The 72089-nt window shown below is 38.7% G+C and overlaps 3 protein-coding genes across 3 annotated transcripts; all 3 read left to right on the top strand.

Annotated features, from left to right (window-relative positions):
• The first annotated feature begins 19478 nt into the window (after positions 1-19478).
• On the top strand, positions 19479-20060 carry LOC149083616 (uncharacterized). Its single transcript, XM_089235211.1, has one exon. It carries the CDS (start codon positions 19479-19481, stop codon positions 20058-20060), a length of 582 nt encoding a protein of 193 aa, XP_089091337.1.
• A 23738-nt stretch (positions 20061-43798) lies between these two features.
• LOC149083615 (meiosis regulator and mRNA stability factor 1-like) lies at positions 43799-50399 on the top strand. Its single transcript, XM_089234108.1, has 4 exons — positions 43799-43844; positions 47077-47270; positions 50097-50180; positions 50299-50399. The coding sequence occupies exons 1-4, from the start codon at positions 43814-43816 to the stop codon at positions 50320-50322; spliced, it is 333 nt and encodes a 110-aa protein (XP_089090234.1). The 5' UTR covers positions 43799-43813; the 3' UTR covers positions 50323-50399.
• Positions 50372-71809, top strand: LOC149083614 (uncharacterized). The gene is made up of 8 exons (XM_089234107.1): positions 50372-50453; positions 55114-55165; positions 56664-56727; positions 56907-57068; positions 57494-57593; positions 58740-58860; positions 60855-60991; positions 62411-71809. The coding sequence occupies exons 2-8, from the start codon at positions 55153-55155 to the stop codon at positions 62456-62458; spliced, it is 645 nt and encodes a 214-aa protein (XP_089090233.1). The 5' UTR covers positions 50372-50453; positions 55114-55152; the 3' UTR covers positions 62459-71809.
• The last annotated feature ends 280 nt before the right edge of the window (positions 71810-72089 follow it).

Here is a 72089-nt window from a genome sequence, read left to right as displayed (position 1 = left end):
GGCGCAAATGCGAGCCGATCTCCCCGTTAAAAAGTCTCGCCACAGAGAGCAACAGTCCTACAACGGTAAATCATTCAACCATAACACTTCACTCATAGTTTGTAAAACTGGGGGCAGATGACAGCACTACACATAACAAGCATTACACAGAAACAAACTTTACGTCAGGTTGCACTACACGTACACGCACATTCCCGCATGTACCGATTCGTTGGGGGGTTCCGCGGGGGGGGGGGGTGCATGTGTGGGTAGCAGTAGTAGGTAGGGGCTCGGGGATCCATGATGTTCTTAACTCAGCCACCTCGTTGGGCGGTTTGCCTGTTGTGGCGTTGTATTTGTATTTGTATTTGTATTATTAAGTAATAGCTGTATTACAGTCTGTATTTTAAGCTTGACGTGATTCTTTTAAATTGTAATCAAATTATTTTTAAATTTTTATTCTGCCTTTAATGGCAAAACGTTTTAATGAATCTAATGAGTTGCCTCTGACTGGATTTCCTTCTCTTGTCCTATTTAGACATTTTAGAGTCCATGGGAAGTTGCTTAAATGTCCATATTTGAAAATATACACTGCTCAAAAGAATTAGGGGAGCAAGCAAAAAAGTGAAGATAACCGTGCGAGACAGCCACGTGTTGGCATACAATGGATAGAACACGCGTATCAATGCGCAATACAGAAAAAAGACGTAAAAAAATTTGGAATTAAGCTTTAATTCTTTGAAAATATGGAAAAAACATGAAAAGATGATTTACGGCAACAATTTGGTTACATGTAAAGATAAAAAAAAAGTACTGTTTAGACATGATGCATGAGTTTTAATAGGGCGTGTGGTCTCCTCGAACAGCTAAGACTGCTGCACACCTGTTTGCCATGGATGCGATGAGGTTATCGATCAGACTTTGGGGAATACTGTTCCACTCCTCAAGAAGTGCAATCTGCAATTCTCGGACAGTAACAGGCGGCCTTGGTCGCGCAGCAATGCGTCGTCCAAGATTCAGGTCAGGAGAGCACGCTGGCCATTCCATACGCTGTATTGTTTTAGCTTCAAGCATGTTCTCCACCAGACGAGCTCTATGCGGTCGGGCATTATCATCCTGGAAAACAAAGGAATCTCCAATGGCTCCAGCGTAAGGGATGACATGAGGTCGCAGTATCTCGTCTGCATACCTTCGGGCCGTCAAAGTGCCATTCCGAATGATATGCAGGTCCGTACGTCCGCCTATGCTGATTCCACCCCATACCATCCAACCAGCTCGTCTGTATTGTGACCTTTCACGAACGAATGCGGGGTTATTTCGAATGCCCCTGTCCCTCCATACCAGAACACGTCGGGTGTCACACTCCAGACTGAATCGGGACTCGTCTGTAAACAGCACTTGCTCCAATCATGTTGCTCCCAATCTCGATGTTCAGCAGCCCATCTTCTTCGGGCTGCACGGTGGCGTGGAGTCAACGGAATGCAGACCATTGGCCTACGTGCATAGAGCCCTCCCTCATGAAGCCGATTACGTACTGTTTGGCTGGACACCCTTCGTCCTGTTGCCAAGAGCAACCGTCTTTGCAGCTGCGTAGCATTCTCTGTTCTGTTTCGACGGGCTGTTAACCGTACATACCGGTCATCAGTTGCTGTAGTGGTGCGTGGCCGACCTTGCCCTGGTCGACGTCTAACATTTCCTGTTTCTTGGAATCGATTCCACAGCCTTGCAACAACACTTCTGGCGACTCCAACAGCGTCCGCGACACTACGTTGTGTTTGCCCGGATTCCAGTCTGCCTATAACACGCCATGCCATGGATTCCGGTAAATCACGTTGGTGAGACATCCTCAAGTCACCTTGTCTCACAAAAAAAATACTGGGCAATCGAATTTCACAGTTACGGCAGTAAAACAGACGTTTCTGCAACATCCCGATTTCTGCCCTTATCTCCTTTTTCTGGTTTTTGATGTCATGAACTTTGATTTGCATATGAAGTTTTCTTCTTCCGTTTCCTGCCAGGCTTTAAATTATGGATGATTCATTTTATGTTACTTATCGGTATACATCTTTGCGTAATTTTGTTAAAACCATGTGCTCCCCTAATTGTTTTGAGCAGTGTATATCGCATTTGATAACTAATACAGTAAAACCTGCTTTTAACGGAACCTATATTAAGCGGAAACCTGTCTTCAAAGGAAAAAAATCGTGGTCCCATGATTTCAATGTCAAAAAAACATTAAAAAACCTGGATTAAACGGAACCTGTCTAACGCGGAAACGGGAAAGAAAATTGTACCCTTTAACGGAAAATTTCACACAAACACTCTGCGTATGTTTGGCGACCAATGGACGAAACGATCATTTAAAATGTTAAAGTACTACCGAAATTTTTTTTACGCAATTCTTTGCTTGCAAATGTGAGTTCTACATCATCCACTCTTTTAGATTGGCAAAAAACCGTTTCTGTACTTGATACTGTAGTTTTGATAAGCCATTTGTCGTAAAGCAGTTGCTTTGTGCAATTGTAACAAAATTTTTCGGAAGTGCAGGATTTTCCACTTAAGAAATCAGTGTAAGGTTTGGATTTCCAAATAATATGGAAGACACAAAATTGTGTGCAAGCTGTGTGCATTCCGCGATAGCAAGACGGAGCCGGGCCTGAATTAATTAGGGAGGGCAACTGCCCTGGCGGAAAATTTTAGGTGAGAACACCCCATTATATAATCATCGAATTTTATAGTTGTAGGGGCGGCAAAATCATGTTGCTCTTTCTTTCCTCCCACAAAATTCCTAGTTACGGCCCCGATACTGAGGATTACGTAAACATAGACTATAATATACAAAATGAACCTGACACGAGACAGATATTGACACCCTAATTGAAAATTTTTGGTGAAGTTAAAAAGAACGTAAATGTCGTTATTTTAGAAGAACACCGCAGGTCTCGGAATTTTATACAGATGCTGTCAAAACCTAAGTACAGTATTTAGTAATTATTAGGGCTCGGATTTTTATGCTCTAAATCCTACAAATTCAGAACTAATGTGCTGCCATCTATAGGTGGAAATACCTAGCCAAGTACAGTATTTAGGAAAGCATCACACGAAATTGAAGTAAATAAATAATTCTCTTAAGCCGGGTTTTACTAGGAGTACCGTGTTTTACTGCTCACGGCGCAGAAACTCTATCCTAGGAAAAACCCGGCTTTATTTGATAAAAACTCTCGAAATTTCCCACAAACGCTAAAAAATTCTCCCATTTACCAATTTCAGCCAATTTTATACGAGTACCGACAACGATTCAGATGATTAATTTATTTACCGCCACACACCAGTGTCCTTGAAAGGCTAGTGTTTTTATGCTACAAAAAATTCAATGTCATTGGTGGTTGGTTGAAAAACCTGAATTTCAGGATTTTTTTTACCAATTGGCAACGACGTTACATTTTTAGTGCATAAAAGTCCTAGTTCCAGGAGCTCTCGTCACTGGGGTACATGAACGTGAGTCCTCTCGGACTCACGGCTCTATACACTGATGACAGTGCGGTCGCCCAGTGCCATCATAGCCCATCGCGAGCGTTAGAATACCTTCAGGAAAATGCAAGGGAGATCGAGAGATGGTGCACGAAAAGCAGGACTAGGCTAAACGCCAATAAGACAATCTTCCTATGGATAACGGGGGTGAGACCTGCAAACCTCCCTCCTCAAGCCTACCTAGAGGTAGGGGGAGCGAGAATCGAGCCAAAAGACAGAGCCAAATACCTCGGCGTTATCCTCGATAAGCGCCTCACGTTTACTGCTCACAGCAAAGAAGCAATGAGGAGAATGTGTATCGCAGCCAACAACATGAAAAAGTTATGTCAATATAGAACTTCTCTATCGGCTAAAAACAAGATAATTCTGTACAAGATGGTACTTAGACCAACATTAACATATGGAGCCGTCACCTGGTTCTATAGCAGAGATACAATAATTACCAAGCTCGAAAGAGAGCAGAATAAATACATTAGAAAAGCGCTCAGAGCACCGTGATTTATTCGGAACCGTGGCGGTTCTTAGGCAGGACACGAATACAGAGACACTATTCGATTTCGTACAAAAAATAGCTCGAAAATTCTATGAGAGACTAGAGGAATCAGAACACGAGCACCTCAGAACCATATCCAACTACGATAGCGACAATTTCATCTGTCTCAAATTTTTTGAAAGAACGTAGAATAATTATAAAACATCGCATATGATATCAGTATTATCAAAAATACTGACGGCCCTTAGACGACTCCGTTTTTAAATGACCTACTCAACTTCACGCCCTGGGCTCTTTCCCCCCCCCCTCACTCCTACATAGCAGCGGCCCCCCGGGCATCAGATAAGAAAAGAAAAGAAAAAGAGTTCAGACCCAAAGATTCTTCGGGCAGTAGGCTGTCATCACTAGCTAGACATTAAGAAAAAGAGAGAACGAAGCGGAAAGAGTGAGACGGCAGTTCAATTTCATCTAACCATTCAAGTATTAAAAACCCACATTGGGTGCTAGCTCTTACAAGAAGAGTAAAACAATTTGAAAAATCTGCACATACGCTATGGCTTCACGCACACACGCTAAGCAGGTGGCGAGGAGAGATGAAGGGGGTATGGGCCGCTATCACAGTGGCGATTGGGACCCCGGCTCACCAAATATGGTCATGTTCATGGTCGTCACTGGCGGGAACCGCGAAAACCAGCCTGAATCGGAATAGCGAGAAAAAAATTGATTTTCTATCGAAACATGAAATATGCAAAATACGAATTAAAATTGTGGAAAAAATGCTAAATATATATAACGGGGTGGTAACTATCGACCGCCCAATAATTACTCACGTGATTCCTTGTGAAAAACTAATATAGAAACGGGTTTTCCGTTTTTGGATCGCACATATATTAAGTGAGTTATAAGCTTTTAAAATTTTGTGACGTGTCATTTTTCTAACTGTCAGTTATATGCCAAACACCGAACCGAATTTCATGTCTCCTCCAGCAGCGGGTTGTCACTTCTTAAAATGAACTGAAATATTCAAGCCCATTAGAAAGAAAGTTCGGCCGCCTTCTTTCACGATTGGCGATTTTACTCTCAATGCAGTGTGATAGTATAACCTTGTTGTTACGTGTAATTACGTATTAGTTTCATCCACTATATTGGCAAATTTATCACCAGATTTTTAAAGTGTTAGCCAAATGAGATCTACTTGAAATTTTTTTTAACCAAATCAATACTTTTTGCCAAAATGTGGTAATTTGTTATTGTTCACTATCAAGTCAAGATTTTTTGGGAAAGGTGCATACAGTGCGTTCTGTTTACTACGCGATCATTTTTATACGCTGTCGTTTTAATCATATTACATATTGATCAATGAAACAGTGCAATATATTTTTTGAGTTATTTTAAAATCTCATCGAAACACACACAGTCACGTGTAATAAACTTCAAAGAAGATTGCAAAAAATGGTAGCTTGACGAAGGTGACTTGTGAAAACACTAAAATAATAACGTTTCGATCAGAAACTTTCAATCAAACTAGTCATTTTATGAATTGGCATATTCAAAATAATTAGTGGTTTCTCTCGGATATTTTTTATTCATCGAGTCACATTTTCATACCGATTTCTGCATGTTGCAATGACGATTTTTCATTTTCCTTTGACTGCAATTGATTTTTATCGCGATGATATTATTAATAAACAATTTTTAGTTTATTTTTTCACAAGAAAGATTTGGACTACTTTGAAATTTTTATTCCAGCCTACATTTTTCGCGCAGAACTTGGTCATTTTTTTTAAAATGAAGGTTTATTCAGGGGCGTGAATTTATTCGATGGGACTTTGATTTTTGTAGCGCGAGAACCAATTAGGTCAAACTGCTCCAAAACAAATGACCAATTGAAAATAATTGTGCCTGTAATTTCAGGAAAGGAGGCAATTGCATCTCATAAATGAGATTACGTAAAAATTTTAAACTGTAATCGTGACAATTTGTAACTGTGATCGATTTCATTAATTACTAGCTGATACCTGGCGACGTTGCCCGCCCCGTAAAAAATGTATATATGTATAGCTTATTAATTATTTCTTAATCAAAAAAAATTCTGCATCAAGTAAAAAAAAATTACTTTTATTTTTAAATATTTTAATTAAAAACTTCAGGCAATCGCTTGTGGATAATACACGATATGTTTTGCTTTTCCCTCTGGTGTGTAGATGTACAAATTTTTGGGATTACCAACACGCGAACAGGCGACGAAAAGCTGTCCGTGGGAAAAACAGGGCTCATGTAGGTTGATACCTGCCACTGCTAACGACTGGCCTTGCGTTTTGTTGATTGTCATGGCAAAAGCTAAACGAATCGGGAACTGTAATCGCTTGAAAGTGAATGGCATTTCTTCAGTGATAATTGGGGTACGTGGAATGAAGACGTCTTCTCTCTTTTGGCACATCCAGTTAGAATCGTTGCTTCAATGATGTAGTTGTGCAATTTCTTCACGCAGAGTCTGCTGCCATTGCAGAGTCTCGGTGTCTCCAAATTTCTTAAAAGCATTATAGGTGCTCCGACTTTGAGGGTCAACTTGTGTGGTGACACACCCGGAATATCCAAAGAGTTCAGAAATTCTGCAGGATACAGAACTGTCTGCGCTGTGTCTGTGACAGTATCAACAGATTTGTAAGATGTGGAGTCTTCCGGAATAATTTTTAGGATTTTTTAGGTTCACGCTGTCATTTTTCGGTGCCAGAATCGCTCTCTCACAAAGCCAATCATGGTTTCGGTGATTTTGTTGAATGTTTGGGAAGACTTTGTCTGAAAGTTCTTGAACTGAATTCAACAACTGGCAAAATCCATTTGGGAACGTAATCAGTCCAGTGCTTGGGTCTACGGGAATTCTTCCATTCGTACCAGAGTGCTAACTTTGTGACAGAGTTTTTTAAATTAAAACTATACCTATACGATGGGCGGTTGATAAGATAAAGGCCGCATTATCACTTACAGGCCACCCTGTATATAGGCTAGCTGAAATACCCGGCGCTTTCCGGGTTTTCTTCAGTTACTGGGAGGATTGGAAAAGTGACAAACCGTTATAAAGGAATAAACTGTTATAATAACAGAATTAAAGGTGTGACAAACCATTGTAAAGGCATATATACACGTCTGAAACGCATCGTTGGAAACCACGGTAACCGAAATAAACGTTCCGAAAGTGATTGTAGAGACCCCAAAACCATTGTTGCCCGACAGTTTTTCGCCCATTTCGGGCATTTGCCCATCTCTGAAGAACTTTTAAAGTAGCCTACGGCTCATTCCCGGTCCTGTTTGGTATATATGCAAAATCTGGCGACGATTGGCCTAAAACTGTAGATTTGTATAAAGAACATACATACTTTCACATTTATATATAAGATGTTTGTTGCGTTACTCAGTTAATTGTGTTGCAGAATTTCAATCAAAAGCTGTGATGCAACATGTAAATGTTCCAGAACTGAATTGGTACTGGAAAAAAAAATGTAATCTTAAAATTGTTGGAGATGATTTTAATGGGTGTCATGACCCCTGAAGTTGAATTTTTTTTCAAACATGACTTTAGAAATTATTTCATTCAATCGTGAAAATCAGATGCAAAAATTTTTTGTCAATCGGGTTAATTTTGAGATTTGAAAGAAACCTCTATTTATATATATATATATATATATAGAGGGTGTGTGTATATATATATATATATATATATATATATATATATATATACACTACACCAAAAATTATGAAATTTTGCAGAAATATTTACATGGCATTTTATAGTGAGATGAATCCCGAACTTCAATGTTTGATCATCCGTTAGAATTTTACGAATTTCAAATTTTGAAATGTATAAATTTTCAAAAATATGAGAAAATATTCAATATTTGTTTCAAAAAATACTAGGGTTAACTTCGAAATCCGAGGTTCATTTTACTAAACATGGCGAGTAACACGTTTCAGCGAAATTTCAGAATTTTCGGGGTGGCAGTAGCTTTTTTTAATCTCATGGATGAACTCACAAACATCTGTAACCTTATAACATCGTAATAATTAACACCCACTTAAAAATTTGAAAAGTGTGCACACAACAACAACAAAAGATGGAAAAGAAACTGGTTTACTTTCTCGATTGCATAGGGTTATATCATTTTGCAGTTTTAAAAAAACGCCAAGTTATACGTTTGGTGAATTTGGCCGGATTTTCAAGTGACATCAATTTTTAAAGGGTTATAACTCATTAATTATGGGTCAGATCAAAAAACGGAAAACACTTTTTCCATATTAGTTTTTCACAAGGAATCACGTGTGTAATTATTGGGCGGTCGACAGTTACCACCCTGTATATGCAAAATTCACTTATTAATTATTTTCACTTTATTTCAAGCGCACACAAGACAGTTATACATAATTTCACACATTATGTGAATTGAACCTTTATTTAAGCTGAAACCTGTGTTCAACAGAAAAGAAAATCTCGGTCTTTCGCGATTCCGTTGAAAACAGGTTTTTACTGTATAAGTATATTTAGGATATATCATTTGATGTATTCGTGTAATTTGATCTTACATTACTTGAAAAATTAAGGAATTCGCGGATGTCATTGCTGATCTGGGCTGAAACTATTGCGTTTGGGGAGAAGACTGACAAACTTGATTTTATCGCCCCATCTATGGACTTCCATAGGGGATTTGTAACATTTTTTTTAATGTTAATATAGTCTTTTTTTTTTAACCGGGGAATTTCCTGGCCAGGCAGTTGCCACTTTCGCACCTCTAGTTCCCACCCTGCTGTTGATGATCTGAGCTTTAGGCGTCCATTTCACAAGTCATTGCTTTTCATTCACATTTTCATTCGCCCCATATGAGTGATAAATGAGATAAGTTTATGGTGTAAGGCAAGAACACTACATGCATGAAACAAATTTCCAATCAAAAGAATGAATCTACTTCATTCTTTGTGAGATGACGTGATAATATTCTCGGCCTGTAATACATACATTGGGACTAGTGCAGAGATTTTTTCAGTTATGGGAAGGCTGCAAATGTTTTAATATTAATTTACGATGAAAACAAAGTTCTGTCTCTAGTTTTATAGACAGAGCACTTGCTCGGTATGCAAGGGAACCTGGATTCAATTCCTGGAGAACTTTTTTCCCCTCGAGTTTCGCATCAGCATAACAATCAGGAAAATCTCTTTCCTGAATATACGGGGTGATTGTAAAAAAACTATCCCGACATATGGGCCCCTAACTATCATACCATTCACAGAAACTGAATGAAATTTTGGCATAAGGTATTTTGATGTATGCGCTCAAGAATGATATGGAAAACAACAGTGTCACTCTAACAGTTACGGTTACAGTGAGAAAATATCAAATGGCAACACCAAGTTTTTTGTGTTGGAATGCGATCTCCATACTGAAAAACACTAAATAGCGTTGGAATGGCACCTGTAGCATGAAAATGCCCGGAGCTAGGCAAGGAAAAAGGACTGTTCGTTTCATTCTTCGGCTGAGATCCCAGCCTGATTAGTCCTCCACAAGGTCATGTGGAAAACACAATAAAATGCTTTATTTTATGCTGCTTCTCTGTCCTTATTGGTTGTCCTCACTTTTAGCCTATCTACCGCCGCTGATTTTCATGCTACAGTTGCCGTTCGAACGCTATTTAGGGGTTTTCACAATGGAGATCACATTCCAATACAAAAAACTTGGTGTTGCCATTTGATATTTTCGAAATTTTCTCACTGTAACCGTAACTGTTAGAGGGACACTGTTGTTTTCCATATCATTCTTGAGCGCATAGATCAAAATACCTTATGCCAAAATTTCATTCAGTTTCTGTGAATGGTATGATAGTTAGGAGCCCATATGTTGGGATAGTTTTTTTTATAATCACCCTGTATATGTTACTGCCAAAGCTCGAAGTGCGGCCGACTCGCGAAGGCCACTTTGCGACTTCAAGAGTTTTGGCCAATGTCCTAATTACAAAAATGATTCTGACTTTGGCCTGCCATTCCGCGAAGTGGAAGGGGATCCCTGGCAAAAGATCGATGTACTGACGGAAGACGGCCCGATAGGAGCCAAATCCATTTTTTTAAACACCAACGTATGAGATTTGTCTATATATAGCAGCTGAATTAGATTAGCTCCATGCTAATAACGAGAGTTAAAAAAGTGAAATTCGAAAGGAAAAACTATAAAAATAAGTATATAAGCACATATAGTTTTTTCGCCAAATTTTAGGGGAAAAAGTAATTACAGCATCGTTACTGCAGTTTGATTGACAAAATTATCACGAAAAAAATACGGCAACTCGACGACGATTATCGGATTTTGGCCAGAATCAGTGACCACTTCGCTAACTGGCTGGGTAAATATAAAACGAAATCGACAGCAACATATACAGTATACATATATATAAATTTGGCGTTTATTTGTTCATTCATTGCTTGAGAACTAATAATTATGTTTCGAATAGGTGACTTATGGCTCAAAAGAAGTTGACTATGGGACAAGAATCCCCGTGTTGCAAGAAGAATTTTCGCCGACGGTGTCATTCGCTGAGGCGAAAGAATCCGTCAACTATACCTTTATCATGATTGGTAGGCAATCGAATATATATTTCTTTAATCTTGTCAAATAAATTTCTGTCAAATTATTATTATTTTTTGTTATGACATACGATTGTTTGCTTAGGACCAGACGGGTTGACTGTAAATCTGAATAACAGTCAGTTCCTGAATTGGCTCGTCGTCAACATCCCCGGCAATAGAATCAATGACGGTTACACTGTGGTATCTTACGTAGCGCCACGACTATCAAACATAATGTGTGAGTATAGACATAAAATAACATTGGAATGTGTTGCTGCACTGAATATAAGTTGGTTATGAACAAAATAGTATTGTTCTCTGGATAATTTGGTCATAATAATTGATATATTTTCATAACTTTATTTTTTAGATGGCCCCCTTCTTTGTGTTGAGTTATATTTTCTCTTGCGTCTCACTGTACTCACTGAGCAGGGTCCCTGAAATCCTACAGTGAATTATTTTCTTATGGACAAACAGATTCTTAAGTAAATTCGTGGTGTCCAGTATGTTAAATGTAGCCGCTGTGCGGTCGTGGGGGCATCGTGCTGAACTCTCATCAGCATGATCCAGACCCCGTTGGCGGTACAATAATGATTAGATCAAGTTGGTTTTCTACGGTATTCCAACTTCAAGGCGTGAATGCTTGCCGATCTCTAAAAAAGTCCGCAGAGAGCAGGCAGACATGCAACACATACACTCAACATCATTCCAACATATACCAATTCGTTAACAGATCCGCAGATTAATATGGACGTGACCGTGACCGTGGATCGTTTGTTTAGAGGTCCGGGCTATTCTAACCCTCTTCTCTATGTCCTTGCTGTGCAATAAACACTGTATTATCAGCATTGGCACCACAGTACTCTTGAGAGTACTGCATATGGACGATGTGCATGTGTTTCAGTAGTAGACCTAAAACACGATACTTACATAGCATGAAAATTCAAAAATTTGCCATATTTACTTTGAAGCATGGTGGATAGATGGCAGCACCAGCAACAACGCGAAACAAACCCATTTCTCGCAACATAAAAAAACAGACATCCGGTATGTACCGATCCATTAGAGATTCCGCAAAGGAATTTGCATGAAGTGCATGTGCGGTTAAGTAGTAGTAGTAGTGTCTGAAATGCCTGATTGGTCATTAACTTCATTCTATTTTGGGGCCCACGGCTGGATTACTAAACACATGACGGATGTTTAGCTCCGAAAGTCATTCACGATCACACATAAACTCTGAGGAACTTACAAGAAATGCTCCGAAGGGTCGAGATCTGGCGTCAGCTACATGTATTACAAATTTATATGGTTTGCAAGAAGGCAACTCCCTCCGAACACCACTATCACAGTGCGTCAGACCATATTACAACCAAAGTCTCAGACAAAATATCTTGGTGTTATTTTGGATAAAAAGCTCAGTTTCAAAGCTCACGTTCATGAGGCGAAAGTTCGAGCCGCTAAAGCTGCAGGACTTCTAAACAGAGTCTGTTACACACGCTCTGCACTTAGCTTCAAAAACAAAACCATTATGTACAAGTCAGTCATTAGACCAATTATGTGCTACGCAGCACCATGCTTTTCCACAGCGAAACCCTCTGTCATCGAACAATTACAAGTGCAGCTAAATAAAATACTTCAGCTATATACCGGGGCACAATGGTATATCAGAAATCTTGACATAATGAAGAATTTGAACATTGAAACCATACTTAGTCAAACTATGTAGTGGATAGTATAGTATAGTATAGAACCGAGCACGCCCAGGCTCTGTCGCTTTTGCGATATAAGCTCATCGATCGTGAGATCGTGGGCGTGCCGGAGAAAAGTCAAGCCGGCCGGGACCAACATCCACACCCCCACACCCAAACCCCCAATCCCAGGGCACATCACCGCTCGACAATCCAGGACAGCACCGCGGGCGCAATCCCCCCCTCAGCCCCACCGACGCGGCCCACAACGCCCCAACACGCCCCGCGAAGGGAGACTCCCGACCATCCTGACGAACCTCCACCGCGGACACGAGAGAGAACCCTCCACAGGACGGGGACACCACCCCCACCAAGAAAAACACGGACGCCTCGCAACAAGGGCCCCAACCGACGCGCCACTCCCGACCACGCACGTAGCCACCCGACCGCCGACACCCATTCCCGCCCTCCCTGCAACCCCCCCCCCCCCGAGGAGCCACATGCAGGTGCGACAGTCAAAGCCGCAGTTTGCCGAAAGACATGTGCCACATCATTAAAAAAAAAAATACTACAGATATATTGAATTGGTCCTCTGCAGCCATTGCCGAGAGAGGTATTCCGTGAAGTGCTGTGAACTTTGACTCTTACGGGTTCTCCGCCTCATCATCATCTTCGTCGGCGAGATCTTGTTCTGCATAATCGACTCGTCTGTTGACCAATCTGGCAGATCGCCTTATTGGCCCCTGTTTGCTGATGTTGTCTCCTCGGTTGTTATCTTCATCCAGTTTGGCTTTTTCTGGGTGATTTTTCATTAATCTGACCATTTCCACCAGCTTCCTTGTAGATTCAGGTCTGTCAAGGATTGCTTTGATCCAGGCGGTCTCGTATTGTTCATCTGGAGCCTGGAGGTGAAAAATCCTTGTGTGTTCACAGGTTGTGGCGTAATGCCATTTAGAGCCCGTCGACCCACAACTGCACTTGTCATTCGGGATCAGTTTGAACCTCCTCAAATATGCCGAAAATGGCCCGTGCCCTGTGATAAACATTGTCACTTCCCTTTTCCAATTGCTACTTTTCAGACCCACAGTTTTTAGCGCCTCGTGGGTGGAGCGACCGTTGGCCTCCGGGTATGTAGAGGATATTTCGATAGGGCTGAAACATCGGAATATCAGCACATAAGAGACAACTCGCCTTATCCTGCGGGAGAGGTGTTGAAATGATCTCAATTAATTTGACATATACTGACTCTCTGAGTACAGCATAGGCTGTAAATTTTATTATCTTTCATTTGACACGCCTCTTATACACGTACACTCACACGCTCAACTATCACATACAAACAGTTTCTTAACTTCTTCATCCAGCTCGTACGGAGCAGCATCAAACAGGGAAGCTTATGGGAGTCTTATTTAAAGACTCGGTACGCCTTGAGAAAAAATGTATCTACCTCAGCCAGTCAGATCACACATTCAATATTTAAATACGTTTGCTAGTTTTGGGAAAAATATATTTATGTCTATAAGAAGTACATCCGAGATCTATAATCACGATGAGAAAGTGTTGTGTGTTTATTTAGTAATGTATAGCTAATATGTATGTACGTATGTTGAAACAAACATTTCCATACTCGTTGCAGTGAATCGCATGAGCGTCCTCCTTTACTACGAACAAACCAGCGTCTTGGAAATCGATGCGATCAACAAATTCATCAGTAACGTTAGATTCGGATTCAATATCAGGAAATTCGTGAAACAGTTCAATCTCGTGGAACCACCCGTCGCCGGTAATTTCTTGCTGTCGGTGCTCAACGCCAGATGAATGACGAACACGTATGAGAATGTATAATTAAGTGAATAAATACAATAGATATATTACATACAAATGCCAAGATTCCAATTTCTTATTGTTATACTCTCATTCCTGGGATCTCTCTTTCAAAACGTACTGCCTGTGTTATATAAATGAGGGTCCTCCTAGTGTATATAGTGTCTCCCAGGAGCGTCCGCGAAACACGATGTCATAGCTATCTGACAATATTGATTCTTGCCTACTCCGAATGAAACAGAGTTTGCAAAACTGAAGAGTTGTAAGTCGAAATGTGTTCCAAGTGCCATTTTTCCTTCTCGAATTAGCGGGTTCAATACAATCTACAAGCCAGTACCAGTAACGATCGAAAAAGCGTCCGAGTGGTGCAGTGTGAAGATGCTGATCTTCCACCCTGAAGGCTACCGTAAAGCTCCACGGGTTCAATCTGGGGTAACAACATCGAAAACAAGTTCTTTACCTCCAAACCAGATCATGGCCCAACGCTCTGTCTTAATGAAGAGATCTTTGATGTTGGGCGAAGGAGACCTGTGTGTGTGTGGGCCATGCATCTTGTTGATATTTTTTTTTTCCAGCATCCAATTGTTTTATTAGTTGCAATATGTATACAACAAAATTTGTCAAATTGGATCGTGAACCTCAATTTCTGCAGAGGATGGTATCGTCGAATATTCCCGGTAAAGCCTGGACAGCGCACGTTAGGTTCACAACATATACATGATTAACTTCCAGCAGGCCATTTTATAAGAAATTTAAACTGGTGGGGCACTAGAAAAAAAGGGTATTCGAGGCCGAGTAAGCTCCAGTGTGTTCCGTACAAATGACATAGCAGGCGAAAATTTCAAATTTCAATAAAAATATTAAGTAATAAAAGTATTAACTAATGAAATTATTAAACTCATTAACTAATTACAACTCTCTCTCTCTCTCTCTCTGTGTTAATGCATAACACATGCAAGACAAGGAGGGCGGCGATGTGCAAACATGAAAAAAGCAAGAAATCTATCAGAAGTTTACAGAACGAGCTGCAATTAAAAATTATGCACAATGTGCGATAATGACACATTGTATTGGCATTGATTCAAAACAATATAAAAAACATATGCGAGGTAGGAAATTATTGCATGTGCAAAAGGATTGCAAGGTCAAATTGTATAGCACATGCAGAACAGGAGTATATAACATTTGCAAAAATAGGTACATGAAGCTACGCGAAAAATGCACTGAATAGGCAAAAGCAAGGGTGTGTGGGCATGGTGCTGGCACTGATTAAAAACAATATTAACTAAACTGAATGGCAAGGTCAGTTCGTTTTTCGGAGCATAAGGAAACGTCCAAAACAAAGAACCTAGAATAAAGCAGACGACAGCAGATATTTTCATTCAGTTCGGTTCCCTATGAGCACAGAAACTGAACTGAATAGCAAGTTCAGTTATATTTTCAGGCCACCAGGAGACGCCCAAAACAAAGAACCTATCGTCATTTTGATATTTAGAAATACGTCTGCAAGTTCAAGAATTCATCGCTAGATGGCTGCTCATACACCAATAGGTCTCATTAGGGCCGTAGCGTACCTTCTAGTGCCTCGGGCAGACATTTCCTTGTGGGCCCATTAAAATAGAAAAAAATTACGCAGAATAAGTGTACATTTTTTATCTGGCCCCCATTCGACTCCGTGTCCGGAAAATTCACGGACAAAAATTCACCGCTGTGCAATTCCATGCTAGGAAAATTCATCGACCTACTTCGTTCGACACGAAGCTACCGAGTCCGTGAGCAGGTGAGCGAGCGAGCGAAATAGTGAGGAAGTGAGTAAGCGAGATACTAAGTGAGTCTCGAGGCCAATAATTATTTCTCAAAAAACAATGAAATGGAGCGAGTGAGTGAGTGGGTGAGTGAGTGAGCGGGTGACCTCAGTGAGTGAGTGAAGTAAATGGGTGAGTGGGTGAGTGAGGGAGCGAGTGAGTAGGTGGGTGAGCGAGCTACTGAGTCCGTGAGAGAGTGAATGAGCGAGTGAATAAGTGAGTGGGTGAGTGCGGGATTGACCCTGTGAGCTACTGAGTCCGTGAGCGAGTGAGTGAGTGAGCAGGCGAGTGATCGAGTGAGTGGGTGAGCAGGTGAGTGATCAAGTGAGTGGGTGAGCAGGAGAGTGATCGAGTGAGTGGGCGAGCGAGCTACTGAGTCCGTGAGCGGATGGGTGAGCGACTGGATGAGCGAGTGTGTGGGCGAGTGAGGGAATGACCGAGCGAGCTACCGAGTCCGTGTGCGAGTGAGTGAGCGACTGGGTGAGTGAGGGAATGACCGAGCGAGCTACCGAGTCCGTGAGCGAGTGAGTGATGGAGCGAGTGAGTTGGCGAGTGGATGGGTGAGTGAGCTACTGAGTGAAGAAGCGAGTGAATGGGCGGGTGATCGAGCGAGCTACTGAGTCCGTGAGAGAGTGAACGAGCGAGTGAATAGGTTAGTGTGTGAATGCGGGATTGATCGAGTGAGCTACTGAGTCCATGAGCGAGTGAGTGAGTGGGCGAGCGACTGGATGAGTGAGTGAGGGAATGACCGAGCGAACTACCGAGTTCGTGAGCGAGTGAGTGGGGGATCGAGCGAGCTACTGAGTCCGTGAGAGAATGAATGAGCGAGTGAATAGGTGAGTGTGTGAGTGCAGGATTGATCGAGTGAGCTACTGAGTCCGTGAGCGAGTGAGTGGGTGAGCAGGTGAGTGATCGAGTGAGTGGGTGAGCAGGTGAGTGATCGAGTGAGTGGGTGAGTAGGTGAGTGATCGAGTGAGTGGGTGAGCAGGTGAGTGATCGAGTGAGTGGGCGAGCGAGCTACTGAGTACGTGAGCGGGTAAGTGAGTGTGCGAGCGACTGGATGAGCGCGCGAGTGGGGGAGTGAGGGAATGACCGAGCGAGCTACCGAGTCCGTGAGCAAGTGAGTGAGTGGGCGAGAGAGTGAACGGGTGAGTGTGTGGGCGAATGTGAGTGAGCTACCGAGTCCTTGAGCGAGCGAGAAACGCTTTAATTGTAAGTATGTGGAAACGCCTAATTTTTTATCTTTTGCCCCAACACAAGATGGAGTTGATGTCAACTTTCGCTTTTCTTTTCTTATTATTATTATGTCTCTCTCCCTCTCTCTGGGGAGAAACGTGTGAGAGTGTATTATGTAATTGGTTGTCTTATGTAATTCCCCTGCGTTTCATTGACGCATTATTGAATCATCTAAATTATCCCTTCTTCAAGAATTAAATGTTGTCGAGTTTAAAACACAGGCGTGTGTTTGAGTTGATGGTATTGACCATGGGTTGTGGTCCGTGGTGACCACCAGTGAACCTATAGATTGATAGATGATTAGTGAATTAGCTCAACTTTGGATATTCAACTTTTCTACAAGACATTACACGAAACTGTAAGTAGAATTTCACCGATTTCATATTTCGATTCGCACGATGGTAAATTTAACTGTGTTGAGTCGACGCATGGGCAACGTCAAGGACCAAAGCTCTGTGAAATTTAAGAAAAATTAGAGGACACTGAAATCCATTTGAGTTTGTTGAGTTTCGTTCCAAGTAAAATCGAAACTAATTCCTCTAAGCAAAACGTAAAACTGCCAGAAATTCCCCTGCCACAATTTAGTGGTAAATATGAAGAGTGGAACTTGTTCAAAAATCAATTTAATTCTCTGATCACCGAAAATAATAACCTTTCCGATGTACAAAAACTGTATTATTTACAAGCCGCCTTAAAAGGTGAAGCTAGACAAGTTTAAAGCATTGAAGACACCTTCGATTCCTTATTCTCTGCACTAGAGAAACGGTTCGAAAACAAACGTTTAATTATTAATACGCATATCAATGCTTTAATTTCAATCCCTAAAATCACCCAAGAGCCGGCTAAAGATTTGAGAGCCTTGCTAGACAACGTTCTAAAGCACCTGAGAACATTAAACATTGCAAATCTTAAAACAGATGCTCTGAGTGAAGTAATATTACCCAATTTAATTCTCAGAAAATTGGACAGAGAAACGGGAAAACAATTCGAAATGACCCTAGAATCTACAGAAATTCCTAGTTGGGACAGTTTGATTTCATTTTTGGAAAGTAGATGTCAATTTTTAGAAGATGAATTCACCTATAAATAAATCGAGGACATTTGCTGTAAAGTCCTCTAACTTCGGGAAATCATGTCCTGTATGCAAAATAGAACACTCCATCTATAATTGTTCTGAGTTTCATAGGCTAAGCATTAATGAGAGGCAAAATATAGCGAAAAAGAAACACTTTTGTTTCAATTGCCTCAACAACTCCCATACAGTAATTGAATGCATGTCCAAGGGCTGCAATATATGTGGTTACAAACATCACACCCTCCTTCACACAGTTAAAAGAAATGACTCGTTAGAAGACAAAACAAAAAAAGAAGGAAAGTCGCCTCCGCAAGGCGTACTCCCGCTTGCTGATATACAATCCGATGAGATGGAGGAAGTCAGTCACACACATCGACCCTCATAAACAGCACTCCTCGACAAGTGACAAAGAACTACGTTCTTCTGGCTACTGCAGTGGTATACGTGAGGGATTCACGAGGTTGTTTACAACCATGTAGAGCGCTGTGCATCGCAGTCAAGCTTTGTCACTACTGAATACGCAAAGAGACTTGGGCTGAAAAGAAATAGAACTTTCGTCGCTGTGTCTGGGTTGAGCGGCTTACCAGTAAACATAAACCAAAAATTGCTTGTGGTAATTTCATCTTCAGAAGACAAGTTTAGGCGCTCATTGGAGTTGCTAATAGTTCCGAAAGTAATGGGTTTCAGTCCTTCCAGATACATCAACAAATCTGAAGTTCCCCTCCAGAGAATATACGGCTAGCAGATCCCGACTGTAATTTTCCGAATAGAATCGACATTTTATTGGGTGCCGAAATATTTTTTGAGATTTTACGCGAACATCGGATTACCACATCTAAAATATCGTTGCTAGAAACTGTTTTTGGTTGGATAGTTTGCGGTGCGGTGCAAAACCAAACCGAAAGTAATGTGCGATATTGTCACTTATCGAATGAATTAGAACGTTTAGATAACACCTTGAGAAGATTCTGGGACTTGGAATCTGTAAACGAAAACATGCTTATTGAAGGTACTGAGGCATTTCTTTGTGAAAAACATTTTTGTGAGATTCATTCCAGAAATGAGGCAGGTAGATATGTAGTGCAACTACCTCTTAAATCAGATCAAACACAATTGGGAGATTCTTTGGCCATGGCTAGTGATGAACACAGCGAGCTAATGATGAACCATGTAGAAGATTGAACACAGCGTGCAAACGACTAGATGAGGATGGAAATATGAAAACGCTTTACGTGTCCTTTATGAAGGAGTATGAGGATTTGGGACACATGGAAGAACTCACCTCTGTTGCAGTTGATCACAACACCTACTATATGCCACATCATGGCGCTCACCGACCTTATAGTGCGAGTACAAAACTTCGCGGCGTTGCCTTTGATGCATCCGCCGTCTCTTCTTCGGGAGTGTCTCTTAACCATTTGCTCATGAATGGTGGAACTATTCAACAGGATTTATTCTCAATTATGATGGGATTTCGTCAACATAGATATGCTTTGACCGCCGACATTGTAAAAATGTATCGGCAAATTCTGGTTGAATCCAGCCGTTGTGAGTTGCAGAGAATCGTGTGGAAAGAAAATCTAAACGATCCTGTTAAGGTGTTTAGATTACTGGCTGTCACCTATGGTACAGCTTGTGCTCCGTATTTAGCTACACGTGTGCTGAAACAGCTTGCGCTAGACGAACAATCTCGGTTTCCTTATGCGTCCAAGATTGCACTCTCGGATTTTTATGTGGATGACATCTTATCTGGTGCACATGAGCTACATGACGCTCTAGAGCTTCAGCGTCAATTGATAAGATGCTCCAAACTTGTGGAATGACACTTCACAAGTGGTGTTCCAATTCGACACTGCTGAACGCAGTCAACCATGGCGAGATTTCATACAGTTTTGATGACAAGGACAATGTCACTGTGAAAACGTTGGGCTTGGCTTGGGATCCCGAAAAGGACTATTTCACGTTAAGCTCAAACCTATCTTCCGATTACACCAAACGCACCGTTCTCTGGATATAGCGAGACTGTTTGACCCTTTGGGTTTTCTAGGGCCTATCACAGTTAAGGTAAAAATATTCATGCAGCGTTTGTGGCTGTTGAAATTGGACTGGGATAATACGCTTCCAAAAAAAGGAAGCAACCGAATGGTGCAAGTTTATTACTGCCCTGCATGTTGTTAATGATGTATGCATTGATCGTTATTGCTTATCTGGTGAAAGTAGATCAATTGAAATACATGGATTCGCCGATGCTTCTTCTGAGGATTATGGCGCAGCAGTTTACGTGCGGTGTCTTCCTGAAAATGTGTACAGCGTTAAGCTTTTGTGTAGTAAGTCAAGAGTGGCTCCACTCAAGGTGACTACTATACCTCGTTTAGAATTGTGTGCAGCAGTGTTGCTGTCCGAGTTGATCAGTAAAGTCGTAGAAAATTATTTTGTGGTCAGATTCAAAAATTGTTCTGGCATGGATCAACACCTCACCTCTGAAAACTTTTGTAGCCAATAGAATGGTAGTTATTCAGGAAATAACTAGTGGGTATAAGTGGTGCCACGTTAAATCCGAAGACAATCCAGCAGATCTGGTGTCACGTGGCTTGTCTCCTGAAAAATTAATTCACAACGAATTGTGGTGGAGCATTTTTTTCGCGTACCTTCATGTACCTATTTTTGCTAATGTTATATACTCCTGTTCTGCATGTGCTATACAATTTCACCTTGCATCCTATTATACATGCAATAATTTCCTACCTCGCATATGTTTTTTATATTGTTTTGAATCAATGTCAACACAATGTGTCATTATCCCCACTGTGCATAATTTTTAAACAGAAATCTTACAGTTTTCCAAGAGATTGGGAAGAAGACATTTTCGTTGGCCAAAATGTGGATGCAGCAGGAGCTCAGTGCTACGCTTCGCTGGCGGGTTTTCGGGTGCAGCCGGCCCCAAAATATTTCTTCGGGAGCGCCACAAAAATAACTTTGAAAAACAAATCTTGCGTAATTCAATAATATTAGGTGCAATTGTTTGGTATGCTTAGGCTTACCATATTTTCTCGTGAAAAATACGGGAAATTGGGCTCGGCAATATGGGAAAATATGGGCCATTGTCGATTATTGCAAAAAATGATGCTGATAGCAAGCAAAGTCGCCAACTCATAATCGCAGAAATGCCTTCAAACGCGGAAAATAATAAAGCCGGAAAATAACACGAAAAAAAAAAACAAGAAAAAAAACGAAACCTGACAAATAATGTAAAATGAGTCTTCTCATTTGTAGTCGTAATTATCCTAATGTAATATCTGAGTTGGAAAGGTAATTTCAATCGTTTATTTGAAGAATAAAAAGTCAAGTTGGCTCCGTTGGAAATACGTGGAAAACTGGAACATTTTTGCAAAAAAAGTCAGGACCCCAAAGAAAGCAGAAAAGGCCGATTCTGTTCTAGGAAATACGGGACGTATGGTCACTTCAAGCATTGATGAAAGGTCGATGATTGTTTAGTTATGTTTGTGACTGACAACAAAATGACATCTAGTGAGTCTTTCATCATAACCTGAAAGAAGGGTATTAGACTTTTATTACTTAAGTGAGGTGACAGTTCCGGTTTCTTCTGTTTTTCTCGCTGTCCCGACTTTTTCTGCAAAAATGTCCCGGTTTTTCACGTAATTTCAACGAAGCCAACTTGACTTTTATTCAACGATTTAAGTCAACGATTAAAATTGTCTTCCCAACTCAGAAATTACATTGCGATAATTACAACCACGAATAAGAATATTTATTTCACCTGACAGCTTCGGCCCCATTCACACGGAGCGGATGCGGGTCTGCATACCCTTTCACACGAGCACCAAAGATGTTCATCCGCATCTTTCGTTTGAAATTCGTGCATAAAAACTATTTTTCGCAATTTTTGTATTTATTTTTCTCCTTCATCCCTAATTCAGTGCCCATAGGCAGCCTAGAGCCATTCTTTGGTGGTTTAATCTAGAGCCCTATAGAATATGGGTATAAAGATGCCTTCATTCCGATCCTCACAAGTAGTCGATGGGGGAAAATGTCTTAAAATATTTTCAAAAGATTTTGAAAAAATATCTGTCTTTTCGGAAAAATATGAAAGAAAAATTCCAAAAACATCCAATGATTCAGGAAATATCAAAGACTTTGCAAGTGGAATAAAAGGGGACGGGTGGAGACTTTCAAAACGTCTGTGCTTAGATATATTCATATCACAATTCTGTCTTAGGCCGGAATTACACTATAAAAACTTTATAATTCTTTTACAAATGCAACCAATACGCTGATCGGTTGCATTCTAGCAAATGCAACCGATCAGCGTATTGGTTGCATTTGTAAAATTAGTCACTTCTGAAATATAAAATTTCATTTTTTCCAGTTTATAGGCTGAATATCGAGTAAAATAAACTTGTAGGTATCGGGGAACCACCAAAAATATTCAAGTGCAAGGGTCTTCAAACGTCTTAATCCGGTCCTGAGTGAACACCGTACGTGGATAACGTTGTTTAATAAAAGTATTTTTTTAAGTTTAAAAAAATTAAACGCTTTAAAATTTAAAAAAAAATAAATACTTAAAATAATATTTCAAATATTTATATTTTTAAAATAATTCCAAATATGTAAAAAGAAAAAAATTAAAATTTTTAAATTAAATTTAAAAGTTATTAAAGTATGTAGTCAATTAAATATTCGTAATGAACAGAACGGCTTATCATTTTGGTCCCGTCAGTGGCCGTTGTTGGCAGGTTTTATTGTATAAAATTGTGAAATATGGACAAAAGGCAGTTAAAGTTGCTATATCTCAATCTCAGAAGGGAACGAAGGGATAGACGTATGTGGGTACATCGTATTTGATGAACAGGGACCCTCATATGGTGTTTTTAAGGGTATTTATGGCAAATAATTAAAAAAATTCCGTGCAAAATCATCTGTAGCCAAAGATGCGGACGAATTCGCTCCGCATCGCGTGAATAGCTCCGAATAAACCTATTGTCACAACTTGTATGTGCGGATGTGGAGCCCGCACTTAGGTTTTGACGCATGCGGACGACGTCCGGACCCGCATGAACACTTCGAAGATGCGGGCGAATTTCGGTTCGTCTGAAAGGCTCATTATATTCCAATTGTTAAAACTTCTTCCGGACCCGCATCCGCTCCGTGTGAAACAGGCATTCAGCGTCCAAACCCCTCTCTCAAACTCCTCCAATAGACCTAATTACTCATCACATCTTCTTTAATTATCAAGCAAATTATTCCTCAAGCACTTCGAATGCCTGCAAAATAGTCATTCAACTGCCAGTTTCCAACTCTGATTTTGGTAAGTAATGCACTGTCATCATAAATATAACGAAATAATAGATCCACCCCAATACATACGTTGTACCCAAAGATAGGCGATACACAATAAGTAATGCACCACTATATGCAGTGCATCACAAAAATTAATACACCACTATATGCGGTGAATTTCAACAGCAAAGCACCATCATCGGCAATAAAGCACAATACTACCACTATATGCAATGCACCACAATAAGAAATACAATACAAAATACAATACACCACCATCGGCAATACAGCAAAGTAAGTAGTGCACCATGATAAGGAATGCACCACAATACACAATACAGCTCAATACGCGATGCATCGCAATAGGCAAAGTACCACAATATGTAATGCACCAGAATACATAATAATAACCACTGCATTACGATAAGCAATACAGCACAATATGTAATGCACCACAGTACGCAACATATCGCATTAAGCAAAGCACAATAATACGCAATCCACCACAATGCGAACTTTGTTGCAATAAGAAATTACAGCTTGCGATGCACTGCAATATGTAATGCGCCACTACTTGCAATAAGCAATACACCCCCTCCCCTATAAGCACTCATTAAAATAATCAATACAACATGTGATGCCCTACAATACGCAATGCATTATAATCAGTAATGTACGACTATTTGCAGTGCACCACAATGAGCAATACAACATATTATGCAATCCACCACAATACCCGATGTCACACATTAAACAAAGCACAATAATACGCAATGCACATAAGCACTGCATTACAATAAGCAATACAGCACGTATGCACTACAATACGTAATGCATAACAGTACGCAACCAGCACAATCAGCAATCCACTGTAATCGGCGAAGCATCACAATAAGCAATTCACCACAATACGCAATACAGCAAACTACGCATTGCAGTGCTCCACAATAAGTGATACAGCGTAATAAGCTAAAGGCACGATTTTTAAAAAAGCAATACGGCACACAACGCACGAAATACGTAATGGATAACAATACGCAATGCACCACAATACACAATACAGTACAAAACTCAATACACCGCAATACACAATACAGCACAAAACGCAATACACCACAATACGCGATACGCCACAATACGCTATACACCACAATACGCAATACGTACTGCATTATAATAAACAATAAAGCACGCGATACACTACAACACAGCAATACGCAACACACATCACAATAAGCAGTACAGCTCAATACGCAATACATCACTATACATCTCATTAAGCACCAAAATATACCATAACCACTGAAATACGATAAAAAAGCGATGCACTATAATCAGCAATGCACTATAATCAGCAATGCACAATTATTTGCAGTGCACCACAATAAGCTATACAGCCAAATACGCAATAAGCACTGCATTGCAATGAGAAATACAGCACGCGATTCAGTATAATGTATAACAATACGCAACGCACCACAATCAGCAATGTACCACAGTGAGCGGTACAGCACGATACGCTATACGCACTGCATTATAATAAGCAATACAGCACGCGATGCATCACACATTATAAGCAATACAGCACGCGATGCATCACACATTATAAGCAATACGCGATGCATCACACATTATAAGCAATACGCGATGCATCACACATTATAAGCAATACGCGATGCATCACACATTATAAGCAATACGCGATGCATCACACATTATAAGCAATACGCGATGCATCACACATTATAAGCAATACGCGATGCATCACACATTATAAGCAATACGCGATGCATCACACATTATAAGCAATGCGCCATAACAAGCAATACAGCACGTGATGCACTATAATACCTAATGCACTATATAATACGCAATGCACTATATGATACGCAATGCACTATATGATACGCAATGCACCAAAAATAGCAATGCGCCACTATTTACAATGCAACGCAATACAGCATAAAACGTAATGCACCGCAGCACGCTATGTATCGCAATAAGCGAAGCAAGCCCCATAATATACGCAAAAAAACAAAAGCACTGCATTACTATATGCAATATGGCACGTGATGCATTGAAATACGTAATTCATAAAAATGAGCGATTGACTAATATTTACAATGCACCAAAATATTCATTCAATTGCCAGTTTCCCACTCTGATTTCGATAAGTAATGCACTGCCATCATGAATACAGCATAATAATCGATGCACAGCAATACATACGTTATACGCAACGATAGGCGATACACAATAAGCAATGCACAAATATATGCGGCGAATTTCAACACGCAAAGCACACATCATAAAGCACAATACTACCACTATATGCAGTGCACCACAATGAGAAATACAACACAAAACGCAATATAACACCATCGGCAACGCAGCAAAATAAGTAGTGCACCGTGATAAGGAATGCACCACAGTACGCAATACAGTACAATACGCAATGCATCGCAATACGCAAAGCACCATAATACGCATTGCACTACAATACACAATAATTTGCACTACATTACGCTAAGCAAAAGCACTAATACACTACACACACTTATCACACAATAATCAATGCAGCACCGAAATACAGTACAATACGCGATGCATCACCATAAGCAAAGCATCATAATACGCAATTAATGACATGCTTATACTAATAAGCATGAGCACTGCATCACAATAATGCAGTGATCATGCTCGTAATGTTAGTAAAAGGTCAGATCTGTTTAGTTATATTTGTTACAGACAATCAACTGTTTGCAGAGACATCTAACGAGTCTCTAAATGCTAAGGAATTATCATAAGGAGGATAATTATATAATTATCATAGTAAAAGGCTTTTACTATGTTTTAGTAGGCTGACCATATTTCTTCGAGAGAAATACGGGACATCGGGATTCCAAATACGGGAAAATACGGGACATCTCCAATTATCGCCAAAAACGATGCCAAAACCAAACAAAGTTGCCAAATATTGTTGAAATTACGGAAAAGTCACAATGGCGGGAAATGATGAATTACTGCAAATTGCAGTGGATTAAAATGTATTCCATGAAAAAAAAACGTTTACCAAGGCAAATGTGGGAGATTAATATCCCATATATAGTTGTAACTATCATAAAATAATTTATGAGTTGAAGAATAATTTCAATCTTCGACTTCAATAAAGAATAAAAATTCAAGTAGGCGTTGTGTGAAATACGGGAAAAACCGGGACACTTTTGCCAAAAAGTCGGGACGGCCAAAAAAAGAGAAAATACCGGGACTGTCCCGGGAAATACGGGACGTATGGTCACCCTATGTTTTAGGCTGTGGTCGAAGGTCGGTTTGTTTACTTATATTTGTTACAGATAACAAACTGTACGCAGTGACATCTAGTGAGTCTTTATAGTCTAAGAAATTTCCATAAACTGAGAGAAGTGTATTGGGATTTTACTATGTTTTAGGCTATGGTCATAGGTCGATTTGTTTACTTATATTTGTTACAGACAACAAACTGTTCGCAGTGACATCTAGTGAGTCTTTACATGCTGAGGTGTCATCATTAGTAAACTGACTGATGAATGTAATTCAGTGGGGGCCCTGGAATTTATTCGTTGGTAAATTGAATACAAGTTAAAATTTTCGTGGCCCTCACAGAGGAGATGTCCGACAAGCTACCAGGTCAGGGGGCCCCATGTGGTAGTTGACAGGTGTCATTTTGGGGGCCTTGGATGAATCGCATTGTTTTTTTGTTGTTTTACACTGTAAAATTTGCAACAGTGGAAAGCCGGGATAAATCCAGTCTGGGCTTCGCTAAAATTTTCGAATCGGGTCCCGGGTCCTGGATTGGGAACCCTGGAATTTGTATGATGGTGAAATTAATACAATTGAAACTTTTTCTTGATCCAACAGGGCTCCAGTCTGGGGAACCCTCATGGAGAAATTTTCTGGGGGTACTTGATGTGAATCACATTTGATTTTTTCCCGTTTATTATTTTAAAGTAAGAGAAAATAACATAAAATAGGGGTGTGGGGGTGGCCGCCACAGGTGGAAGAGCCCCTGAGTAATTAAATAAAATCAAAATGTCGCTGCTGCTGCTATCTGTTGACGAAAATTAAAACCCGGGTTCAATGACCGTGAAGAAGTTTGATTTAATATCAGACATTTATGAGACCCGGGGCCGTAACTAGTTCGGGTCAACCGGAGCACTGCCCCGAGTCGAATGGTTTACGAAAAATTCACCAACAACAATTCACTGACAACAGTTCGTCACGAAGCTATCGAGTCCGTGAGGGAGTGAGCGAGCGAAATATTGAGTGACGGAACGGTGAGCGAGCTACTGAGTTCATGAGTAAGTGGGCGAACGAGTGAGCGAATTAGACTTAGTGAGTGAGTTGGCAAGTGACTTTTAGTGAGTGAGTGGGGGAGCGATTGAATGAGTGACGAGTGAACGGAATTTGTGGGAGAATGAGTGGGAGAGAGAACTACTGAGTGCGAGTGGGCGAGCGAGGGTGCTGGTGAGTGGGTGTGTGGGTAAAGTGGGTAAATGAGCGAGGGAGTAGTGGGCGAGTGAGTGGGTGAGCGATCTACTGAGTCCATGTCCGGTAAGTGAGTGGGCAAGTGGAAGAGTGAGCGAACGGAGTGTGTGGGCGAATGAGTGGGAGAGCAAACTACTGAGGCCGTGAGTGGGCGAGTGAATGGGCAAACGAGAGAGTGAGTGGACGAGTGAATGGGCAAACGAGCGAATGAGTGGACGAGTGAATGGGCGAGCGATTTGCTGAGTACGTGAGTAGGTGAGTGAGTGAGAGAGTAGAAGAGTGAGCGAACGGAGTTTGTGGGCGAATTCGTGGGAGAGCGAGCTACTGAGTCCATGAGTGGGCGAGTGAATGGGCCAGTGGGTAAATAAGCGAGTGAGTGAGTTAACGGGTGAATGGGTGGGCGAATGAGTAGGTGAACGATCTACTGAGTCCGTGAGCAGATGACTGAGTGGGCGAGTGGAAGAGTGAGCGAACGAGTGAGCGAGTGAGGAAGTGACCGGGCGAGCTAGGAGTCCGTGAGTGAGTAAAATATGAGTGAGGGAGCCAGTAAGTGGGTGAGCGAGCTACTGAGTCCGTGAGAGGGTGGGTGAGGGATTGATTGAGCGTGTTACTGTATTCGTGAGCGAGTGAAATAGTGAGTGAGTATGAGAGTAAGCGAGCGAGCGAGTGGGCAATTAAGCGTGTGAACGGGTAAGTGGGCGACTGGGTGTGCTAATGAGTGGGCGAGTTAGCTATCGATTTCCTGAGCGGGTCAGTGAAGGAACGAGTGAGTAGGCGAATGGTTAGGCGAAGGAGTGAGCGAGTGAGTTGGTGAGCTTATGAGCGAGCGGGCGAGTGCACGGATGAGTGGGCGATTTCGTAAGCGAACGAGCTACTAAGCTACTGAATCTGTGCGCGGGTGAATAAGGGAGCGAATGAGTGGGTGAGTGGGAGAACGAAGGAGTGTTCGAGAGTGCTATCAAGTCCATGAGCGAGTGGGCGAGCGAGTGAAATAGTGAGTGTTGGGAGCGAATGAGTGAGTGAGCTAGCCACTGAGTGGGGAGTGGGTAAGTGAGTGAGCAAGTGGGTGAGCGAGAGAAATAGGGAGTGAAAGCGAGCGACTGGGCGAGTGGGTGGGCGAGTGAACTACTACCTTGTGTGGGTGAGTGAGGGAGTGATCGAGCGAGCTACTGAGTCGATGAGTGAGTGAGGGACTAATCGAGTGAGCTACTGAGTCTGTGAGCGGTGTGAGTGGGTGAGTGGGTGAGGGAGCGAAATAGTAAGGAAATGAGTGAGTGAGAAACGCTTCAATTATAAATATGTAAGGAATGAAAATTATTAATTAAATACAGTATGTTTTGAATGGAAATTACTAATTAAATACAGTATGTTTTGAATGGAAATTACTAATTAAATACAGTATGTTTTGAATGGAAATTACTAATTGTAATTACAAATTAATTTTAAATTACTAATTGTAATTACTAATTAATTTTAAATTACTAATTGCAATTACTAATTAATTTTAAATTACTAATTGTAATTTTCATTCAAAACATACTGTAATTACTGCGGGGTATATATTGTATACTGTATATACTGTGCTTATCAGACCCATGTCCTACTACTAATGCTGGAATGTTTTTTCCAGCATCAGTAGTAGGACATGTGGGTCTGGGTCGTGGGTCGACAGGTCAAAATCCCAACAGGGTTAAAATCCCGAAAGGGTCGAATTGAAAATTATAGTTTCAACGTATACGCCGCACTTCGTAATTTTGAGTTTGGCGAGATTTGCATTTCTCGCGGCGAGGGGCATTGTGGGGCTTCGATCAAGTAAATTTTGAAATTTTAGTTTTCACCGTATAAGCAGCACTTTCCGTCGGGATTTGCATTTCTCGCAGCATAATATTTTGTATGTCTGGGGGGGGGGGAGAGAAGTCATTAACAAAAAGTCTCAGTTATTCGACACATTCATACGATGTTTTGACTTGGCCTCTTGAACGTAGTATAAACGAGATTCCCCTGTATTATGCAGTGTACTGGGTGAGAGAGCAACTGTACATGTTACGTCATCCCTGAAAGAATTTATGCAGATATTGGCATAATCAGACTCTGGGCTATAATTTGGCCAATACTATGGTATATAATTTGCTGCTTGGAACGCTATGCCCTCGGTGGGGGGGGGGGGGGCTTGCCTCCAAGGGGCAACAAATTGCTCAGAAAGATTCCTCAAGTTTGATGAGTGTGTTGTCACCGTGTCCGCGGGGGATTTTGGACAAAAACGAATTAAATATCGAGCTAGCGTCATGTTAATATCCTTTCGTACATAAGGCGAGTTTATTTTAACGAACTCGGCTACCTCACTCTAAATAAATCACCCAATGTGACATTAAGAGGGGGGATATAATATGCTTCCAAGATTAGCAAATCAAAAAAACTATTCTCAGCGTACGTTTTAGGTGTACTATGTCATGGTGCAATAGCGGGCCAAATCCTGCCCGCTTACATGTTCTATCCGGTCCGCCGCAGATTTCAAAGATAATTTCTATGTAACAAAATAAATTATAAAACTTGAATTTTTAAAACTAAAATTTTTGAGTCCTTATTGAACTTTATAATAAATCATATTGTGTGTGGGCCGAAGTTTTTTCTTTTGTTCTTTTGCATCCGTGAATGGCACATAGTCACAACTTTGGCGTAAAGCTACCTCAAGAAACTGAATAAGGTGAAAATTATAATAAGTTATAAAGTAAAAACTATAAATGTAATGATAATAATTAATAGTTATCATGTAGGTCATTTCAGTTCTAATTAAAGATAATAAAAAACAATGTTTTTGGAGCAATTAGTTAGTTTGAAATATTTACATTGTGTAGCCTGGTACTTTAGGAGTTCTGTCAGGATTTTATAAAGGATGAAGCTGAGTTCGCATGTGCAATATTGCTGTAGCACTGGAATTTCAGAGGAACACGCCTGACCTCATTTTTCCGTCGTAGGGAAAGAGGGGTAAAGAAAGAAATGAAAGAAAGAAAGAGGAGTAAAAAAAAGAAAGAAGTGTTGTAGAGCCGCACAAAAACCTACTACTAAGAAAAATTTACACCCTCTTTAGGCTGCCGGCACACTGCGGTTCGGCTGGTGCGGTTGATCTTATCAGCAACCGTGGAATTTCGCGTGAAACACACACTGCTGTTAGCAACCGGGGTTTTTTATTTTTTAATGTCACGTGACATCTCGGAATTGGCTAAATTATTTTCGCCAAGCTGAAGTTGGCTACGATTATCATGCAAATTCGTGCTCATAAGTTGCATTGCAGTAAAACCCCTCTTAACGGACACTCCTCAGATGCGGTCACCCCCCTCTTTTACGGCCAAATAATAATTTACAGTTGTATAATATATAAAAGTATGTATTTCAAACCCCTGATTAACGATCACCCCTCTTTCACGGACAAATTTTTTAGTCCTGTCAGTGTCAGCAAACGAGGGGTTTTACTGTATATTATACTAATAAAAATTTTCAGGTAATTAAATTATATTTAATTTTCCGTAACAATATTTGCCGTTTGAAACTAATTCGGAGTTTAAGAAAGACAACCTAAAAGTTGTCCATTTTTGACCACTCTTACAATTCGAGACCAAATCGCACAATTTTTTTTTTGTATATGATGACTGGCTATTCAAATAACATATTTTTGAAGTTTCAAAAAATTAGACATAAATTTAGCACGTTTTTCCTTGTAATTAAAGTAAATTTCCAATTAACTAAGTTTCCAATTTATGGAAATTAATCATAATTATAATATCGGGGAAACCCCCCCCCACAAAAATTAAGGAAAAAATTATTTCTGTTGATGGTTAGGAAAAAAATTTTGCCGCCCCTCCCAACTTGCTATCTCGGCCCGCTTAACACCATGTACATACGGCACCAGGGCCGCAACTAGGGAGAAGCGGGCGGGCGGGACTGATGCCAGGGCCGTCTTAAGAGTATCATCGGCCCCCGGGGCCAGTGGTTTTTCGGAGTCCCAACCTGGTAAATCCCAGAAAATTTCAACCGGATCTCATTTTTGTGAGACCTCACTTCTCTTGAGGCCCCCGGGCCGTGTCCGGGTGGGTCCATGCGTTAAGACGACACTGACTGATGCCCCGAACTCCGAGTCAGAGGGGTGAGCAAATGTTATTCTTTCATCTCTCCAAAGGGGGCGCCAAAATGCGTGCTTGCCCCGGCTGACCACGCATGTCGTTGTGGCCCTGTACATCAATATGTATGTTGCAAGATTTAAGATACATACGGGGCCGCAGCTGGATGCTTTTTTAACTGGAGCTAGCAAGCTTTTGGCGTCCCCGCGTAAGGAAAGGTTAGAAGGAGTGGTTAAAGGGGTAATTCGGCGCCCCTCTAGTTCAGCACCCTGTACAATGGACCCGCTCTCCCTAGTTGCGGCTTTGTGGGTGTATGTAAATCAAAAACTGCTTGAAAAGAATGGTAGGTGTGAAAATTGTCTTAGTGCAACTCTTCGATATTACCCGCTTGCAACGTTTTGTCTATATGTTTTTTTCATTGCAAAAACAACAGATAGACAGCCACATTCATATACGATACAAAAATAAATAACAAAAAGACAGAATAATGAAAGTAAAACACACACACAATGCAGCTCTTAGGGACATATTTCATCCCCGGCTCATACTTAGGCTTTTAATAAATGTTTCAAAAGTTTGATATGGAGAATTTGCAAATATAAAAATATATTCCTTCAGATGTCTGATTATTTTTACTTCTAGTTTTTTATGAATTTATTATAAATGGTTGGGCCCCGTGGTAATTTGTCCTCTTTTGGATGAGGTAACTAATTGGTTTTTTGCTAACACGTTATAATCGGGATCCAATGCATTTCATTCAAGTGTTCTAAAATATACATCTCGGTTTTAGCGTAATCACGTTAGTTTATGAATGTCATTATAACCGAGTTTTAATGTGTGCTCATGTAGAGCAAAAAAATTTCACTAGTTAGAAAATTTTTTTTTCTTCATTGGTTTTTTTTATTGTTATCAGTGCAAAAGCGCCAAACAAAGAATTAGCTTCTGTCGAATAGAACTTCACCATACAGTTCTTCGAATTTGTCTTTTCCCCTCATTTTTATGGCAACCTGAGGAGAGCAATTCCTTTGTCCAGTGCATCCGAAATCCCATCACCCTCCTTGTCAAACCACTTAATAGACAATGGAAGACAGCAACCGCAGGTCCAGCCGAACCGTCATCAGGGTGTTCAAACCTTTCCAATACATGATGGCAGCTTTCCGGTTACCCCAACCGTCCAAAAAAATGTGGATTTTCTCGGTTGAAAAAACCGCGCTCAGCGGTTGCAGTAGTCAGGTCCCGGCCTTATTCTGTCGGTTTGTTTTATCTATACACGTGTCCAGTAGTTAATTGCATGGTCAAGCACCTACGAAGAGTATTTTCGTAGAGAAAGAAAGAGCGCACATCCTTTTTTTTCGAGATTGTGTCTCAGCAGGTGTCCCTCCTTTGGCTCAGGGGTAAGGCCGGGACCTGACTACGGCGCGGTTGCAGGCGGTTGAGGTTGGGGGGGGGGGGAAGGCATCATCTATAGTTTTATTCTGTCAACGCACAGATACAACTGCAACCGCTGAGCGCGGTTTTTCAACCGAGAAAATCCACATTTTTTTGGACGGTTGGGGTAACCGGAAAGCTGTCATCATGTATTGGAAAGGTTTGAACACCCTGATGACGGTTCGGCTGGACCTGCGATTGCTCTCTTCCATTGTCTATTAAGTGGTTTGACAAGGAGGGTGATGGGATTTCGGATGCACTGGACAAAGGAATTGCTCTCCTTCTCAGATTGCCATAAAAATGAGGGGAAAAGACTAATTCGAAGAACTGTGTGGTGAAGTTCTATTCGACAGAAGCTAATTTTTTGTTTGGCGCTTTTGCACTGATAGCAATAAAAAAACCAATGAAGAAAAAATTAAATTTTTCTAACAAGTGAAATTTTTTTGCTTTCCTACATGAGCATACGTTGAAACTCGGTTATAATGACATTCATAAACTAACGTGATTACGCTAAAACCGAGATGTATATTTTAGAGCACTTGAATGAAATGCATTGGATCCCGGTTATAACGTGTTAGCAATAAACCAATTAGTTACCTCATCCAAAAGAGTACAAATTACCACGGAGCCCAACCATTTATAATAAATTCATAAAAAATTATGAGTCAAAATAATCAGACATCTCAATGAATATATTTTTATATTTGCAAATTCTTCATATCAAACTTTTGAAACGTTTATTAAAAACCTAAGTATGAGCCGGGGATGAAATATGTCCCTAAGAGCTGCATTGTGTGTGTGTTTTACTTTCATTATTGTCTTTTTGTTATTTATTTTTGTATCGTATATGAATGTGGCTGTCTATCTGTTGTTTTTGCAATGAAAAAAAAACCATCTAGGCCAGCGGTTCTCAATCGGTGCTCCGTGTGAACTCCCAAGGGCTCCGCGGCCCTCGAGGAAAATAAAAAAAGAACCAGTAAATTGGAAAAAAATAATTATTAATATTTTTGAATAAAAATAAATCAGTAACCTTGATGAATAAATAAAAAATAGGCCTACGGGGCTCCGCCATAGAAATTATATACTGGAAAGGGCTCCGTGGGTCAAAAAGATTGAGAACCGCTGATCTAGGCAAAACGTTGTATGCGGGTAATATAGAAGAGTGCACTAAGGCCGAACAAATACTGGGGAGTTAACAAAGAGAGCGATTTCAAAAGAGAAAATACATCGAGATCAGCATCGATGTCCCGTAACATACTGAGGAGGCAGAGGAGAGCGAAAATGACCGCAGGCGTTCTGAAGGGTAAAGAAGAAAAGCCTTTGAGCGGGAAACCGTGACATCTCGCCAACTAGTAACCCTACCAGCCTGTTCATGCCAAATCAATCAGTTTGGCAATATTGGAGGATTCCGATAAACCAGCGGTTCTCAACCAGCGCCCCGCAGATCCCTTAGGGCTCCGTGCAAACTCCCAGGGGTTCCGTGGCCACTCGAGGAAAATAAATAAAAAAAACCAGTAAATTTGAAAAAAATAATTAATATTTTTGAATAATAAAAATAAGTCAGAAACTTTGATGAATAAATAAAAAAAATAGGCGTCTGGGGCTCCGCCATAGAAATTACATACCGGAAAAGGGCTCCGTGGGTCAAAAAAGGTTGAGAAGCGCTGCAATAAACGCGTTAATCCTCAAAAGACTACAAGTCCTGTTTATATATGTTTTTAATGACTTCTTGTATCAAACCGTTGTTTCGAATATTATTGCACGATATGTATAAAGATTGAAATAATTATACTTCAATCAAGATAGAGAGACAATACAATTAGTTAGACACTGAATAAAAATACATGCCTACAATCCGCAGAAGCTAATTTCGATACTTTCTAAACAAAATATCACCGTTAATGAGATGAAGTGAGAAGTTATCCATACACCCCTCGATGATGAAACCGTAATTTTTTTATGGCCAGCGTATCATTATGAAAATGATTGTTATTAGCGATAAATGTATACGTGGTGGTTAAGCACAAATTATCAGTGTGGATCCATTATTTATGAAATCTCAGAATTACAGATTCCTCCTATATGCAGGGCCGTCTTAAGAGCATCATGGGCCCAAGGGCCAAATGATTTTTCTGAGGCCCTACCAGGCACATTCCCGAAAATCTCAACCACATCTCACTTTTGTGAAGCCTTTTTTATCTTGAGGTCCCACGGTCTTGGCCTGGTGGGCCCATGTCTTACGACGGCACTGCTTATAACCGGCATGTTCTGTGCATAACCAATTTCAATGAACGCACGGATGCTGCAATCAACTGGTTTCGATTTTTTAAGAAATACAGAAATATGTATTGTATGTGAGATGTTCATTATTTGCATCAGAAAAAAATCTTGTGCCTCTTTCATAACACACGACATTCCAATTCAAATCCACGGAAATAATAGATATTCAGTACAATAAAATAAAAGAGAAAAAACAGAAACCATGTTTCGACAATGCGATGAGCAATCATCACGGTGTTTATTCGTTTTCCTAAAAAACGGGATCTCAAACATTTTCCACCCGCGCCAACCATTTCCCTTATGGCGCCAACCATTTCCCTTATGAATAGGGTGACCATACGTCCCGTATTTCCCGGGACAGTCCCGGTATTTTCTGTTTTTTTGGCCGTCCCGACTTTTTGGCAAAAGTGTCCCGGTTTTCCCCGTATTTTACACGAAGCCTACTTGAATTTTTATTCTTTATTGAAGTCAAAGATTGACATTATTTTTCAACTCATAAATCTCCCACATTTGTCTTGAACGTTTGTTTTTCGTGGAATACATTTTAATCCACTGCAATTTGCAGCGATGCATCATTTCCCGCCATTGTCATTTTTACCGTAATTTCAACAATATTTGGCAACTTTGTTTGGTTTTGGCGTTGTTTTTGGCGATAATTAGCGATGTCCCGTATTTGGAATCCCAATGTCCCGTATTTCTCTCGAGAAAATATGGTCAGAATATATATATATATAATAAATGTGAAAATTTTTTATTATTGTTTCAGTTTTGCAAATGGCAGACGTAGGTTGTCGAGAATCGTATGTCGTCCAGTAAGGAGAAGTAGCGCAATCTACGATTTCTCCTGCGTGTAATATGATTCCCGCCGAACAACAGCAAGCAAAAGTAATTGGCTGGTGCCCGAATGAAGAAAAATGTCACTTCGTAAGAATAAAATAGCGGTTTTTTTTTTAAATTAATATATGATTGATGTGAATGTGTGCGTATTTTTCCCGCCATTACTTTGTTAATAACTTGTTTATTTATTTTTAATAATATAGGCCTATTGCCTTTCTTGAGAGGGCCGCGGGCTCTATCAGGGCAGCATTTAAGATTTTTGTGCGTGGGGAGGGGGGAGGAATAAAAGATTTTGTGTTACTGTATTCTTACCTAAAATTTTCACCCCACCTGAATTTCGCTGACCCGGAGCAGTTGATCCCTCCCGTATTTTTGGCCCTGGGTCATATTTTCTTTATGTATTTTTTGCAATTTCGATGAACGTAGTGGAACCACTCGTTTGCGGACACCTGCGGGACAAAAAAGTTCGACGGTAGAAGGGTGACCGCGAAAAAAAAGAAAGGGGGTGGGGGAAGTTTCGAGTATAAGCTTTAAAAAGAAAAATATGACCGTAAAAGACCGCTTCTGATGGGTGACCGTAAAGTTTGGTTTCACTGCGTATCTAATGCGTATTAGGTTTAGTTTCATCCAATACTGTTATAAGTTATACGATCACTGTTGTAATACTGTTCCAAGAGACTTTGGATTCCAAGATGGAGCCCCTAGATTCTTAGGGTTTCCCCTAAGGGGGTTCTTAAATTTTTCCAGTCGCGAGCAAAAACCAACTACAGGAACAGCTTCGTGACCCAAGGCCACTGTTCTTCGAAATTAGCGAAACCAAATGACCTAACGAGCATTTATAACAGGCCGACGACGATTCTTACGATTCATCTAGGAATACCGCGTGAATCAAATCCGGGTAGTGACCCATAGGTTGTTCACCTGGTCCCAGGTCAGGTCATTAAGATCCCCCGGCTGTACGTTGATTTGTGCGACCCATTTCGCAACCCCTGTGAGTAAAGTTTTAGTCGTGACCCACAGCTCAAAGAACCTTCCCTAATCATAGGCGCGAGTGCGAGCTGATGTACCCCCATTAGAAATACTAGTCACAGAGAGCAACAGGCCTACAACGGTACAAATACTCAATCATTACACTTTATTCATTCTATTTCTTAAGTATAGGTGGCAGCACTGAAGAATCAGACAACAACATTATACACGCACTCAGACTGTCAGATACACTTAACACTTCCGGTACAACTCAGTAGTAAATTTCCCGTGGCGATAGATCGGAGTTGTGCTGGTTGCAAGCTTCAGAAACCCTTGGCTGTGAGTAGATTCGTACGACCCTGCGAATAATTTTGCAGCGCCGGAAGAGAGAGGGGCAGTGATTTTTATCACCAAGATATCATACGCATGGAACTAAAGCTCCATTGCTTTTATTCCAACTAGGGCCCACTGAGTTGGGTCCTCTGTGACGTAACCAAAGAACTTTTGGTCGGTGCCTATCCAGCGCTGTCAGACGGCTGACAACTACAAAAAGGCAACAAGGCCTCAACCGAGCAATATGGGCTCAATCCAAAGACCACTGGCAGGCTGGCAACTACGGGAAGGCAGCTAGGGCAGTGCCGTCTTAACGCATGGGCCCACCCGGGCACGGCCCGAAACCCAACAGAAGAGGGGCCTCACAAAAATGAGATCCAGTTGAAGTTTTCTAGGATTTAAGAGGTAGGGCCTCCGAAATACCACTTGGCCCGGGGGCCCATGATACTCATAAGACGGTCCTGAGCAAGGACTCAACCGAGCACTGGGGTTCACTTTAGAGATCACCACCCAAAGATCCAGTGGGTACACTTTAAAAATCTTACTCGTAGGACAGGGCCGTCTTAAGAGCATCATGGGCCCCCGGGCCAAATGATTTTTCTGAGGCTCTACCAGGCCAGTTCTCGAAAATTTCAGTTATATCTGAGTTTTGTGAGGCCCCCGAGCCGTGCCCGGGTGGGCCCATGCCTTAAGACGGCACTGGCGTATAGTTGAAGCAACAGTAGTTTTGATCAGCAATGCCGTGCTTACGCACAGGCGACACAACTACCTGCTCCAGTGATGGTAACTCGTGGGAAAAACTGGCCAAAATTTGCCCAAGTGGGAAATTCCTTAGCATTTGTGGGAAATTTTGACAGTTCATTAACCAAAAGAATTTTTTGAAAAAATAAAGAGATTAATGCAGTGCAATATTTCTATTGTAAAATACTCGATTACGTATTTCCCTTGCTAGATGGCAGCACATTTTCGGAATGAGTGGGAAAAATTTACTCAAAAAGGAAATTTTTGAGGGAAATTTTGCTGGAAGAGGTTACCCCATCCAGTGATGGTAACTCGTGGGAAAAATTGGCCAAAATTGCTACATATGGGAAATTTCTAGGCGTTTGTGGGAAATTTTGAGAGTTCATCAAACAAAAGAATTTTGTTTGAAAAAATATATAAAAGCAAAACAATGCTTTTCTAGTGTAAAATACTTATATTTCCACCGATAGATGGCAGCATAATTTTCGGAATGTGTTGGAAAAATTTAGTCAAAAGGGAAATTTTGCTTGACGAGGTAACCATCACTGACCTGCTCCTATTTTCCAGGGGCTCCACGGCGGCTCGAGGAAAAAGAACAGTAAAACACTGAGCTATTATTGTATGTCTTCACTCGAGTTTACTGCTTGGCCAAAATGTCACGGTGGGAAAAGTAGGACACTTTCCCCCCCCCCCCTTTGACAAAGAAGCCTGACATATTTTCAACCTAGAATAGTCATGTCAAATAAGTGAAATTTGCTAAATGTAGATTTAATTGTGTTTGTCGTGTAAATAATTATTGAGCTTCTGTCTTCATTTTAATGTGGAAGGCTGAGCTGAATCTTGTGGTTGTCTAGTTCCTTCCCTCTTGTGTTATCATTCCGTCTGATATTTATAAAATGCCCAAGATCTGAGCCACCGATCGTTTGTGTAGAGTGAACACACACTCTTTATGCATCACACTGTATGTGTTTGTCGGGAAATCCAAGTTATTGAATGCTTTGCTTTGACATCTCAATGTTTTGAACTCAATACCAAATTCCTTGAATTTTTCTGATTCTTCCTTTAAAATTTTGGGAAATTCCGAGTTAAATTGAACGAGAAAATGTGTGTTCTTTTGAATAATATATTCTTTCTTTTGTGAGAGAGACCGTGACCTTCGAAAGTAACACTCACGTAGGTCACGGAGAGACACACCTATAGTTTGTTTCAGGTTAACTTTGCTGTGAAGAGAAAGGTAGAGAGTGTATTCCTTCGCCGCAAAATATAGTTCCCATACATCGGAGGTTTCTGTTGATCATTTATATAGAATATTTCAAATTTTTTTATGATTTCAAAAAGGATACTGAAAAAATACCGTTTTGAACCAATGTATATTCGTTTAAAATTTTTAAATTAGAAAAAATATTGGTTACCATTATTAAAAATCCATGGCGAGCTCAAGAACATTTTGGCGCGATTTCCAAGAAATTTTCCCCGCCAATATCACTGTCGCGCTTTTTTTTTTTGGTTGCAAAATTATATATATATTATATCGTCATTTTGTTGAACTTTCCATTCAGTTTTGAATGTAGTTATAGGCCTACGACGAATATTCAATCAGTTTTTTTTTTTCTCCCGAAAATAGCCTCCAACGAATTCAGATATTCACTCATAGATTACAGGAAGTGTCCCTCTTTCACGACAGCGCCGATACCGTTGTGAGAGGCTCTCTTTATGGGTGTAGGTTACGGTTCCACTCTTTATTACGGCGCCCCCGCTTTTTTTTTTAATTATCTATTTCTTGCCGTGTTCGTAGGATAGGGGTGGTTTCTGAATTCCAATAGCCGATAGCGGAGGGTGTTGACATAAGTAATGTCTCTTTTGCGTCCACACCAACTTCTCCCCCACAGCACACACAGAGGCTGTCTCTCCAGATAAATATAAATAAGCAAGAGCGAGAGAGACCCACAATGGTTTAGGCTTGCAATGTATTTTTTCCTTCTGTGACAGTTGTATCTTTTCACCAGAGATAGACACGCTAAAACGTTCTCCGTTCTTTTTGGCAATAATGCATAAAGCACGTTATTGAAAGGAAGGGGAATTTTGGATTGCAGATGGCCTGATGGAACACATGTTGGAGCAACAACAATTAATAAGTAATAGAGTATCCGATAGTTCTACAACTTCAAGTCAGGATTCCATAGAATGGGAATCCGTAAAAAATGACTAAAACTGTAGTGATAACAAGTGGCATCGATGTATATGCGTTCGGGTGGGTGAGCGGTGGAAATTGCGGCAAGAAAAGTGAGTAAAAGAATTCTAAATTTTTCCGTATCATTTTTACTATTATTATTTGGGGGCTATTCCCAAATGCAAACGTGAAAACCGGGTTAATAGGAGTTACTAAGATACTTTACAATAAAAAAAAAATTATTTCAAAAACCGCACTTTAATTTCTGAAAGTATCGACGATGGTTTCTTTTTCATTAGCTAATTGTTACTAACTGCAATTTTTTCTACAAGCATTACGTTATACGAAAAAAATATTTTTTTTCTGCGAGATTGGCGAGAATCAGCCATACCTTACCGAGGCCGCGCATCGATACATAGGTTAAGAGGCTTTCGTTGTCATAGCAACGAGTGATGCGGTTCCCTCGTAGCTTCCTCTTCACTGCAAAGTTAACCTGAAACGGACTATAATGATCCACTGATAATCAAAGATATTATCGCCATCTTGATGAGTCAGTTTTTCTTGTTCCCACACGAACGCGTTCGGTACGTGTAAAAGGAAGATAAGATTCCTTTTCTTTTTTCTCTCTCACTGTTCGTAATCTGTTGTATATTTTTTTTTATACTTGAAAAGCCGATTTTTCGCCTTTTGCATATTCTGAGTCGATGTTTTTTTTAAATAAGGGAAACAAACATTTTTGTTAATCCAGAGTTAAATAATTTTGAGACCTTGTGTGTCTTTCAATTTTAAAGATTTATTTTTTTCCCCCTTTTTCTCTTCACTGTTTCCGATGCTTTAGAGAAAAAAAAAAAAAACTAGTGTTGTAAAATATTGTGATTGAGAGAAACTGTAAAATAATGTTATATGCTTGAAATTATTCTCTGTCATCGAGAAAGTGCTGAATTTGAATGTTTTTAAGAATTTCCTTTGTTTGGATTTAAATTTTTCGGCATGTCGCGAAACAAGAATATTTATATATGATGTCGCATATCGTTGGAAAGCTAATTTTTTCCCCCACACAATGATGTTAATGTTTTTTGATTTTGATGAATATTTGTGCATTTAATCGGGAAATCTTATATTGAAAATTATTGTTGTCATTATAAACTTTGCTGAAAGCCGTTCCCGTATTGAGTAGGGTGACCATACGTCCCGTATTTCCCGGGACAGTCCCGGTATTTTCTGTTTTTTTGGCTGTCCCGACTTTTTAGCAAAAGTGTCCCAGTTTTTCCCGTATTTTGCACGAAGCCTACTTGAATTTTTATTCTTTATTGAAATCAAAGATTGAAATTATTTTCAACTTATAAATTATATTATGATAACTGCAACTATAAATGAGTATATGAATCTCCCACATTTGTCTTGGTGAACGTTTTTTTCGTGGAATTCTTTTCAATCCACAGCAATTTGCAGTAATGCTGCATTTCCCTCATTGTGATTTCTCGTTATTTCAACAATATTTGGTGACTTTGTTCGGTTTTGGCGTCATTTTTGGCGATAATTGGCGATGTCCCGTATTTGGAATCCCAATGTCCCGTATTTCTCTCGAGGAAATATGGTCAGCCTAGTATTGAGAGATGTTTTACTTTTGGTTTCATGTTTGTGTTCGCGCCTCGTGATACAATTGGGTAAAATTTTGGATGACGTAGTTTGCGCGACGAATTAGAGGGTGCGCTTTCTCAAGCCCCGCCCATCACTCAATTTACATATTATCACTGAAAAACTTTGGAGGCGTGCCAAAGCGTATTAAAGATTACTGATACGCTTTGAGGCGTGCAGTTCATCGGGACCAGTTGCACGAGAAAGAGCAGTCCCGCTGTTGAAGAATCCCCCCCCCCCCCGTAACTTGAAGATCCCCCGAAGCTCATAATTCCAAGTCCCTCAAACCCCTATTTAGTTCTGAACTGCCAAAAGTCGTAACATTTTACTTGAAGATGTAAGCTCAAGAAAAACTGTATGAAGCATCGTCTCGTCATATCAGTTGCTCCCAACTGATCCAGGAAGAAAGGTTTACAATACAATACAATAATAATTATACAGGGCTCTCAGCTACTATGACCATCCCCTGAAGGTTTACTGTCATGCCAGAAAAATGAAGCCCAGCAGCTGTCTCTTGCAGTCCAGTCCAAGGATGGTACTTCGACCACACTACCCCGAGTAGTAGTACAGATGGAGAATTTTTGGTGCTCCGACATCGTAAAGCATGTGCACGGACTGTCGCTTCAACAGATACAGAGGACATTACATTAATCGTTCAATTGGCCAAGCAGATTCGCCCGTCTAAGGATGACATGAAATAACGAACTGTCCGTACTGAGTGTTCAAGTTAAAGGGAACTGTTCATCGAAATCCGGTTGTCGAGAATGAAGTGACCTTAATATGGGAGATAGTGAGTAAATTTTCTCTTTCAAATTTTGTTGAGTGGTTGGGCAAAAACCAAACTGCAGCGATATTTAGTTTTTTGTGTTTTGCACCCAAATAATTTTTAATTTTCGATAAGTCCAACGATAACAAAAAACTGGCCAGTTACTCTTGCTCAGTGCAGTAAAATTAAAAAGATAATAATTATAAATATTTTTAAATAGTAAAAATAAATCAGTAATTTTGATGAATAATTAAAAAATGGGCTTACGGGGCTCCGCCGTAGAAATTTTTTTTATTAAAAAGGGCTCCGCGAGTCAAAAAAGGTTGAGAACCACCGCATTAGAGCATTGACTATATTTGTATAAGATTTTGTATTTTTCGCCCTGCATCTGGCAATGGTAAGAGTGTAACCTGGAATAGCAGTTCATCAGTTGTATATATGTTAGGGTGGATTAGCAAAAACTATAGGTTGAACTGGATGAAATATATGACTGAAGAACTAAACACGGGTAGAGAAGAAGTCACAGCTGTATTTAAGTTGGCACTTATGAATTTGAAGCTGGTGTTGTACATTTATGGTGTGGTGGCTCCCCCCCCCCCCCCGCCCCCCCCCCCACCATAAAAGCAGACGTGGCTCGGGATCTGTCCCGTAAAGTCGAGTTTTCTTAGGAGCAGGTTTCCTATGCTGTGAGCAGCGTGAATCACCTAGTGCAACACGCCGTCCTCTCACCAATATGAAAAGCAGTCCTACAGAGTGTAATACGGCTCATGACAGTGGTTTACGTGGGGCGTGATTGGCGGACTGCTTCTGGGGGAGTTGAATGCGTCGTGTGCCGCACGTGTGTTTTACCAATCTTTTCTCCATTTTTTTTTTCGCTGTGTTCTCTTTTCCTTCCCTTCAAACCGGAGCATTCGGCCGATAGAGTAGCTGCCCTGATCTTATGCGCCACGCTTGGAAAACACAAATGCATAGTGTGATTATGTAACACATTTCAGCTGAAGCGAAATGATCCAGATTTCCAGTTCGGTTCACGTGGCACAAAACGCCTACTAGGAAAACCCGGCATTACGAGATACCGGGAGAGAAACCTATAGTCTCTCTTGTAATCTCTCGTATTTGGACAGAGCCTATTCCTACCCCCTCCTCTTTTTTTTTGCCTTCTTATTTACAGCAACCGATCTCCCAAACAGATTCGCTTTCTTCACTGGACTTCAGTTTTTAGCACTTTGACTATACGTCGCGGGGGCGAAACATACGCTTGTCGTCGTCCACTGCTCCAGTGGAACTGAAATTTTTTTTTTTTTTTCTTCTTTTTCAGTAGCGAGTTGTGAAGTGAATAAAACACGTCAAAAAGGGATGGAAAGCAGTGACATTTTGTTGTTTCTCGTAATTTTCGTAGCGAGATATTGGCTGTAAACAAAAAGGAGGGAGGGATAAAATAGGAATAGTAGGAGAGAATTGGGATAAAATAGGACAACTTTCGAGGAAAATTTTTTGAAGCTGGACAGCCAGATTTTGACGTTTTGCTACAAACAATGATTTTTTTAAAAGATTAGATTCCATCTGAAACAAATGAAAAAACACTGCATGACAGAATTAAATGAAGAACTGGAAAAAAAATTTAATTACCACCAGAGGGCTCTGAAATTTTAAAAAAATTTCAAAGTCTTGGAAACAGTTTGTGCATTTTTTTTTTTTGGGAATGACCCATATTCCTCCTGTATAGTGAAGCCAACCTTTTCTTATTTTAGAGTAACCATTTAATTTATCTTTCTGGCTAGGTAAAAGCCAAGTTCATTGACCAAAAGTAAATTGACCTGGTTAATATATAGTTTATACAAAAATTGACACGTTTTCAAGACAAATTCAATTGGTGTAATTCGACCAATTGAATTTATTTGTCTTGAAAATGTGTAAATTTTTGTATGAATTAAAACCAGGCAAAGTTTCTAATTTTTGTGATAATAATATATACGAAGGTTTTAACAACTGGATGTTGCGAAGATATATTTTGGAAAGAGAAAATTCAACTGTCCCTGCGGGGAATCGAACCCACGTCCTTTCACTTTCCGGGTGAACGCCCCAGATCACTAGACTACAGAGGCACCGAATCTCTCAATCTTTCCTTGCAGCTCGTGTACATTGAAAGGGACCGTACATGGACGGCCGGACCAGACTCAGGCGTCACTCTCCGTATGATAGCGGAGAGTGACGTCATCCTTGTATAAGTTGCCATCTGGTGGCAGCGTCAGCAGTTGTGAGCTTGGCCTGAGTCTGGTCCGGCCGTCCATGTACGGTCCCTTTCAGTGTACACGAGCTGCAAGGAAAGATTGAGAGATTCTGTGCCTCTGTAGTCTAGTGATCTGGGGCGTTCACCCGGAAAGTGAAAGGACGTGGGTTTGATTCCCCGCAGGGGCAGTTGAATTTTCTCTTTCCAAAATATATCTTTGCAACATCCAGTTGTTAAAACCTTCGTATGATAGCAGAGAGTGACGTCATCCTTGTATAATAATATATAGTTGTTATTTTTAGTCCACGTATGTTATTTTTTAGAGCATTTGCATTCCAGGCTATAATGTACAATGGTCTGTGATGTATTGGTAGTTGTACTGTTAGGCAGTGAGAGTGTTGAAATCAAAGCTTTATAAATAAGTTCAATTTTAAAATTAAGAGCCCAAAGCATTGTAAAAAGTTCCATTAAGCTTGCTAATTTCAAGAGTATTGACAGTGGATATATTTATTGGGTTAGAACTTGTGAAAAAATTTGAAACATTTGCTCTATACTCAGTTGTGGTGATGTTTATTGCATTATTTTGAAGTTCTACGTGGCTTTCACTTGAAGACACTGTAAAACTTCATTTATAGCCTCACTAACAACAATAGCATAGCTCCCAGGAAATCCGGGAGTCTCCAGAATTTCTACTCCTTCTCCCAGACTCCTGCAAAAATCCTTTTATCTCCTGAATTTCGATCATGATTGTAAAAAAATTCCTATTTTTAAGGAAAAATTATTCCCAAAGAATTTACTTGGAAGAAAGACATGCTTTCAGTTTTGATCTCCCGAAATGATGTGACAATGGTGCAGGTTTCTCCCTGACTTATATCAATTGTAACGATTTGGCTAATCACATGGAAAAAGTTGTAGCCAAATGAGAGGGAACTTAAGCCAAATTGATGCGTCATAAAATGTGAATTCCAAAACAACTGCGTCAAATGGCCGATTTGAGCATTAAGAGGCCAAATGGACATTCACGATTTAGCGAATTCGATCTTTTATTTATTCGCCAAATGAAATATTTTGTTGCGATTTGGCGCAATGGCGATCAGCAGTGCAAACCCTGCAATGGTATTTCATTACAATTCATTACTACAATATTTAATTTTTTTGGGGGGGGGGGGGAAGACAAAATTCATGAGATGACTTGTATTTGTTTGACCCTATGTCCCGTTTGGAGCGAACTGATATTTTTTTTGTTTTCATGATTTGATTGTTAAGTATTATTATCGGTAATTTAACCTACTGGTTGGCGATGAATTTATTAAATCATGATCAAGTGCAAAAATCGCAAGATCATCTACATATACCAATAAAATTGCACTCCAGTTTAAATGTTATATGCATTTGCATCTTGAGAGACGAGATTTTCTCCAATTTCAGCTTTGAATGTATCACTGTATTCTGTTTTGAAGTTGCTATATTTTTATGTGAATGATTTAAATTTAACTCAAATTATTTTTAGGTCCTCGGAAAGTTGGAATTTTTTGGGATGTTCAAAACATCTGCATTCCAAAATGGTTTATGAAGACTCCCAGCCGCCTGCTGAACTTCTTGAGAGTTTATTTTGAAGATCCAGGTTACGAGTTGACGCAGTATGTTGGTGTGATGGATTTCGATAAGGAGCCACCAAAACTCGAAAACCTGTTGTCTAAAGTTGTGGGTTTTTTTTTTTATATATTTAAAATACAAACTACAGGCAAAAGCCTAGTTACAGTTTGCATGATGAATACAAGACAAAGATAACAATTTTAAAGACAGGCAACACTGAGCAAATCTTCCAAATTGTAGGAAAGACACCAGAACTAATAGAGATATTAAAAATGATAGACAGAGGGCCAGCTAAATATGAGCCCCAACCCTTAACAATGTTCCTCCTGACAAATACCTCTTTCAGCCGACACCATAATAGAAGAATCTCTAGTGTGGTGCTGCTTAGCTCTGAAATGTTCTGATTGCCGATTTCTGTATATCTACATCTTCTCTATATATCAGAGTAAATTTTCCCGCAGAATCCTTGATAGTTAAAAGGCTAGTCTGAGGAATCCTGATAATGAAGCTGTTCTACTGAAATCAAATTTTTGTATATTTAATCAAAAAAAGTGTCCCTCGCTACTGCTGTCCCAAGAATACTATATCTCCAGGGCAAAATGAAAGAGGGCCTGAGCAGCACCTCTTAATTTACGTATTTATTGTTATAAACCCTTGTGCCAGATCTTATCGTGGAAGCTCTTATTAAACTGAGGTCCCTGCATGGCCCCCAAAAGGAGTGGGTCTAGCATGGCCCAAGATAATACTCATCAGATGTGATTCTATTTTTGTTTTTCACACTACAAATTCATATTAGAGGGGGCCCACCAAAGATATCTCGGCCTAATGCCACTGTGGTGGTTGAGTGGTCATAGTGACGGTTCAAACCCCACAATCTTGCCGCAGTGATGGTTGGCTGAAGTCGGTTTTCTGCGGTTCCCAACTGCAAGGCACGAATGCAAGCCAATCTCCCCATTAAAAAGTCTCACTGCAGAGAGCAACAGGCTTACAACATTACAATTATTCATTCATTACACTTCACTCACTATGAGTTGAGAAAATACTCAGTTTAAAAATTTTATGGCAGCATTACACAGAAACAAACTTTGCAGAAGGTTCACTATACATACACACACATTCTAATGTATACCAATTCGTTAGAAGTTCTGCAGAGGAATATGGACGAGGTGCATGTCTGGTTTAGTAGTAGCCTAGGGGCCTTACTGCGAAATATGGGGCCATGGGTCTCTATGCCATGCCCGGTTGAACTCATGGTTGAGACTCATGAAATTGGAGCCTTTTAAGCATATTGGGAGGCATATTCACGGATCAAGAGCTTTGATTGTGATCATTACCAGAATAAGAGCTCCCGTACACAAGAACCGTGACCCATAGCTTCAACTGAAATAATCATGATGGTAATCGTTTAATCCTAGTGTTCATCTGAGATGTTGATGAATATCACCTGAGTATGAAATCAAGCATCCATCCTCAATTGTTTAAGTGAGCATACTATAACCCCTACAAGCATAGGGCTGGCAGGGTTTTAGTACGGGCCTGGGGCAAACTTCATTGTTTTTGTTACACTATAAATTCAGTATAGAGAAGGCCCCAGAGGGGGAGGGAAATGATAATCACTGAGATGCTTGCAATAAAAAGAAAAAATGTTATTCTTACATGAAATGTGCCTTTCTAAACAAGAAATTTTGGTCGCAGAATGTATGGCAGAATCTCAATAGTAAAGGCAGTAGAGTTTTTGGAGAGTGCGCAATAGTACCTCACCAAAAACATATTTTCAGACGGATGCTCTTCGATATGTGCTATCATTAATTAAAAGGTACATGTGCACCTTCTTTTGGGATTGGAGTTTGTTTTAATTGGTGCATGGCCATCAAGGTTATGCTGTGCCAAACAATGTTCAAGTGGTGCAGTGACATGTGGTAGAATTTGCATTACCCAAGTTGCACCATGAGAAGAGACCTACCACATTACATTACACTGAACCCTGGTTACGAGCATTTCCACATGCAAGATCGACCTTTAGAGGGGCACATTGTGTTTGGAGAGCACATGGAATCTGTCAGAGAAATTTTGAGCTACTAACTTTCAAGACGCATTTTAAATTAACAGAAATGAATAAAGATAACATACAGTATAAAGGTATTTTCTTCTGATACTTTAATTTTTTACAAAAATATCAGAAAATATTTTAAGTTTTTGATCGTCCTGGCAAAGGCATGCCGCCCCCGCCCCCTGTGAAGAAAGGAAACTCTTTTCAGACAGTAGTATCTTAAGGACGGCAAAATATTATGTCTCAGGCAGCAGAATTTCTAGGACTGACCCTCTGTATGATGACATGAAAACTAACAATAGCGAAGGCACAGCTATCTACCACAATACCTTAGAGCGAGTGTCAATGTGAGGACGGAAACGAGCCAAAACCTTCGTACAACCCAATGCCAAGACCGCAGGTGGTTCAAAAAGCTAGCATTAGATGTTACAACTGTAGAGAAAGAAATCTCTCAAAAGACTGTAAAAATAAGTCACGTGGCACTAAATGCGTTCGGTGTAATAAGTTTGGCCACAAAATCTATTGATTGCACACAGAAAGATGTGAATAAAACAGTGAGAGTCCCTGATAAGCGTAAAAGAAATGTCAAAGTCGTGAAGATCATGCACAAAGAAGTAGATGCATTACTTGATACGGGAAGTGATGTGACCATTATCAATCATGCACAGAAGTTTACATAATTTGAATAGGTATTTTCAATTAACTTTCAGTAATTTGGCGATTTAGGTAATTTGGCACATTCTCGTCTGATAAGTGCCGGATTAGCAAGAGTCTACTTTGTTGTCAAAATTTAGTATGTATGTTAACTAACTTTAATGAACATGATTTTATTTGAAAGATTGTGTTGTTCATTAATTTATGTCAAGTTGTTTCCAACATTTTAGATCACCATCGCTCATGTAAATGGCAAGGCAAAAAATGCAGAGGATAGAAAAATTGTTCAACTCATGAGAAGATTTCACAAGAATGTAGGCCCCTCCTGTCTATCTGGTAGAATATTTTGCATTCTGTAAATAAAGGTGTGGGGTACCTTTTTATATAGATTGTATGGTAGTACATTTATTTTCTCTCTCAATTTGTGTGCAGGCGATGGGGGATTCTCAAAAGTAGTTAAAGATTTGAAAGCAACAGGTTCTGAAGTCATAGTTGTTCATAGAAAAAAATGTTCGGAGTCATTAAAGAAAGCTGCCAGTAAAACTATTCAGCTGGATTCCATCATGGCTAATTTGGAAGAAATATCTGTAAGATATAAATTTTTATCTGGTCTTCTCTAATTTTTATAACATTCATTCATTAACATTAATTTCAGAACTTTTCTCAAAAAACTCTCAACCTGATTGCGCCTGTTACCATTATAGACTTAGGCTTACTTTATTGATTTGGCTATAAGCCAATTTCAAAGTGGGTAGCAACACAAAATTTACATGCACAATTTACATTACAATAACAACATTAACATAAGCAAAACTGAAACAATCACCAAGTATCTCAACATGAAACAACTAGTATCGTTTAACAAAAAAAAGGTGAAAAAAAGTAAATAAAATAATTAGTTATACAAGAAACACATACAAAGTCTATATCCAAGTACTAGACTTGTAATTTTAACTGGAAAAAGGCTTATTCACTGTACAGTGATCGATGTCTGGCTACATTAATAAGGAAATTATATACATCACGTATGTCAATATTTCTCAATGTTAGTATTTGTTCGAGGGAAGGGCGTAATATATGTCCAAAATATTTTCTTCTGTAGTTCTCAAAAGTAGGGCAGTAAAGAAACGCATGATTCCACGTTTCCAGCTGATTTAAATTGCAGTATGTACAGTTACTATTGGAATTTATAATTAAAAAATTATCGTTTATCCTAATAGAATTGCTACCAAAACGCAATTGAATTAATATTCTTTTGAACAAAATCCCAGATGTGCTCAAAAGGTAATCCTCCGCTTCAAAAACATTTTTAATAGTGCGGTAAAAAACAGAACCATAGCATGTTTGCAGGAATCTCATGTCTAATTGAATACTCTGTGATATCAGCGTGTGAATTATAAATGGGAGAACTGGAGAAACCGCGAGACACCCAGGCTCTGTCGCAAGAAGCAAAATAAATGGGGGGAGGTGTTTGAGAACAGTGGGTTCTTCGACCATTTTGAGGTAGCTGAAGCCAGTATTTTCAAAAATGGAATTTAACCAGTTAATTTTGGAGTTTCTGTGTGAGCCCAACAAGTTGTTTAAAAGTTTAGAGAAACATAACCTAGGAAATCTTGAGCTATTCATAGATATGATTCGTCCATAAAATTTAATAAGAATTTTTTTCAGTGCAATTGCCACTCGAGGTTGACCCAATTCAACGCGAATCATGTATCCGGGTGTATTTGTAATAATTTTTTTATGAAAAAAGAAAAAATATATATGTTCCAGTTCATTAATATAACCTGCTGACCAGACTGGTGCTGCGTATGACAGCACGGACAATATTATTGAATGGAAGAGTTTTGTAGCTGCATTTATGGATGAAATTTTTGCCTTTATAAAATTTGGCCAAGCGTTTTGGATAGCCAGTTTTGTCTTTGCCACAAATCTAGTTTTTTCAAAGGTGAACGAACGGTTGACGAAAACGGGACACACAAATATGTATAATTATTTACTGTTTCAAGTGGAGTATTCCGTAATCTCCACTTCTCCGCATTTTTCAATTTACCAGCTCGTCTGAATACCATGACCTTGGTTTTATCAACATTTATTTTTAACCGAAATTCCTCACAAAACCTACCAAGTATATTTATTTTTCTTTGTAAATTTATTGGCGAGTCCTCCAAAATTACTAAATCATCAGCAAAAAATAGAGAATGAATTGAGGTTGTTGAACTAAGTTGAATAGGAGAAATGTCAGAGTTATTGAAATGGTTTATAAGTTCAACAATGTATGAAGAAAATAAGGTCGGGCTTAAAATTTCTCCCTGCAGAAGTCCTTTTTGAATATAAATTTTATCAGTAGAACCAAGGTCAGTTCTTATTGTTAGTGAAGCTTTGCGATAAATATCTTTGATCAAATTTACGAAGCGAGAACTCAAACCAAATCTACTTAAGACATAAAAAAGGATCCCATGGTCTATGCTGTCAAATGCATTCTTGAAGTCAATGTACAAGACATAAAATCTTCCGCGAGGTCTAGAGAGCTTCTCTTGTATTATACAGTTGAGTACAAAGATCTGATCGACAGAGCTGTAATTTTTTCTAAAACCAGCTTGCTCTTCCTGAACGAGCTTGTTTGTCTGTAGCCATTTTGTTTAGCCATGTGATCAGAAGCAGGATCATCACCCACCTCAAAATCAATCACCGATTGGGTATAGAGAATTTCAGAAACAAACATCAAATCAATTACGCTCGCACCGTTGTGCCCCAGGTATGTGAATTCGCCCTTATGATCAGAGGGTAAGCAACCGTTTAGGAGAATTTAAATTGTTTGTTATTGCAAAATCATACAAAATTTCACCACATCTATCAGTTCTCCTGTCTAAAGAACGGCGATCTATTATCTCATCTAGTTGCAACATTGGGAATTGGAGTTTAGTTCCCACACGAGCATTAAAATCGCCCATTAATATCACGTATTCAACATTTTTGCAAAATTGAGGAAATATATTTAGAAAATTTACAAAATCACCGTCATGGTTGTTTGAAGGGGGAAAGTAATTTATGGCAAGTAGATAGTTAATTGCGCCGAGGTTTAACTGAATTATTAAAGAGAATCTGGATCTAAATAGGAGCTTGAAATTTTTTATTACATCTTGTTTTAAACCTAATAGCATACTGTCACTAGGTCGGCCCATATTACTTACTTTCCCTAACTGCAGCTTCTTGTATAATAGTATAATTTGAAAATCCTGGAATCATTTTAAATTCACTAGTTAGCCATGTTTCTGCCAAAAAAAAAAAAAAATCAAAACTTAGTACAAATTTTAAAAGATCCGGGAAACATGATTTGTTATTAAAGCCAGATATATTATATGATAAAAACTATAGAAAATTATATATTTTTTGTTTGCTGAAACTGTGACCGGACTCGAATTGGCACAATTTGGAAATATGTGGTCAGTTGGTGAAACATGATTTAACACTATTTCCCAATTTGAAAAATCACTCACAGATACAGGAACTACGTATGAATCGCTATTTATAAAACTATGATAGTCACTATGATAATCAGGATCAATCTGCCCACTGGTCGAAACAGCACTTCGACTCATAAAACAGTTACAACTTTCCCCTCTGGCTGTGAAATCACCAATATCATTTCGGGCATGATTACCAATAATCAAATCACTCTGGTTAAACACTCGCTTTTAACTGATTGGCAGACGAAGGATCACATGCACGCTGGTCTTCATAGACCAAATCTTTTTCGTGATCGAACATGAAAATCTTTCCGTTCATTAATAATCTGTTGTACCTAAGTGAAAAACTGCTGGGTTCTGGGGATCTTTCGCAAAATCCAGCAACTTCTTTCTAGCATACCTGGCGCGAGCACTGTAGTCCTCATTGATGAATATCTTAGAACCCTTCAGCTTGCTAGCATTCCCAAGCACAGACGTCTTGTGACAATAATAAGTGAGTTTACCGATCACCAGAAGAGGCCTTACACCTACCTTGCGACCCAATCTGTGAATTCTATAGAATTCAACACCATCCACATCTAAAGTTTCAGTTCACAGTTTTTTAATTACTTTTTCAAGTGATTCAGCAGTCTCGTCTGGACCCTCGGGGACACCAACAAAGACAAGGGTTTCCCTTCTATGTCTGTTTTCCAGTTCATCAATTTTGTCCACCATCAGCCTGTTCAAACGATACAGATTTCCAATGTCTTCACGAGATATCATTTCACCAACGCGGTTTTTCTCAAGTTCAGAAACACGATTTTCCAAAACTCCTAGGGACAATTCAAACCTTTCCAGCTCACACTGTAAGTTGTCCACCTTACCGGACACTGATTCCAAGCTTTCATGGAGGTCAACATGCAAGGATAACAGCATTTTTACTCCCCCATTTAGATCAAAGTCTCCATCCGGTTGATTTTCGAGATCTATCAATTTTCTTACACGTGGTCTCATATTGCGAGATGGCATAATAGATTCATCGGCCGGCAAGCGATCCTTTCGCTTCAACTAGGACGTGCACACTGGAACAAGAGGCTCATCATCATCATTAGTTACATAGCCCGCTTCATCGGAAAACCGATCAGCTGTCTTCGATGAGGGTATATTTTCAGCACACGTTCCGAGCTCGGACCCAACACAAGCAATACACTTCCATCATGCTTTTTCACTTTCAGTTATCAAAGGTGGAACATTTACGCATGAAGGATGGAAGCATTTCCAGCATTTGATACATTTCATGACATCACTTTTCCCCGAAAAAAACTTTCTGCATTTGTCACACATTATATTACTCATAGTCTGTGAACTTATTGTTTAACTGCCTGCTAAAAAGGACAAAAATAAAATGATCAAATAAAGCTGGGAAACTAAAGGCTGGCGTAAATCGTACTTTAATATTGAGATTACTTTGATACAGCGGAGCAAAAGTGATCTGGATTCTGCCATGAAGCTGGGCTGGAAGAGATCTTGGCAACAAGATATGGCAAAGTTCTGGTCATCATTTAATTACTATGATTTGAGATTAATTCTTGCTGCAGTTGACACTCATTATAAAGAACCCCATAGAAAATGTTATATCAAAAAAGGATGGACATTACATTGAAAGAAAAAAATTTAATATAATTGTTGTGCCAAACCATTTGACACTTATCCTATCAATCGTTGTACTGGAATGATTGCTATAACATTGGTTTATTATAACGAGCGTCGACTGTATGAAGATTTCATTTTTATTTGACAGATAACTGATGAAGAGTATGATTAATATGATTCAGATGCTATGGAAATGGATGGTAAGAGGCCCATGATATTCATATTCAACTTTATTTCTATATTTTACAGTCCCTGTGGAATCGACTGAACCTGAAATAGGTTTACCAGCATGTTCTAAAAGTAAAAGGATTATTTGGTGGTGGTGCATGGCCCGGGTGATCTGATCTTGCCTGAAATAAGGGAGGAGGAAAAAGAGAGAGTGAAAGACAAAACACAAATTAAGTGGGCCGAGTTGATATAGAAAGTAGGATTTAAATTATGTTTATTACATACACGAAGGGGTGACTTGAATACCAACAAAAGTTGCAACTAGGATAGTGAAGACTATTTCAACATGAAATTGCTATGATGAACAATGTAAATGTAACAGTAATAAATATCTAAGGCTTTTAGACATATACACTTCTATGGCATAGAAGTGTATATTATTTTTGTAAAATTATAATTTTAGACATAACACTCAATTCACTAAAAATAAGCTTTTGGGTAATTAAATCGTTTTATGGCTCTGTGTTAAAATAAATTAATAGATTAAATTATTGGATGAAAAGTGCTTTCAACCAAAGGAGATGACCATAATGGGGGCGAGTCCTTTTTTTTGCCTTCCTCAAGAGTTGTTGTTCATGAAATGTTCAGCACTGATGTGTGTATGCCAGTCGTGATGAGACCAGTTGTTGCTGGTGGTCGTTTGAAAATTTTGTAGACTTATCATTTGAATATACACAAGAGTTAAGGTAGGATCAGGGCGATCCTTGAAATTTTTTTTGTTCATGAAATTTTCAGTCTCAGAAAGCAATGACAAAACAGATCTCCTCAACAGCAAAATTCCACAGTCCTGGCAATCGCCACTCTCCATGTGACGGCAACTGACACTTTCAGGTACTGATAAAGTTACCTCCATGATGCACATCAAGTCCCTTTTTTTAGTTTTATTCTTTTCCAATCATATACTCTATGATTATTATTTAAAAAAAATTTTTGAATGGGTAAATATAAAATAGTTAAATAAAAATGAAAAATCAAAGGAAAATAGACAATTGTTAATTTTACTATTTACTCACAAACATTTTTATGTGACAAAAAATGAAAATAGCAATGCTCCTGAAATGTTTATATCTATTTAGTACTATCTATGCTAATGCATCTAAGCGATACAAACAACATATACACTTAGAATGACCCGTATTTAGACGACATCTCTCCACCGCAAGTCTACTAAATTCATACTTTTATGTGACCTGTGCGCAAGTGACAGATTGCAAAAAACGTAAAAGTATGTAACCTAACAGCAATGTGTTAGATTGGGTTTCTAGTTTTTGGTGGAGTTGATTTTCCACAACAGACTTTTTAGTTTTTTCTGCTACATTGGCCCACTTTTTGTTTGGGACAAAGTAACCTGTTTGCTAGAGTTATTAGTACCGTTTTTTTTAAAATCTATTCATGTAACCAAAAAACCTTGATAAGTTGATATATTAAATTTTAAGTTTTTATGTTTAAACTCTGTTTCAAATGTATCAGAACCACCTATGCTGATGGAAAAGATGCAGCCTTCAGCGAAACGGCCAAGAGAAGAAAGCCAAGAGTGAGTAACCAAATTGATAATTAGAATTTAGTTAGATGAGAAATTTTTTTTTATGCTGCTTCAAAATGAAAATTTTGACAGTTTTGTCTCTGAACTATAGTTATCATTCATCTTTTGAATAATATTATCTTAATAATAACCAATAATTTTCACAATATTTTTAATATATTTCAAAACAGAGATTGCTCTGAGAAACGATGCAAAGTTATGCCCATTTTAACACACCAAACTGATGTGGTTGTATCTCAAGAAGGAAAAAATATGCCTGCTATTCTCTTCAATGTATGTGCATCGTTGTTACCCATTGTTGGTGTAGCGTTTGTGTTGGAAAAAGAAGAAAAGTATGACTTTTGAACTAGTATGGAAAATTCTAAAATTTTTTAGAATGTTTAATCTTAATAACATATCTGTTGGCTAAAAGAGTTTCTTCATTTTACTGTCTCTCCAGTTATTGGCTATCAGCTTCTTTTGTGTAGTTTTGATCAGTATTTAAATTACATGCTGATCAATAAGTATGTTTTGAGACAATAGATAATGCGAATTACAATACTCATGATTAATAGTAGCTTATTTATTTTACTTCATGAGACATATATCATTATATACAGTATGCATATGAAATGATTAATTTTCTCATTAGTAGTATATGCACTAACTTTTTAAATAACAGTTGAAGCTCAAATTATTTTCGATCTCAATCATGGTTCAAATTCTTTTTAAAATTTTTTTATGGGATTCTGAATATGAGTTTTCTGTTGTTTTTTAGTACTATACACACATTACCAATAGATGAATCGGATAAAGTTCTTCAGGATCTGTTAATGTTGATGAATATAGAATGTGAAGCAACTGTTGCACCATTAGCAGTAAATATCACATTGCTTATTCTAATTTTTCCATTGATGTAACATTAAACTATATCAGGCTCTGTTACAAAGTTTTTTAATAATTTAATTTGAGATTAATGTTGAGATGAATCTTTTTTTTTTAACTTGATAAGATTATGTGTTCCACATTATTTTCAGTTTTATTTCTCCATATATTTTTATTTAAAACTAGCTATAATACCCGGCGCTGGCCGGGTTTTCTTCAATGAGGCTGTTTGTATCACGTGATACCTCAGTCTTTCTTTGAGGGACACGCAAACCGTGTCTAAGTTAACCAATATGACGACTTCCTGCGCGACTTCATGAAATAAACAAATCTAGATTTAAAAAAACATGCAAACAAATATTTTTTTTTCCTTTTTTAAGGGGCGCTAGGTATTTCGATTCCCCCTCCCAAACTTCAAGTTATCTATTCCTGCCTGTTTCTGCTTCCAAAAATGCTTAACTAAAGCTGTGGAATTTCTTCGATGTGCTTTACGGACCCATAATTGATTTTAAAACAACATAAACTATATCAATTTATGCAGTTGAATATTAAAAGACAATACGGAGACATTAATTTTCATGCTTGAGAGGATATAAATAAAAAGTTGAAATCAATGTTATTGCATGGATATCCAACTCAAAAGTAGGTCCTGCTAATTACTTCATATTTAATCTCCTGGGCTTCGTATATCTCTAAGCGAACTCAATATTTCAAAAATGAAGACTTCTATACAATTTTTAAAATTATTGATGTGACAGAAAACGTTCGGAAAGTGATTGTTGAGGCCCAAAAACCATTGTTGCCCTACGGTTTTTTACCCATTTGGGGCATTTGCCCTGCTCTGACGAAATTTTAAAGTAGCCCATCGTTCAAGTCGGGCCCCATTTGGTATATATGCAAAATTTTGTGACGATCGAATTAAAATTGTAGATTTGTATAGAGAACATACACACAGACAGAAAATCAATTTTATTTATATAGAATAAGATGTAGTTTGAAAACATTGAATATGATAATTGACAAAACAAATCTCTAATGCTTTGATAGGCCAATAGCTTCAAGTGTAAATGTTTAAATAGTTATCAAACATATGATGGAAATATTTACATTTGATTTGCTAAATAATTAAATAATTACAGTTATCATTTCATGGTGAGATTGCTGAATGTGGAAATGAAATCCAGATGGAGGATATGCAAGAACCACCCAAATTATACTTTGATACGTTTCCACATGAGTTGTACCGTGTGGTTATGATTTGTGAGTAATATAAATTGACTGCATTTTACTGATTTGAATTATATGAGTTTAATCATCTACATCTCTTCATATGCATACGGACCTGCCAACTCTCGGATTTAGGCGGGAGACTCCAAATTTTTCATCCTTCCTCATGCTCTCCGGATTTTGGCAGAAAATTAAATTTTACGCGAGCTTTCACGTTGTCGTGACGTCAGTGACTGCCGTCGTCGTTAGGAAAAGCATCCATAGAAGATAGCCGAGGTCATTTCCATCGAGCAGCCATAAAAAATGTCTTGGCGACCTCATTTAAGCAACTGGCAAAGATGTGACATTGTTTACGTAGCGTTTATCGGCAATCATTTATCAGGGACATGACCACGGTTGCAGAAATTCCTGTTCCTGTATAATCGTTATTGTATTCCATTAACAGCCATGCGGTAAACACAAGGTTTTTCAGTTTTTTAAATTGTTTTCTTCGATTAAATGTCTTCAGAAAGAAAATGTAAGACTTTAAGCTATATAAAGCTTTTAAGAGTTCATATACCCAAGATTATCAATCTTGCTGATAGCATCCATTAAAGGAAACACTTATGTTTTATGAACAGTATGTAGATGTGATCTCTATTCTGCATGGAATTATATTCTACTCTGGGGCAATGCAGAACCTGCCTTGGGGGGGGGGGGGGGAATGGAACTTTTTTAAAAATTTATTTTAAAAAAAGTAATTTTTTGTGATTTTTTTAAAAATAGAGTCTATGAGTGCCGCAGATCCTCCCCCGGGAGAATCTCCGGATTTCTGGATTCCTAAAGTTGGCACGTCTGTACATATTTATGGGTTGTTTCATACAAGATATATTTTAGAGCAGTGGTTCCCAAACTGTGGGTTGCAACCCCTGGGGAGGGAAGATTTTCCAAAATATAAACGTCTTAAAACAAATTTATTATACATTGTTTTGCAACGTGAATAAATATATATATTAAAAAAAAAACAACCTAAAACACCTTAACTCTTAGCTGAGCTACTTATTATCCATGCATACACTCATCAAAAGTGAAGCACACAAACTAACAAATTAGGAACTACATGATGTCTGGAAAAGGAAACGCCACATTAAAATTGAAAATCTTGAAAGTAGTAAATGAAAAACCATTTTTTTTTCATGCTTATAGATAGTTCTGTAAAATTTTAATTATCGGGTTTTTGATGAAAACATTTTATCGATGATTTTGATCAGTGGTGTCAGAGCCGTGGATGCATGGGCATCCATAGTATTTTGTATCACTGGTTTAAGCACCTCCAGAATTAATTCAGAAATCAAAATCTTCTACATAAAGACCAAGTCGAGCACCCACAGGTCTGAAATACTTCTGATGCCTCTGACTTTGATGATAGTAAGCCCTAAAATCATCCAATTTTCATTGGCTGTCAAACACGGGTTGATGTATATCTGTTGTGCACATACACACAAGCTTCTTGATCAGAATGTTGGTTTTTTCAAAAAATTCAGAAATGCATAGTTGATGGTATGCACATGTGAATAGCGTTGGTACAGCACCATTGATTGATAAATTTTAACTGAAGGTGTGGAAAAAAGAGTGGGGGGGGGGGGCACCAATAAAATTCTTGTCAAAAAGGGGGTTGAGCTTCAAAATGTTTGGGAATCACTGTCATGGAGGTCTTGGAAATAAAAATGTGACACTGTATTTTATTGCACATTCAACGTGCTGAAATTATTCACATGAATGAGTTTGTAAAAACTGTCAAAATTCAAATATAGAGTGGCCTGAATGATCTATTTTCCTTTAGCTAGTTATCAGACTTATTTTAAGAATCACATATAATCCAAAAACAGAAAATAATCAGATTAATAGCAATTAATTAAATTTTCCAATTTTCATGTTAGGTTTTGAAATCTACTGATAATATCATAAATGACTATTTTTGGAAAAAAAACAAAACACTCGATGTTTTCCCTTTGATGAGAGAATTAATTTTGTTTCTTATTTAATAGCTACATCCATAGATCCCAGTAGTCATGGTCCCAAGGAGAAATGTTCGATAACACCTTTACATTGGTTAGTTACAGACATGCCCAGCAATGTTGTTGGCAGTGGAAAGCAGCTGTTTTCGTATTTAGGTCATCTCCATGTAAGTCATTTTTTATTCACATGAACATCTTCATTGCTTAAGTAAATTACTGAACTGCCATGCAATAATATTGTTTGATATTTTATATAATTACCTGCAGACCCCAAAGCAGAATGTGCCAAAATGTGCAGGACAATTAGCGCTAATGCAGAACAATTTGGAATAATTTTAAGAAAAAGTGCAAAAAAAACACTATTACACGTATGGGGATTTTTAACACAGTAAATTTCCTGTCAGCTGAGGGCTCGTTGCAGAACAGTGCTAAACATTCTGCTTTGGGGCCTGCAGAATAGTTCAAAAGGTATTCGACCCCAATTCTTGACGATATATCTTATCTATATTCACCCGCAGGTTTGAACTAGCACCTCCTAGTGATAGAAGGCCTCTGCACGCTGCTCGTGACGTCAGCAAGTAATCAGAATATTCAGGGAAAAAAATTCCCTGCTCGTGCCAGTATCATCAATGTTCGAAAAAGAAATGATCTGGCTCAAAATTGGCGATTTCTATGCCCTGCGTTCAATCACTATGCTGTATTTATGAGCCAATCAGGAAGATTCTACGCCAAAATAAGAAGAAACGAAATGGGATGCAGTGTTTCTAAATGTGGCATACTTGCTAGGTAGTCTGAATGAGGTTTATGGAAACCTGTGCGGAGGCCTTCTATCTCCAGGAGGTGCTGTTTGAACCCAGGACCATGAAGCAACCTTCATGATGATAGAAAAGCATCTTTACTACCATGGAACTCTGGCGCTACTGCAGCTCGTCCGATCATAGGCAGGAGCATTGTTCTCCACCTGATAGTAACAGAAAATTAAAAATGAATTATCTTTTGGGTTAAATAATACCAGGGAACGAGAGACTTTGAATTGCAAAATTTTGACCTAGAATTAGAAAAGAGGAACCACCGAAATGATTCCTCAAATCATTCCACATCAATAAAAACTCAAACCAGTTGGTCAATGACCTAACTAGCACACCACTCTTCTCAAAAATCTGGCAACAGTTTCTACAATAATCATTATTCTCTATCATGTTCTCGTTTGTGATTGGCTCCGCCATTTTCCTTTTTCTGTCCGGTTGTTGCCGGTTCATTTAGAATCCAACTCTCTTGTCTACAACAGCGAGTAATGCATTCGTTCACTCAATCATTCATTGACTAAATCGCTCATTTGTTCGTTCATTCACTAACTCAATTGCTCATTCATCCGCTCACTCAATCATTCACTCATGTCAAACTGTTGTGAGTGAATTGTTAGTCTGTGGACTTTTCCAGTCGTGAATTTTCCGTCAATGAATTTTCCTGACATGGATAAGAATAAGGCTCACAGTAAATCCCGTAAATATCATTGATTACTTTTTTAAAATTTCAGATGTGTCTACAAAAAAAATGTAATTAGTTACTTCATTCTGTTGTTGCAGCTCGTCACCATTACATCACCTTGGTTTACAAACAAAATGGACGTTTGAGTGGCAATTCTTTTGACAGGAAAAATTTCAACTTGACTGAATTCGTCAACAACAAGTTGGGAAAACCAATTGCTGCAAATTTGTTTCTCGCGAGTTCAAGCTAAAAACGTGTAGAGATAAAGTATAGAGACTGATCCAAGTTGGTAATAAAAAGTTAATGTAAACTGCTCACATTTTTTAGTTTGAAAATGTGAAACTTTATTTCAAAACTGTTTTAATTAATAAATATTTTGTTTAAGAGACATTGACATCATTGTTTCATTGACATCAATGAATTCCCACATGAATTTTCCGCATATGTTTCAAGTTTCTCAAATATTTCATTTGGAATACATGATGATGACTAGCTACATAGCATGTGGGCCAAGGGTGCTAAACTTTTTTTTTGAAAGGGTGGGATAATTCATTGGTTTGGAAATGCGTTGCAGGACACCTGAGTTATTTGGAAATATGCCTCGAGTCATTGAGATGATCTTGGAATGTGCCTCAGGGCATTCAGATGATCTCGAAATGTGTCACGGGTCACACTGATCTAAAAGTGTGTTGCAGGTCACCTGAGGGATCTGGAAATTGCTGTAAGTCACACAGGTGATCTGAAAGTGTTGCACAGTTTGCTTGAGTGATCTGGAAGTATGCCAAGAGCAACTAAACTGATCTATAAAAATGCTGTGGAGGTCGCTTAAGAGAAGTGTTAATGTGTTGCAGACCACTTGAGTGATCTCTGAATGCACTGCAAGCCACTCAAGTGATTTGAAAGCATATCGGGGTCACTTAAGCAATCAGAAAATGTACAACAAGTCACGGGTGAACTGGAAGTGTACCGCAGGTTGCTCAAGTGATTTGGAAATGCGCTCTGGTTCACTCAAGTGATTTGGAAATGCGCTCTGGTTCACTCAAGTGATATGGATATTCACAGTTGTCAGCTAAATGATTTGGAAATGTGTTCCACTTAACTGGTTTGATAATCTTTCATAGGTCACTTGAGTGGTTTGATAATTTGTCACTGGGGACACATTAAATGACTCCAAGGGCCACATTTGGTTCACGGCCGATGTGTTGAGCATATACAACCTCTGACAATAAAGTTCGGTGAATGAAGTCAGAACGGCCGATCTGGCGAAGCAAAATGCTGCACATGCGTAGCGGCAGGTGTTGACCATCTGCCGCCACCGTTGTTCAGTTGAGCGTTGTTTGTGTTCCATGAAAGACTTGTTTTAAAAAGTGGTTCATGGTTTCTTGTTCACGACAATGCTCGCCCTCACACAGCCAATATCATCAAACAGTTCCTGGCAAAAAAGGTGGTGGTGTTCTAATTTTGGTTATCAATGTTCTAGTTGGTGTTCACACAAATAAAAAAAATATATATAATTCTCCATGAACAATATTATTATGACTTATGAATTGTCCCAGTAACAAGAGAAGTCGTGATGCAAATTACCGACAAAACAATTAAAGTTATGAGAAACCTGAGCGTTTTGCTCCTAAACATGAGTATATTTTTAACACTTAGGCCAGTGATCAGAATAGGGTATTACAGAGCGTGGTTACCTTGACCACAAAATAACCCTTATCTACGGGGAGTGTTAAAGTTTTCCATGTTAATGAAAATTTACCACATAAATAACAAGTAAAAGGAATTCACCAGAACCAAATTAATACAAGTCACACGCACAGTTATAAAAGTTAAGAACATTAAATTTTAATTACTTCTTTTTTTTTTAAAAAGAGACATTTTATCCTTACAACAACACCATTTAGCTACTTCAAAACCTGACAATGAGCGAATTCAAACAGTCCGCGCAGAAAAATGTTGTTTCAAAACATAATCATTAAACACAATTTTACTTTAAACCGCAAAACTTAAACATCATAAATCAAATCATCATAGTGCATTGTCATCAAGGTCATTAGACTTAAGACTCCTTAAAGAACTTTTATGCTTAACCGAAAATTTCCAAGGGGGAGTTGGATCTAACTTCAATGAATTATGATTTTTACCAAAAAAAATATATATATACAAGTTTCCAGAAAAACCGCCACTAACACAAACTAGTGAATGAGAGAGGAAAACCGGAAAATGAACTCGCATGCTTACAAATTCTGAGTGACTCGACATACTGTCAGTCAGAGGTCAGCACTCCGAATCCTCTAGACGCTACAGGAACAGTTCTTTAATCAACACTCAAGTTCCAGGGACACCGAGAAGCGGGTGACTTATTCAAGATAGAAGAGAACTCTTGGGAACCGTCTCGGTTGACGAAGATACATACTCAGGCTCCAGTATGGACACTGTGATAAACTTCAGGATCCATATTGACGTGATCAACAACAAAAAGAAATGGGAGAACTACAACGGTAGCGAACAGTAACATCTCGTAAGAAAACTTCACATTTCAAGGGGGAAATAAACTGGAGACTTCCATGGACTTCCATGGAGGGGACCGCGCTTCTTGGACTTGAGAAAACGGAAGACTGAACCAACCCACTGAGGTCTCGAGGGTATAAATAAACTGAAAAGTGGGCGTGGCTTCGAAAATGCGCACACTTTGATTCATGGCGTAAATTTTTACGACATCACTTCTGACCAATTAAGGTGAAAGGGCATGTCTAAAACCTGGACAAAACAACGCCCTGAACGAAAACTAACTTCCTACGGGGAGACTCTTCTGATCCCAAGGACAATGCACTAAATGTTATACAAAAAAGAAAACGATTAATTACTCACACACATCACATCAAAATAAAAATAAAATTTTACCATAAGATGGAAAATTAATTCGGCGTTCCAATGATAGATCACATGATATACTTTGACGCGTAATTAAAGATACAGAAAGAAATTTTGTCACATGACAGAAAATTAAAAAAATTAACACCTGATTTTAAATTCAAGATGGCACATAAAATACACTTTCTTGAATTATCTGAATATGTACCAATCAAAATTATTATCCAAATTCAACCTTAACAATTATCAACAGTTTCCTTTTCGAAAAATATGAAATTATTAATGAATTACCTAAATTAATGACTAAAAATTAATTCAACATGCATATATCTCATCCTCTAGAAAAACTCTGATGACATGACAAAAGTTTTCAAACACGAAAAGCGGTAATTTTGTGTGTTTCAACAGCAACAATTAACAAAATTAAAAAAAATCTCTCTCCGCATCACCTTCGAGATCGGAAACGAAAGTTTGTGAAATGGCCATCTCCTGCCTTGCTATACTGGCTGGATCGAATTTAAATTTTTACAAAACTCTTAATTTCTCCAACGAAGATGTCTCAAATCGGCTCACACTTGACACCCACGTGGCAAAATTCCAGAGGATTACTTTAGACTAATCGACAAAACTCTCCAATATTGGGATCGTATTCAAAATCCAAAATTTTGAAAACACGTACAGTGTGTACTAAAAATGGGTGTGTAACATACACGTTTTCCCAAATGAACAAGGACAAACAAACTAATTTTCCTGAAACACAATACGCATATCTACTATTTGACACAAAACATCACACATAAACACGACATGAGACACGAATAACTCTCATTACTAAATATCTAAGTTATATGTCAAAAGAGGGGGGGGGGGAAAGTATCCTATGGCTTTTCCACCTTGACAGCGGTGCAAATTGAACATCCACCATACTCGCCAGATCTCAGTCCTCCAGACTTCTTCCTATTCCCACGACTCAAACTCGCTTGGAAAGGAAAGAGATTTGACGATATTCCTGACATCCAACGAAACATGACGAGGCTTTTGAATTCCATCCCAAAAGAAGACTTCTTGCAAAGTTTCCAGGACATGTATAGGAGATCTCAGCGGTGCATAGTAATGGGAGGTGACTATTTCGAACGACAGTAAGGCAACTTTTGTTAACATTTCATCTACGTTAATGTTACAGGACTATTCACCAAACTTTATTGTCAGAGGTTGTATGACGTATGCTATATCGAAATGCTTAATGATCTTTTACTGAGGTTTTTGCAAGTGAAGCTGCTGCAGAGATGCATTCACTGTACATGAAGAAGATAGCATTGATAAGAGGTAAATATCTACATATTGGATGGAAACCTCCCCCCACCCCCAATCAAAGTGAATATTTTCTACTGAAAACCTGACATGCCATTGGCTTAATTCAACAAAGTTCTGTCTCCTTTCTCATAGCCATAGGGCGAATAATTGCTGACACTTGCCTTAGATTATTAGGATAGGTCGGATGTATTGAAAAGAAAAAGACTGTTTTGAAAAAAGCCATTTTTCAGCTCGAATATTTCCTGAACCTTTCCCCGTCGTAACAGAAAAAATAAAATCTCATAGGCCATAATAGGCTTATGAAATGACACAAAAACATCACATAAGCTCAGCTTTCACGAGTATTACAATTACCTTCTGTGCTTCTTGATTCAACATGAGTCACTGATGTGACAGTGCATAGTAATAGGCATCAGTTTTTGTTATACTTGAAGGGGGGGAGGTCCCTTGTAGTCCACAATAATGTTGAGATGCAAGGCTATAGACAGGGTGCATAACTCGCACATCACACTGCGAATTACTAGCAAACCGTTGATTCTAGAGTCATACTTCAAATTAAGAAAAAGTATCCAAACAACGTTTATAACTTGGATACGTCATTCATATTGCAAGAAGTTGTCTGGGTATTAAAAAAAACACTTTTTATACGGGCACCCTGTTCTCAAAAACCCAATTAGAAAGTTGTTGCCCTGTCTCTACTGATGCCAACCTAGAGATGCGAGGTGAAAATATTCTCCTGGATGTAAAAATTGGAGAACAATTGAGAATATTCATTTTTCTTTTAAATAATGAAATTTTTTTTACTAATTTTGTTTATATTATGAAGTATAAATCGGTTTTCATTGCCTGAAATATTTAAAACAAAATTTTTTTTGGCATAATCACCTCATAATGACAATTTTTAGTTTAAGAATATATTCTCCTGGTTCATGGTGAGAGGTTTTATAAGTTTGGTTGCAAAGATTTTAGAAACCTTTAGATTAAAACCTTAAAAAGTTATTTAAAATTAGATAAATTTTCAGAATTTAGTTCAAAGCAAAGAGTAAAACTCTGACAAAGGAAGCTATTCTTTCTTTTTTTTAATATACACAAACAGGCCCGTCATTTAGCGGGGGGGGGGGGGCCCTGCCCCTTTTGAAAATACACTAAAAATGGTATATATATACATACATTGAGTACGTATGCTTTGCCCCTCCCTGGAAAAAGTTGAAATGACGGTCCTGTACACAAACATATATAAAATATACAGGGTGGAGCGCGATAAATTGCTTTTTTAGAATTCACGCTGTGGCTGTGCTGTTGGTCGAAGAGAGGGGAGAGTGGGCGTGGTTTATAGTGATCGACGGGAGGTTTGTATTCATCTGCTGTTCAGTTGCCATAATGCAGTGGACACGTGAGGAGCGCTTATTTTGTGTTGAAGTGTATTTCTCGAATTCCCACTCGATCATTGCAGTGCAGCGTGCTTTTCATTTGCGATTTGGAGTTCCCCCACGCGGACGTGTTCCTGGACGGCAATCAATTGTAAATTGGGTAAATGCATTCAGAACAACAGGGGATGTGTCATCTGTACGAAGAGGACCTGAGAGAAGAGTTACAACACCACAAAATGTCGAACGAGTTAGAGCAGCAGTACTGCAATCTCCGAAATGCTCAGCTCGGAAACAAGCACTTGCTCTTGGCATTTCAAGACGTTCTCTCCACCGAATTCTTCATAGTGAACTGAATTTTCACCCGTATAAAATGTGCGTGGTCCAGCAATTGTCAGTACGAGATTATGTAACATGAAGAACATCTTGTGAAGACATGCTTGCAACCATACCCCGTGACGCAAATGAGTTCTTTTCTGATGAGGCACATTTTCACCTCAGTGGGTGTGTAAACAAACAGAATATGCGGTACTGGAGCGAAACCAACCCCAGGTAAATTCACGTGAGACCTCTGCACTCAGACCGCGTCACTGTGTGGTTTGCCATATCCATGGCCCCCACATCCTGGAGTAGGGCCCTAGGCTGGGATCTTTTGTGGACCCCCGGACCAGACTTTCACGGGCCCTCTTATGATGTATTTACAGCGTGAAAAACAAAAAACAATGAAAATCGTCCCGGGCCCCAGGGCTGGAGCCTTGCCAGCCCACCCCTTGTGGGGGCCATGGCCATATCACAAGTAGGCATCATTGGCCCTTACTTTTTCCAGGAAAATCGTCATGCTGTAACTGTGAATTCAGATAGTTACTTTACTATGCTGCAAGAGTTTTTCCAGCCGGCTTTCGAGGCAATGCAATTACAGGATACCTGGTTTCAACAAGACGGTGCCACTGCACACACAGCGGGCATTATCATGAATGTTTTGAGGCAAATGTTTCCTGGAAGGCTTATCTCTCGGATGGGGGATCTCAACTGGCCCGCACGCTCACCGGACTTAGCCCCATACAATTTTTTTCTTTGGGGTTACCTGAAGTCGAAGGTGTATTGCAACCATCCCAGCACCCTGGAAGACCTACAGAACAATATTGAGGCTGAAATTGCAAGAATACCAGAAGACGTGCTTGAAGGAGTGCATGAGAATTTCAGGAAACGTCTGCAGCAGTGTGTGAATTGTGAAGGTAGACATACACTGTTTAAAACCATGTAATTAGAAACTTCCATTATTGTCCAATATGAGAAAAATAAAAATGTTAGTTTCTAAGTGTTAGTTATTTTTTTATTTCATTCCCAAATCAGCAAATTGCCACGCTCCACCGTGTACAAACATATTTATACAAGCATGTACAAACATATTCAACACACACTTTTGACCTCAAGGGACATGAATATCCTTCCAGTAGGTCTATAAGGGTTTCTCCATTGATTTTTTTTTGGGTCAGTTGATAATTGTTCAGTATGAGGTATATTTATTTTTATTTTTTCATTTATGAAACAAAGAAATTTTACATACAGATGGATTGTTATACTACGTAGTTGTATTATTGTTGTATTATGAATTCTAGACTGGTATTCACAGAAAATGTGAATATATTGTTATTGGATCTTATGTCATTATTTATATGATTGATTGCATGGTATAGATTCATTATTTTTGGAGTGGTGTATCTATAACTCCTTTGGAGTAATGTTTTATTTGTTTTCAGCACTTCATATGTGTTATTCAATCTAGATGATGTTCTATTTTGTTTCATTTCTAACCAATTATTGTTTAAGAATGAAAATTTTATTTGTCTATAAACAGTTTTGTCTTATAGTTAGCTTATGACATTCTATTTTGTTGGTGTTTATTGTGGTGCTTGTTATTTGGGATCTTATCTTGTTATATATATTATCTAGTTTTTGTATATTTGTTTGATATGCACCTCCCCAAGCAGTGATTCCATATGTCCTATATAATATATCCAAGCATAAAATAAATCTTAGAAAGTTATTGTCTATTGTGTCTCTTAGTCTATATAAAATTGCTGTATATATTCTTAATTTTTTTATTTTTTCTCACTGTGATTTCCATTTAAATCATCTTGTATTATTATTCCTGGGTAGTTGTATTCATGTACTCTTTCAATTTCTTGACAGTTACATTGTAAAATATGTTGACACGGACAATGATCATGAATTTTTTTTGCAAGTATATACTTATACTTAAATTTGCCAAACTGTTGATGTTTCTTGTTTTTAAGCAGATGTATTTAGTTTTCTGTATGTTTAGTTTTAGTTTATTTTTCTTAAGCCAGGTACTGATTTTGAATAGGTCTTCAACTTTTTTTATTAAATTTGTAAGTTCAGTGTCTTCAACATACAGTATTGTATCTTCTGCAAATGAGATTAATTTATCATTTATGTTAAGTTTGAATATGTCATTTATGTAAATGAGGAACAATATCAGGCCAAGAACTGATCCCTGGGGAACACCTTTTTACTTCTAAAAATATACTCGTTTTTCACCTATTTTAACTGCTTGTTTCCTTTTAGAGAAGTATGTTTTAAACCAGCTCAATATGCTTCCACGTATACCAGCTGATGACAATTTTCCTGTGAGTATCTCTAAATCTACATAGTCAAAAGCTCTTTTTAAATAGAGACATCATTATAGAATATTACAGTTAAACTCTGTATTTAAGTAATTGCTTAGCTCTGAAATGGCCATTTCTGTATTTTTACTTTTCTGAACCCTATATTAGTTAGGAGCTAAATAATGCTGATAATTTAGAAAATCTACAAGCTGTTTTTTTATGCACTTTTCTATTACTTTTGAAAAAATTGGAAGAATTGATATGGGTTTATAGTTTAGTAAGTTATCTGTCTCTCCTGATTTATAAATGGGATGCACTATGCCGTACTTTAAATCACCAAAAAAGACTCCTTCAGTTATAGATGAGTTAATTAGGTTTTTTATTGCATGCACATGATAATGGGCAATTATTTTCATCATCTTAAGGGTTATTTGGTCATATCCACTTGCATTATTAGTCTTTAATTCTGATATAATCTCATCAATTTCATAATCATTAATTTCGAAGAAGTACATAGAATTGTTAGAATTAGATCATCACCATTACAGACTGTGTTTAATTCTATTTCTTCCAAGTTTTTGTAACAAAGTCTTCATTAAATTTCTTCACCAAGTCTTTATGGTTATCAGAGATTGGGAGTATGTTTTGCTTTTTATTTTCATTCAGTATATTCTGATTAATACATTTCCATTGCATTTTTTTGTTATTCCCGCATTTCCTAAAAGTATCTCTAATATATTCCTGTTTTATTCTTCTAATATGCTTTTTCAGTTCCTTATTGTATTCCTTGTACTCTTGCTTGTATGATATAATATTTGGGTACTTTTTGTATTTTTTTCAATTTTTCCTTAAAGATTTATTTTATTATTTCTTTTGTGATCCAGTTTTTTTTACTTTTTTTGAGTTTCATCTTGACTTGTTTCGTCCATAGATTAGAGTTTAATTGTATGATATCATGAATCGTTTGTATTTATTTTGTACACATCTTTCTTCTAGGACACTAACAAAATTTATATTTTCAATGAATTTTTCAAATTTATCGTAATTTATTATTTTTATATGTTTGTTTTTATCATTTTCTTCTATTTTCTTTTGTATAAAGTTTATATCCTGATACTGGATAGTGATCTGTTATCTGAGTTTTATACACTGTGAATTTCTATTGTATTTATTTTTGATCTATGGAATACATGGTCTAAACATGTTTTAGTATCATTTGTTTCTTTTTGTGAAGGGGGACCAGTCCATTTATTGCCATTATGTTAAGATATTGAGAAGTTTCGTTATCATCACCATGTAAATTTATATTAATATCACCCAATATATATATTAAAGTATTTTTGTTCAATTTCTGTACATTTTGTTCTAATTCTTCATACGATCACCTTCATTCTTAGAAGATACAGAACTGTTGTTTTCTTTAATGTACATACACTTAAATTCTCTATCACTCACATTTCTTTTAAAAGTTGTGCAATTCAGCCATGTTGGTTTAATTTTCATGCTTTTGAACTTTAATATTGTGGGCTACAAATTTCAATATTTCCTGTCTTCTTGATGGGGGCAGAGAATATTCTCAAGCACTTCTACAG

The sequence above is a fragment of the Pholcus phalangioides genome, unplaced genomic scaffold (genome assembly GCF_987345545.1).
Source record: "Pholcus phalangioides strain wild (caught in Gottingen) unplaced genomic scaffold, Ppha-v1.0 ptg000008l_1, whole genome shotgun sequence".
Lineage (NCBI taxonomy): Eukaryota > Metazoa > Arthropoda > Arachnida > Araneae > Pholcidae > Pholcus > Pholcus phalangioides.
The sequence above is the reverse complement of the archived record's forward strand: the minus strand, read 5'-3'. Positions and strand labels throughout refer to the sequence as shown.

Bases quoted from the DNA above. Each gene is read 5' to 3' on its own strand.
- LOC149083615 (XM_089234108.1), top strand. From the start codon at position 43,814: ATGAAATATATGACTGAAGAACTAAACACGG. The intron at 43,845-47,076 runs GTAGAGAAGAAG...AATTATTTTTAG, and splicing joins GACTGAAGAACTAAACACGG to GTCCTCGGAAAGTTGGAATT. The intron at 50,181-50,298 runs GTAGGCCCCTCC...ATTTGTGTGCAG, and splicing joins TGAGAAGATTTCACAAGAAT to GCGATGGGGGATTCTCAAAA.
- LOC149083616 (XM_089235211.1), top strand. From the start codon at position 19,479: ATGAAGGAGTATGAGGATTTGGGACACATGGAAGAACTCACCTCTGTT.
- LOC149083614 (XM_089234107.1), top strand. The intron at 58,861-60,854 runs GTGAGTAATATA...CTTATTTAATAG, and splicing joins GTACCGTGTGGTTATGATTT to CTACATCCATAGATCCCAGT. The intron at 60,992-62,410 runs GTAAGTCATTTT...CTGTTGTTGCAG, and splicing joins CGTATTTAGGTCATCTCCAT to CTCGTCACCATTACATCACC.